Source organism: Triticum aestivum, chromosome 4A, assembly GCF_018294505.1.
Source record: "Triticum aestivum cultivar Chinese Spring chromosome 4A, IWGSC CS RefSeq v2.1, whole genome shotgun sequence".
Taxonomy (NCBI): Eukaryota; Viridiplantae; Streptophyta; class Magnoliopsida; order Poales; family Poaceae; genus Triticum; species Triticum aestivum.
The window spans coordinates 359799680-359871768 of NC_057803.1; positions in this window are offsets into that span (position 1 = coordinate 359799680).

The following is a 72089-nucleotide window of genomic DNA, read 5'->3' on the forward strand; positions in this document are numbered from 1 at the left end:
CTCACACCCCGCGGTCGAGTCCACTACCTGGTCGATGCGGGGGAGAGGGAAATGATCTTTCGGGCAGGCCCGATTGATGTGTTTAAAGTCAATGCACATGCGAAGTGACTTGTCCTTTTGGGGACCATGACAACATTGGCGAGCCACTCGGAGTGGTAAATCTCTCGGATGAACTCCGCTGCTAAGAGCCGAGCCACCTCCTCGCCAATAGCTTTCCTCTTCTGGACGGCGGACCGTCGAAGATGTTCTTTCACAGGCTTGAACTTCGGGTCGACTCGTAGACGGTGCTCAGCCAGCCCCCTGGGAACTCCAGGCATGTCAGAAGGCTTCCATGCGAAGACGTCCCAGTTCTCACGGAGGAACTGGATGAGCGCTTCTTCCTATTTGGAGTCGAGCGTCGTCGAGATGTGAGTCGGAGCAGCGTCGGGGTCGGTCGGGTGAATGTGAGCTGGCTTAGTTTCACCGGACGACTGAAAAGCAGATTCTGAAGCAGGCTTCTTGGCTCGTAGCAATTCACTCGGATCAGCAGTCTTCTGGTACTCTTGTAGCTCAACAACTGCCATCTGAGCGTCAGCAATCTTCGATCCTTTCTGAAAACACTCTTCTGCTTTCTTCCGATTGCCGGTAACGGTGATCACACCTCTGGGGCCGGGCATCTTCAACTTGAGATACACGTAGCATGGTCGAGCCATGAAGCGTGCATAAGCTGGCCGGCCCAGAATAGCATGATAAGCACTTTGGAAGTCCACAACCTCAAATGTCAACTTTTCCCTGCGGTAATTCTTTGAATCACCGAAAACCACGTCGAGAGCAATCTGGCCGAGTGACTCGGCTTTCTTTCCAGGAATGACTCCATGGAAGCTCATGTTGCTGGCACTGAGCCTGGACATCGGAATGCCCATCCCTTTCAATGTTTCAGCATACAATATGTTCAGGCCACTGCCACCATCCATCAGGACTTTGGTCAGTCGAGTGCCTTCGACAACTGGGTCGACCACCAAAGCTTGCCTCCCAGGGGTGGCAATGTGCGTAGGGTGATCGGACTGGTCGAATGTGATGGCAGTCTGAGACCACTTCAGATAACTGGGTGTCGCCGGAGCAACCATATTCACCTCACGGTTAATGACTTTCAGTCGACTTTTGCTTTCGACATCAGCAAAAATCATCAGGGTGGAATTGATTTGGGGGTATCCGTCGTCGCTATCTTCCTTGTCCTCGACTCTGTCCGACTCTTTTTCCTTATCTTTGGGCTGTTTGCCCTGAAACTGCTGGATCAGGAGCCGGCACTGTCGAGTGGTATGCTTTGGGTAAATGAAATTACCCTCTTCATCTTTCTTGGTGTGGATGTGACATGGCAGATCCAAAACATCATTTCCATCTTGATCCTTGACTTTCTTGGGCTTCCAGGGGCCTTTGGGTTTTCCCTTGAAATTTCCCTGGGTTGCGGCCAGGGCCTCCCCAGGGGCGGCTGGCTCGGCCTTCCGCTTCTGCTTCCGACTGGAATTGCCTCCGGTTTCCTGGGCGACTGCTTTCTGCTTGCCACTCCGGAGTCGATCTTCATCTTCTCCGTTAGCGTATTTGGTGGCAATTTCCATCATCCGATTCAGGGACATTTCTCCGGTCCGACCGAACTTCAGGTTCAACTCTCTGTTCTTGACGCCTTCTTTAAAGGCACAAACTGCTTGGTGATCCGGTACGTTCTCAACTGTGTGATGCAAAGTGATCCACCTCTGGATGTAATCCCTCAGAGTTTCACTCGGCTTCTGCACGCAAGACCGCAATTCTGTAAGGCCTGCGGGTCGCTTGCATGTTCCCTCAAAGGTTGTGACAAACACTCGAGAGAGATCCTCCCAAGTGTAGATGCTGCTGGGTGCTAACTGATTCAGCCACGCTCTGGCCGAGCCCTCTAACAGGAGAGGCAAATGCTTCATAGCCACCTCATCATTGCCACCGCCAATCTGTACAGCCACTCGGTAATCTTCGAGCCAAGTGTCAGGCTTAGACTCACCGGTGAACTTGCTGACTCCAGTCGCCAACCGAAAGTTGGGAGGAATCACCGCAGCCCTGATGGCTCGACTGAAACACTCTGGCCCTGAAACACGTATTCTGCTGCTGGCGGGCGCATCTCTGTTCTGGCCTTCCCGATGAGCCCTGTTCCTGTCAACCAAGCCTTGAACGAGGACAGATCTCGCGTCAAAGCCTGGGTCCCTGGGGTCGACGGGAATCCTCTGCCCAACGCTATGAGGGCGCCTGTCATCTCGATGTCGAGGCGCATATGACCCACTCCTCGGGGAAGGGGTTGGCACTCGACGTCGATCATCATGATCGGATCGGTGATCATACTGCTCATTCCTTCTGTACTGATCATGCCGGTCGCCACGTCCCTCACGCCTCGGGGGCGACCGCGGGCTGTGAGCCGACTGGACTGTATCTGTTGCAACGGATCGACTGTGGATCCTATTCCGCGACTGAGAAACAACGGAATTCTGGTTTCCCGCCGCCCCGAGCAACGCTCTGATCTATAACAAGCCCCTGCCAGCCTCCGACTGGGAGGGCTGAATCGATTCTGCTATACGGGCCGCGGCAGCCAAATTCTGAACTGGGGTTCGGTATACCTGCGTCGGCGGGAAGAGCTGGCGTCGACTAGACTCGGGAGCCCGCTGACGCGCTTGCTCGTCGAGTGCTCGCTGGAGATTCTCCAGTCGAGTGCGCTCGGCCAAATTAGCCAAGCACGCGTCCTCCAAGGCCCGGGCCTCGGGGGACTCTCCGACGATAGGAGTGCGGAGTGCGTCCGTGTTCCGGCGGCGAAGCTCCTCTTGCTGTAATGACGTGAGAGGTTCGGGGAGATACTCATCGTGGGGATGCGACGGGTCGCCCCCACCCGCGCCTCCATCAGCGCAAGGGAAATCGGGAGGACTGTGCGTTCCATCGACCGCCAGGATCTTAGCCGCTGGGTCGCTGCTGTCGCACTCGGATGCGGTCTCTGCGGAGCCAGTCGACAGGTCGAATAGGCCGCAGAGGGATTCGTCGGGCTCGATTGCCGCGACTTGCGGGGCGGCCGACTAGCGAGCCACGGCATGCCTCACCCACCTCTGAAGTCTCGACCGACCGGAGCGCTTGCGCCGGTAGGAGACAGAGCGGGGAGACGATACGGGGGCCGACTGATACTGGTTCGACGGCTGCCGCAAGAGGACGCCACGAACGCATGCGCGGAAATGCGTCGCACCGCGGACGAGGAGCGCGTCGATGTCGAGTGGCGCCTCCTGAAGCCAGGCGGAGTCATCGGCGATGAACGTGAGCGCACCGAGGCGGATCTTGCGGCCCTCCACCAAAACTCCACACGAAACCATGATCAAAGGGATCGGAAAAATCGCAACATCTCCAATCAGGTGCTAAGATTCCGGCCCCATGGTGGGCGCCAACTGTCGTGGTTCTAGCTCTGACAGTGATGTAGGGGGGTATGTATGGAGAGGCTAGATCTCAGCTATTGGGAAGTTGTAAACACACCAAGATGTATGAGTTCAGGCCCTTCGCGGAGGAAGTAACAGCCCTACGTCTCGGTGCCCGGAGGCGTTCGACTGGATTACTGGCGTGTGAATAACAGGGGTGCGAACCCTTCATACTGAGGAGGGGGGTGGCTTATATAGAGTTCGCCGGCCCCCTCCTGCCCTCATTAATGCAGGGTTTAAGGTACATTTAAGGTTGGGCGTTACTGGTAACGCCCTTAATAAAGTGTGATAATGACCATAAAGACTACTTAATAGCCGACCGTTTGCCCGCGGAGTGACTCTAGGTCTCCTGGCAGTCGAGTGGTTGGCTTCATGGTCGAGTGGTTGGCTTCATGGTCGAGTGTCTTGAACCCGTCGAGTGGGATACCTTCAAGTCGATTGAAAGGTGACTTCTCCTAGGGATGTCCCAGGGTAGGGCTCTTTGGACAGGCCCGTGCCCCTACCCTAGGTACATGGCTTCATCACCACCCACTTACGTTGTGACGTTTGGCACACCCAAAGCACTCCTACGGTATCCGGGAGTTACACAATGTCATGGTCTAAGGAAATGATACTTGACATTAGAAAAGCTTTAGCATACGAACTACACGATCTTGTGCTAGGCTTAGGATTGGGTCTTGTCCATCACATCATTCTCCTAATGATGTGATCCCGTTATCAACGACATCCAATGTCCATGGTCAGGAAACCGTAACCATCTATTGATCAACGAGCTAGTCAACTAGAGGCTTACTAGGGACATGGTGTTGTCTATGTATCCACACATGTATCTGAGTTTCCTATCAATACAATTCTAGCATGGATAATAAACGATTATCATGAACAAGGAAATATAATAATAACCAATTTATTATTGCCTCTAGGGCATATTTCCAACAGTCTCCCACTTGCACTAGAGTCAATAATCTAGTTCACATCGCCATGTGATTAACACTCACAGGTCACATCGCCATGTGACCAACATCCAAGCGTCTACTAGACTCAACGATCTAGTTCACATCACTATGTGATTAACACTCAAAGAGTTCTGGGTTTGATCATGGTATGCTTGTGAGAGAGGTTGTAGTCAACGGGTCTTGCCATATTTAGATCCCTATGTATTTCGCAAAACTTTATGTCATATCGTAGATGCTGCTACCATGTTCCACTTGGAGCTATTCCAAATTGTTGCTCCATCATACGTATCTGGTATCTCTACTCAGAGCTATCCGGATAGGTGTTAAGCTTGCATCGATGTAACTCTTTACGTCGAACTCTTTATCATCTCCATAACCGAGAAACATTTCCTTATTCCTCTAAGGATAATTTCGACCGCTATCTGGTGATCCACTCCTAGATCACCTTTGTACCCTCTTGCCAGACATGTGGCAAGGCACTCATCTGGTGCGGTACTCAGCATGGCATACCATATAGAGCCTATGACAAAAGCATAGGGGACGACCTTCGTCCTTCCTCTTTCTTCTGCCGTGGTCAATCTTCGAGTCTTACTCAACTTCACACCTTACAACTCAGGTAAGAACCCCTTCTTTGACTGATCTATTTTGAACTCCTTCAAAAACATGTCAAGGTGTGCGTTCTTTGAAAGTATCATCAGGCGTCTTGATCTATTTCTATAGATCTTGATGCCCAATATGTAAGCAGCTTTATCCAGGTCTTCCTTTGAAAATCACTCTTCAAACAACCGTTTATGCTTTCCAGAAATTCTACATTATTTCGGATCAACAATATGTCATCCACATATACTTATCAGAAATGTTGTAGTGCTCCCACTCACTTTCTTGTAAATACAAGTTTCCAGCAAACATTGTATAAACCTAAAAGCTTTGATCACTCTATCAAAGCATATATTCCGACTCCGAGATGCTTACTCTAGTCCATAGAAGGATTGCTGGAGCCAGCATACCTTTTAGCATCTTTAGGATCGACAAAACCTTTTATTGTATCACATACAACTTTTTCTTACGAAAACTGGTAAGAAAACTTGTTTTTGACATCCATCTATCAGATTTCATAATCAAAAAAATACAGCTAATGCTAACATGATACCGACGGACTTAAGCATCGCTATGGGTGAGAAATTCTCATCGTGGTCAACTCCTTGAACTTGTGAAAAGACTCTTTCCCACAAGTCGAGCTTCATAGACGGTAACATTACCGCCCACGTCCGTCTTCTTCTTAAAGATCCATTTATCTCAATGGCTTGCCGATCATCGGGCAAGTCCACCAAAGTCCATACTTTGTTCTGATACATGGATCCTATCTCAGATTTCATGGCTTCTAACCATTTGTCGGAATACGGGCCCACCATTGCTTCTCCATAGCTCGTAGGTTCATTATTGTCTAACAACATGATATCTAAGACAGGATTACCGTACCACTCAGGAGTAGTACATATCCTTGTCGACCTACGAGGTTTGATAGCAACTTGATTCGAAGCTTCATGATCACTATCATTAACTTCCTATTCAACATACATAGGCTCCACAGAAAACATCTTTCTGTGTTGCATCACTGTCTGGTTGAAGTAAAGGTCCGACAACCTCGTCAAGTTCTATCTTCCTCCCACTCAATTCTTTCGAGAGAAACTCCTTCTCAAGAAAGGACATGTTCTTAGTGACAAACAATTTGCCCTCCGATCTGAGATAGAAGGTGTACCCAACTGTCACCTTTGGGTATCCTATGAAGATGTGTTTGTCCGCTTTGGGTTCGAGCTTTTTTGGCTGAAGCCTTAAGCATCGCAGCACCAAATATTAAGAAACGACAACTTTGGTTTCTTGCCAAACCAATGTCCATACGACATCGTGTCAACGGACTTAGATGGTGTCCTATCTAAAGTGAATGCAGTTGTCTCTAACGCATAACCTCAAAGTAAAAACGGTAGATCGGTAAGAGACATCATAGATCGCACCATATCTCATAAGGTTCGATTACGACGTCAGGACACACCATTACCCTGTGGTGTTCCAGATGGCTTCAATTGTGAAACAATTCCACAATGTCTTAAGTTATTGCCAAACTCATAGCTCAGAAATTCCTCTTTTGATTAGATCGTAGGAACATGATCTTCTTGTTATGATGATTCTTAACTTCACTCTGAAATTGCTTGAACTTTTCTAACGTTTCAGACTTGTGCTTCATTAAGTAAATATACCTATATCTACTCAAATCGTCAGTGAAGATGAGAAAATAGCGATATCCACTGCACGCTTCAATTCTCATTGGATCACACGCATCAGCAGGTATGATTTCCAACAAGTCACTTGCTCGTTTTATTTTACCTGAAAGCGAGGTCTTAGTCATCCTGCCCATGAGGCATGGCTCGCATGTGTCAAGCGATTCAAAATCAAGTGACTCCAAACATCCATCGACACTGAGTTTCTTCATGCATCTTACGCCAATATGACCTAAGCGGCAGTGCCACAAGAAAGTGGTACTATCTACATCTTTTGGTGTGAACATGTGTATTACCACGACCGAGATTCACTGAACCATTCACATAGGGTGCATGACCATGAAGGGTATTATTCATGTAAACAGAATAACCATTATTCTCTAACTTAAATGAATAACCGTATTGCAATGAACATGATCTAATCATATTCATGCTCAACGTAGACACATGATAACATTTATCTAGGTTCAATACTAATCCCGAAGGCAGATGGAGCGTGCGATGGTGATCTCATCAACTTTGGAAACACTTCCAACACACATCGTCACCTTGCCCTTAGCCAGTCTCCGTTTAGTCCGTAGCTTTTGCTTCAAGTCACCAATAATAGCAACTGAACCGGTATCCAATACCCAGGTGCTACCAGGAGTACTAGTAAGGTACACATTAATAACACATATATACTTTGTTGAAGTTGCCAGCCTTCTTATCTACCATGCATTTGGGGTAATTCCGCTACCAGTGACCGTTCCCCTTATAATAGAAGCACTTAGTCTCGGGTTTGGGTTCAACCTTGGGTTCCTTCACTGGAGCGGCAACTGGTTTGCCATCCATGAAGTTTCCCTTCTATCCCTTGCCCTTCTTGAAACCAGTGGTCTTGTTAAACCATCAACACTTGATGCTCCTTCTTGATTTCTACCTTTTGCGGTCTTAAGCATCGCGAACAGCTCTGGGATTAACTCCATCCCTTGCATGTCGTAGTTCATCATGAAGATCTGGTAGCTTAGTGATAGTGACTAGAGAACTCTATCAATCACTATCTTATCTGGAAGTTTAACTCCCACCTGATTTAAGTGATTGTAGCACCCAGACATTCTGAGCACATGCTCACTAGCTGAGCTATTCTCCTCCATCTTGTTGGCAAAAGAACTTGTCAGAGGTCTCACACCTCTCAACACGGGCATGAGCCTGAAATCCCAATTTCAGCTCTTGGAACATCTCATATGTTCTATGGCGTTCAAAACGTCATTGGACTCCCGATTCTAAGCCGTAAAGTATGGTGCACTAAACTATCAAGTAGTCATCAGGATGTGTCTGTCAGGTGTTCACAACATCCACAGACGACGTTGTAGGGGTTTGCACATCGAGCGGTGCATCAAGGACGTAAGCCTTCTGTGTAGCAGTGAGGACACTCCTCGGATTACGGACCCAGTCCGCATCATTGCTTACAATATCTTTCAACTTAGTCTTTCTCTAGGAACGTATTGAAACAGGGAGCTACAATGTGAGCTATTTATCTACAACATATTTGCAAAGACAATTTAGACTATGTTCATGATAATTAGGTTCATCTAATCAAACTATTCAATGAACTCCCACTTAGATAGACATCCCTCTAGTCATCTAAGTGATACATGATCCGAATCGACTAGGCCGTGTCCGATCATCACGTGAGACGGACTAGTCATCAATGGTGAACATCTCATGTTGATCGTATCTTCTATACGACTCATGTTCGACCTTTCGGTCTTCTGTGTTTCGAGGCCATGTCTGTACATGCTAGGCTCGTCAAGTCAACCTAAGTGTTTCACATGTGTTCCGAGGCCATGTCTGTACATACTAGGCTCGTCAACACCCGTTGTATTCGAACGTTAGAATCTATCACACCCGATCATCACATGGTGCTTCGAAACAACGAACCTTCGCAACGGTGCACAGTTAGGGGGAACACTTTTCTTGAAATTTTAGTGAGGGATCATCTTATTTAAGCTACCGCCGTTCTAAGCAAATAAGATGTAAAACATGATAAACATCACTTGCAATCAAATAGTGACATGATATGGCCAATATCATTTTGCTCCTTTTGATCTCCATCTTCGGGGCTCCATGATCACCGTTGTCTCAGGGCTCCATCTCCATCATCATGATCTCCATCATCGTGTCTTCTTGAAGTTGTCTCGTCATCTATTACTTCTACTACTATGGCTAATGCTTTAGAAATAAAGTAAAGTAATTACATGACGTTTATGTTGACACGCATGTCATAAATAAATAAAGACAACTCCTATGGCTCCTGCCGGTTGTCATACTCATCGACATGCAAGTCGTGATTCCTATTACAAGAACATGATCAATCTCATACATCACATATATCATTCATCACATCCTTTTGGCCATATCACATCACACGGCATATGCTGCAAAAACAAGTTAGACGTCCTCTAATTGTTGTTGCAAGTTTTTTATGTGGCCGCTATAGGTTTCTAGCAAGAACGTTTCTTACCTACGCCAAAACCACAACGTGATATGCCAATTTCTATTTACCCTTCATAAGGACCCTTTTCATCGAATCCGATTCGACTAAAGTGGGAGAGACAGACACCCGCTAGCCACCTTATGCAACGAGTGCATGTCAGTCGGTGGAACCAGTCTCACGTAAGCGTACGTGTAAGGTCGGTCCGGGCCGCTTCATCCCACGATGCCGCCGAATCAAGATAAGACTAGTAACGGCAAGTAAATTGACAATATCGACGCCCACAACTGCTTTGTGTTCTACTCGTGCATAGAAACTACGCATAGACCTAGCTCATGATGCCACTGTTGGGGATCGTAGCAGAAATTTAAAATTTTCTACGCATCACCAAGATCAATCTATGGAGTAATCTAGCAACAAGGGGAAGGAGAGTGCATCTACATACCCTTGTAGATCTCTAAGCGGAAGCTTCGCAAGAACGCGGATGAAGGAGTCGTACTCGTAGCGATTCGGATCGCGGTTGATTCCGATCTAAGTGCCGAACCACGACGCCTCCATGTTCAACACACGTGCAGCCCGGTGACGTCTCCTACGCCTTGATCCAGCAAGGGGAGAAGGAGAGGTTGGGGAAGACTCCGTCCAGCAGCAGCACGACGGCGTGGTGGTGGTGGAGGAGTGCAGGACTCCAGCAGGGCTTCGCCAAGCACTACGAGAGACGAGGAGGGAGAGGGGTAGGGCTGCGCCAAGAGAGAGAGAGAGATCGAATCGTATGTTGGGCAGCCCCCATACCTCAAGTATATATAGGGGAAGGGGAGGGGGCTGCGCCCCCTCTAGGGTTCCCACCCCAAGGGGTGCGGTAGGCCCCTAGATCCCATCTAGGGTGGCGGCCACAAGGGGGAGAGGGGAAGGCGCACCAGGGGTGGGCCTTAGGGCCCATCTGCCCTAGGGTTTGCCCCCGTTCCCTCTCGGAGGCGCCTTGGGCCTTGGTGGGAGGCGCCCCAGCCCACCTAGGGGCTGGTCCCTTCCCACTATTAGCCCATGCAGCCTTCTAGGGCTGGTGGCCCCACCTGGTGGACCCCCGGGACCCTCCCGGTGGTCCCGGTACGTTACCGATAGCACCCGAAACCTTTCCGGTGACCAAAATGGGACTTCCCATATATAAATCTTTACCTCCGGATCATTCCGGAACTCCTCGTGACGTCCGGGATCTCATCCGGGACTCCGAACAACATTCGGTAACCACGTACATACTTTCCCTGTAACCCTAGCGTCATCGAACCTTAAGTGTGTAGACCCTACGGGCTCGGGAGTCATGCAGACATGGCCGAGACAACTCTCCGGTCAATAACCAATAGTGGGATCTGGATACCCATGTTGGCTCCCACATGCTCCACGATGATCTCATCGGATGAACCATGATGTCAAGGATTCAATCAATCTCGTATACAATTCCCTTTGTCTAGCGGTATAGTACTTGCCCGAGATTCGATCGTCGGTATCCTGATACCTTGTTCAATATCGTTACTGACAAGTCTCTTTACTCGTTCCGTAACACATCATCCCGTGATCAACTCCTTGGTCACATTGTGCACATTATGATGATGTCCTACCGAGTGGGCCCAGAGATACCTCTCCGTTTACACGGAGTGACAAATCCCAGTCTCGATTCGTGCCAACCCAACAGACACTTTTGGAGATACCCCTAGTGCACCTTTATAGCCACCCAGTTACGTTGTGACGTTTGGCACACCCAAAGCACTCCTACGGTATCCGGGAGTTGCACAATCTCATGGTCTAAGGAAATGATACTTGACATTAGAAAAGCTTCAGCATACAAACTACACGATCTTGTGCTAGGATTAGGATTGGGTCTTGTCCATCACATCATTCTCCTAATGATGTGATCCCGTTATCAACGACATCCAATGTCCATGGTCAGGAAACCATAACTATCTATTGATCAACGACCTAGTCAACTAGAGGCTTACTAGGGACATGGTGTTGTCTATGTATCCACACATGTATCTGAGTTTCCTATCAATACAATTCTAGCATGAATAATAAATGACTATCATGAACAAGGAAATATAATAATAACCAATTTATTATTGCCTCTAGGGCATATTTCCAACATGAATACATAAACAAACATAGTGTCCCTAGTATGCCTCTACTTAACTAGATCGTTAATCAAAGATGGTTAAGTTTCCCAGCCATAGACATGTGTTTTCATTTGATGAACGTGATCACATCATTAGAGAATGATGTGATGGAAAAGACCCATCAGTTAGCTTAGCATAATGATCGTTTAGTTTTTCTGCTATTGCTTTCTTCATGACTTATACATGTTCCTCAGACTATGAGATTATGCAACTCCCGAATACCGGAGGAACACCTTGTGTGCTATCAAACATCAGAACGTAACTGGGTTATTATAAAGATGCTCTATAGGTGTCTTCGATGGTGTTTGTTTAGTTGGCATAGATCGAGATTAGGATTTGTTACTCCATGTATCGGAGAGGTATCTCTAGGCCCTCTCGGTAATGCACATCACTATGAGCCTTGCAAGCAATGTGACTAATGAGTTAGTCATGGGATGATGCATTACGGAATGAGTAAAGAGACTTGCCCTTGACGAGATTGAACTAGGTATGATGATACCGATGATCGAATCTCGGGCAAGTAACATACCGATGACAAAGGGAACAACGTATGTTGTTATGCGCTTTGACCGATAAAGATCTTCGTAGAATACGTAGGAGCCAATATGAGCATCCAGGTTCCGCTATTGGTTATTGACCGGAGATGTGTCTTGGTCATGTCTACATAGTTCTCGAACCCGTAGGGTCCGCACGCTTAACGTTCGATGACGATTTGTATTATGAGTTTCGTGTTTTGATGAACCAAAGTTTGTTCGGAGTCCTGGATGAGATCACGTACATGACGAGGAGTCTCGAAATGGCCGATACATGAATATTCATATATTGGAAGGTTACATTCGGACACCAGAATGGTTCGGGTCGTTTCAGATGAGTTTCGGAGTATCGGGGGTTACCGGACCCTCCTGGGAAGTTATTGGGCCTCATGGGCCTAGTGGTGGAAGAGAGGAGGCGAGCCATGGAGTGGCGCGCGCCCCCTATCCCAAAACGAATTGGACTAGGGTTGGGGGGCCTTTCCTTCTCTCCTCCTCCTTCCATCCTTCTCCTACTAGGAATAAGAAAGAGGAGGGGAATCCTACTTGGACTAGGGAGTCCTTGTAGGATTCCCCACACCTGGCACGCCCCCTTGGGCCGGCCACCTCTTCCCTCCCCTCCTTTATATACGTGGCCACGGGCACCCCATAGACACACAAGTTGATCTTTTAGCCGTGTGCGGTGCCCCCCTCCACAGTTACACACCTCGGTCATATCGTTGTAGTGCTTAGGCGAAGCCCTGCATCAGTAACTTCATCATCACCGTCACCACGCCGTCGTGCTGAGGGAACTCTCCCTCAGCCTCAACAGGATCAAGAGTTCAAGGGACGTCATCGAGCTGAATGTGTGCTGATCGCGGAGGTGCCGTGCGTTCGGTACTTGATCGGTTGGATCGCAAAGACGTTCGACTACATTAACCACATTACTAAACGCTTCTGCTTTCGGTCTATGAGGGTACGTAGACACACTCTCCCCTCTCATTGCTATGCATCTCCTAGATAGATCTTGCATGATCATAGGTATTTTTTTTGAAATACCGCGTTCCCAAACAGTGGCATCCGAGCCAGGTCTATGCGTAGATGTTATATGCATGAGTAGAACAGAAAGAGTTGTGGGCGATAATAGTCATACTGCTTACCAGCAATGTCTTACTTTGATTCGGCGGTATTGCTGGATGAACGGCCCAGACCGACATTACATGATGGCGTTCATGAGACTGGTTCTACCAACGTGCTTCACACATAGGTGGCTAGTGGGTGTCTGTTTCTCCAGCTTTAGTTGAATCGAGTTTGACTACGCCCGGTCCTTGTTGAAGGTTAAAACAACACACTTGATGAAAAATCGTTGTGGTTTTGATGCGTAGGTAAGAAAGGTTCTTACTAGAAGCCCGTAGCAGCAACGTAAAAATTGCAACAACAAAGTAGAGGACATCTAACTTGTTTTTGCAGGGCATGTTGTGATGTGATATGGTCAAGATGTGATGATATAAATTGTTGTATGAGATGATCATGTTTTGTAACAGTTATCGGCAACTGACAGGAGCCATATGGTTGTCTCTTTATTGTATGAAATGCAGTCTCCATGTAATTGCTTTACTTTATCACTAAGCGGTAGCGATAGTCATAGAAGCAATAGTTGGTGAGACGACAACGATGCTACGATGGAGATCAAGGTGTCAAGCCGGTGACGATGGTGATCATGACGGTGCTTTGGAGATGGAGATCAATGGTACAAGATGATGATGGCCATGTCATATCACTTATTTTGATTGCATGTGATGTTTATCCTTTATGCATTTTATTTTGCTTAGTACAGTGGTAGCATTATAAGATGATCTCTCACTAAATTTCAAGGTATAAGCGTTCTCCCTGAGTATTCACCGTTGCTATAGTTCGTCGTGCCGAGACACCACGTGATGATCGGGTGTGATAAGCTCTACGTTCACATACAACGGGTGCAAGCCAGTTTTGCACAGGTAGAATACTCGGGTTAAACTTGACGAGCCTAGCATATGCAGATATGGCCTCAAAACACTAAGACCGAAAGGTCAAACGTGAATCATATAGTAGATATGATCAACATAGTGATGTTCACCATTGAAAACTACTCCATCTCACGTGATGATCGGACATGGTTTAGTTGATATGGATCACATGATCATTTAGATGACTAGAGGGATGTCTATCTAAGTGGGAGTTCTTAAGTAATATGATTAATTGAACTTTAATTTATCATGAACTTAGTAGCTGATAGTATTTTGCATGTCTATGTTGTTGTAGATAAATGGCCCGTGCTACTGCTCCTTTGAATTTTAATGCGTTCCTAGAGAAAGCTAAGTTGAAAGATGATGGTAGCAAGTACACGGACTAGGTCCGTAACTTGAGGATTATCCTCATTGCTGCATAGAAGAATTATGTCCCGGAAGCATCGCTAGGTGCAAAGCCCGCTACAGGAGCAACACCAGATGTTATGAACGTCTGGCAGAGCAAAGCTAATGACTACTCGATAGTTCAGTGTGCCATGCTTTACGGCTTAGAATCAGGACTTAAACGACGTTTTGAACGTCATGGAGCATATGAGATGTTCCAGGAGTTGAAGTTAATATTTTAAGCAAATTCCCAAATTGAGAGATATGAAGTCTCTAATAAGTTCTATAACTGCAAGATGGAGGAGAATAGTTCCGTCGGTGAACATATACTCAGAATGTCTAGGTATCACAACCACTTGACTCAACTGGGAGTTAATCTTCCTGATGATAGTGTCATTGACAGAGTTCTTCAATCACTGCCACCAAGCTACAAAAGCTACGTGATGAACTATAATATGCAAGGGATGAATAAGACAATTCCCGAGCTCATCGCAATGCTAAAGGCTGCGGAGGTAGAAATCAAAAAGGAGCATCAAGTGTTGATGGTCAACACGACCACTAGTTTCAAGAAGAAGGGCAAAGGGAAGAAGGGGAACTTCAAGAAGAACGGCAAGCAAGTTGCTACTCAAGTGAAGAAGCCCAAGTCTGGACCTAAGCCTGAGACTGAGTGCTTCTACTGCAAAGGGACTGGTCACTTGAAGTGGAACTACCCCAAGTATTTGGCAGATAAGAAGGATGGCAAAGTGAAAGATATATTTGATATACATCTTATTGATGTGTACCTTACTTGTAACTCCCTCGATGCGGCTATATCTCCCACGTGTCGAAGCACGACTTAGAGGCATAACCGCATTGAAAGCAATGTCGCAAGTGAGGTAATCTTCACACAACCCATGTAATACATAAGGGAAAATATACATAGTTGGCTTACAATTGCCACTTCACACAAATACATGAATAAAGCATTACATCAACCAGATACAATCAGGGCCCGACTACTGAGCCAAAATAAGAGAAGACTACCCCAAAAGCTACCAGATCCCCGATCGACCCCAACTAGGCTCCACTACTGATCAACTAGAACGAAACAACACAAAGGACAAGATCTTCATCGAGCTCCCCCTGAGCTTGGTTGCGTCACCTGCTCGGTTCAACGGCACCTGCAAGCTGGTTTTGGAATTATCTGTGAGTCACGGGGACTCAGCAATCTCACACCCTCGCGATCAAGACTATTTAAGCTTATAGGAAGGGTAAAAGGTATGAGGTGGAGCTGCAGCAAGCGACTAGCATATTTGGTGGCTAACATACGCAAATGAGAGAGAGAAGAGAAGGCAAAGCACGTGCGAGAAAACTATGATCAAGAAGTGATCCTAGAACAACCTACGTCAAGCATAACTCCAACACCGTGTTCACTTCCCGGACTCCGCCGAGAAGAGACCATCACGGTTACACACGCGGTTGATGTATTTTAATTAAGGTCAACTTCAGGTTTTCTACAACCGGACATTAACAAATTCCCATCTGCCCATAACCGCAGGCACGGCTTTCGAAAGTTCAAAACCCTGCAGGGGTGTCCCAACTTAGCCCATCACAAGCTCTCACGGTCAATGAGGGATATTCCTTCTAGCGGGAAGACCCGATCAGGCTCGGAATCCCGGTTACAAGACATTTCGACAGGTAAAACAAGACCAGCTAGACCGCCCGATGCGCCGACATCCTGATAGGAGCTGCACATATCTCGTTCTTAGGGCAACACCGGATGATCGCTCCATACAACTAAAACCAGCCCTCAAGTTTCCCCGAGGTGGCGCTGCAAAGGACTCTAGCTCGGACCAACACTTAGACAAGCACTGGCCTGGGGGGTTAAAATGAAGATGACCCTTGGGATGTGCGACTCCCAAGGGAAAAAGTCTAGGTGGCGAATGATAAAACCAAGGTTTGGCCTTGCTGGAGGAGTTTTATTCAAGGCGAACTGTCAAGGGGTTCCCATAATAATCCAACCGCGTAAGGAACGCAAAATCCGGGAACATAACACCGATATGACGGAAACTAGGGCGGCAAGAGTGGAACAAAACACCAGGCATAAGGCCGAGCCTTCCACCCTTTACCAAGTATATAGATGCATTAATTAAATAAGAGATATTGTGATATCCCAACAAAATATCCATGTTCCGAACATGGAACAAGCTCCAATCTTCACCTGCAACTAACCACGCTATAAGAGGGGCTGAGCAAAGCGGTAACATAGCCAAACAACGATTTGCTAGGACAAGGTGGGTTAGAGTCTTGGTTTAACAATATGGGAGGCATGATAAGCAAGTGGTAGGTATCGCGGCATAGGCATAGCAAAAGAGCGAGCAACTAGCAAGCAAAGATAGAAGTGATTTTGAGGGTATGGTCATCTTGCCTGAGATCCCGCAAGGAAGAAGAACGAGTCCATGAAGAAGACAAGTGGACATAGTCGAACGGGTCCTCACAATCACGACGTTATCGGAACCAACCTGAAGAAGCAACACCGGAAAGAAGCACACAACATAGTAAACAAACAACACATGAACAAGGCATGATATGCGGGATGCGGTATGCGATGCATATGCATGATTTGGAAAGGAATGATGAACCTGGCCTCAACTTGGAAATCCAAGAGTGCCACTGGAGAGGTGATGTGATTTCGGTTGAAATCGATATAAAGATCACCGGAATCGGATGCACGGTTTGGAAATGACAAGCAAAGCAAATATGGCACCGGTCTGCGATAATCAGCAAGTAGCCATCTAAATGCAACAAGTTAAATATGCTACAGCACTCACACATGGCAACAAAATACATGGCAGGGATCCACTCATGATGCTTGACAAAAGATGAACACTGAGGTACGGCTAATTCACTCAATAGGAAGCTCAAACAAGCATGGCAAAAGTGCAAATGATAACAGGTTTCAGACTTAGTGAAATTAACACAAGTCTGGAATTTATCATCAGGAAGCAAATTTTAGAGCATGAAAAATACATGCTACAGGAACTTAACATGGCAAAGCAAGGCATGGCATGAAGCTACTCAAAGCACTTAACAGAAGTCCCTTAATGACCTTGAGCCAAAAGGGATCAGAAAATACAATTGCAAGCATGTGAACATGGCAAAAACATAAACAGATTCAGACTTGGTGAAAAGTGGAGCATGCAAAACAGATTAACAAGTAGGCATGTTTACGAGCTAGATATACTCACTACAGAGCATGGAATGACAAACTAAGCATACACCCATCAAGAATACATGACATAGAAGCTAGACATGGCAAGAACAACATCATAGCATGCACGGCTCAACAACAACAAGCTCGGAAAAATCGCTAAACAAGTTAACAATCTGCCAGGAACATTTTATAGCAAAAGTAGAGCTCTATTGACTCAAGCTAGGGTGCTCCATAATTGCAAACAAAGACATGCATGGATAGAGCACCAGAAAGTTAACAAAACATCCTTACTGATCATCCTCAAAAGAGGCACGGATCACTAGGAAACAACATGAACATAAGACATAACACCAAAATCAGGACAAGGACTTAGTGAAATTCTAAGTCCCTGAAATCGGCATTACCGATTACGCTACTTTGCAAGCTTGTACTAGTAACCAAAAATATCAAAAAATACATGGCAAGCACCTCTGTAAAGATGGCATGGCATATAACAAAACACATGTAGAGCTCAGGGTCATATCATGCACACATTAATCATGGCAAAAATGACAAAATGCCATTTGCTGAAACAGATCGGATAAATTCCTCACATAGCCCTCTTCCAACAGCATTTCGGGCATCAAGATGAGCTCAAATGAAAATCATGCAATGAGATGAAATGATGTACTCGTCGAGACGAACATTTTGATATGCTACACCCACGAATCGGAGTTACAGTGAGGGAGTTATGACATGATGAAAATGCCAAAAATACTAGGGACTTAGCGGAAATTTTACCCTCTGGGTCTAGGGTTGACTTTGGCACGGAAGTCGAGGCAGGGCCGGATCTCGTCGGAGAGTCACCGGAGAGCGGGGAGACGACCGGAGAAGAGGGATCCGGCGAGGGAGCGCCTGGATCCGGCAAGGAGGAAGCCGGGGGGACCGGATCCGGCGAGGTCTTGGCGAAGGAGAGGCCCGGCCGGCGGCCGCGAGCTTGATCGGCTGCGGGCGCGTGGGACTTCCGGCGAGCAGGCGCGACGGGGTGGCGCCCGGCGGCAGGGGCGGCGCGCTGGATCGGGACGAGCTCCTCTCCTCTTGGATCGGGGCGAAGGCAGCGCCGGCAGGGAGGAGTGGAGGCGCGGATCGGCGGTTGGCGGCGGAGATCTCGCCGGTGGGAGGCGGCGCGCTGCGGTGGTCGGCGCAGCTCCGGCGGCCGGAATTCGAGAAGACGGCGGGCGCGCGCGCGGGGTCCTCACTGGTGGCGGCGACGGCGGTTGGGCCCCGCGCGGGTGCGGGCGGGCCGGCCATGGGCCTCGCGGGCCGCGGCGGCGGAGGGACTGGCGGCGCTACGTGTCACGCGCGGGTTGGCTGGGCGCGGTGGCTGGACGAAATGGACATGTCCGGGCGGTGAGGTTTTGTCCGGTGGAGATGAGGGAGTTGGATCTAGGGTTTCATCTGCAAGAGAATTTCGGAGGAGAGCACATATTTATAGGTAGAGGGAGCTAGGAGAGTCTAAATGAGGTGCGGTTTTCGGCCACGCGATCGTGATCGAACGACCGAGATGATGGAGGGGGTTTAGGTGGGTTTTGGGCCACTTTGGAAGGGTGTTGGGCTGCAACACACACGAGGCCTTTTTGGTTCCTCGGTTAACCGTTGGAGTATCAAACGAAGTCCAAATGGCACGAAACTTGACAGGCAGTCTACCGGTAGTAAACCAAGGCCACATGACAAGTCTCGGTACAATCCGAAAACGTTTAGCACCCGCACACGAAAAGAGGTAGAAAGGGACACCGGGTGACATAGGAGCGTCAGATTGCAAAACGGACAACGGGGAAAATGCTTGGATGCATGAGACGAACATGTATGCAAATGAAATGCACATGATGACATGATATGCAATGCATGACACGCAAGCAATGACAATGCAACAACAACGAATAACTAGAGGACACCTGGCACATCGGTCTCGGGGCGTTACATCACTAATGCTCACAGTAGTGCCTGGGTATTTGATACTAGTTCTGTTGCTCATATTTGCAACCCGAAATAGGCGCTACGGATTAAGCGAAGATTGGCTAAGGATGAGATGACGATGCGTGTGGGATGGTTCCATAGTCGATGTGATCGCCGTCGGCACACTACCTCTACATCTACCTTCGGGATTAGTTTTAGACCTGAATAATTGTTATTTGGTGCTAGCGTTAAGCATGAAGATTATATCTGGATCTTGTTTGATGCGATACGATTACTCATTTAAATCAGAGAATAATGGTTGTTCTATTTATATGAGTAATATCTTTTATGGTCGTGCACCCTTGACGAGTGGTCTATTTTTGTTGAATCTCGATAGTAGTGATACACATATTCATAGTTTTGAAGCCAAAAGATATAAGTTTAATAATGACAATGCAACTTATTTGTGGCACTGCCGTTTAGGTCATATTGGTGTAAAGCGCATGAAGAAACTCAATGCTGATGCACTTTTGGAATCACTTGATGCTTGCGAACCATGCCTCATGGGCAAAATGACTAAGGCTCCATTCTCCGGAACAATGGAGCAAGCAACAGACTTGTCGGAAATAATACATACTGATGTATGTGGTCCGATGACTATTGAGGCTCGCGGAGGGTATCATTATTTTCTGACCTTCACAGATGATTTGAGCAGATATGGGTATATGTACTTGATGAAACATAAGTCTAAAACATTTGAAAAGTTCAAAGAATTTCAGAGTGAAGTGGAAAATCATCGTAACAAGAAAATATAGTTCCTATGATCTGATCGTGGAGGTGAATATTTGAGTTATAAGTTTGGTCTTCATTTGAAACAATGTGGAATAGTTTCACAGCTTACGCCACCTGGAACACCACAACGTAATGGTGTGTCCGAACGTCATAATCATATTTTATTAGATATGGTGCGATCTATGATGTCTCTTACTGATTTACCACTATCATTTTGGGTTTATGCTTTAGAGACGACTGCATTCACGTTAAATAGGGCACCATCAAAATCCGTTGAGACGACACCATATGAACTGTGGTTTGGCAAGAAACCCAAGTTGTCATTTTTTAAAGTTTGGGGCTGCAATGCTTATGTGAAAAAGCTTCAACCTGATAAGCCTGAACCCAAATTGGAGAAATGTGTTTTCATAGGATACCCAAAGGAGACTGTTGCGTACACCTTCTATCACATATCCGAAGGCAAGATATTCGTTGCTAAGAATGGATCCTTTCTAGAGAAGGAGTTTCTCTCGAAAGAAGTGAGTGGGAGGAAAGTAGAACTTGATGAGGTAACTGAACCTTCTCCCTTATTGGAAAGTACTTCATCATAGAAATCAGTTCCAGTGATCCCTACACCAATTAGTGAGGAAGCTAATGATGATGATCATGAAACTTCTGATCAAGTTACAACCGAACCTCATAGGTCAACCAGAGTAAGATCCACACCAGAGTGGTACGATAATCCTGTTCTGGAGGTCATGTTACTTGATCATGACGAACCTACGAACTATGAGGAAGCGATGATGAGCCCAGATTCCGCAAAATGGCTAGAGGCCATGAAATCTGAGATGGGTCAACCTGAGTAAGATCCGCACCAGAGTTGTATGGTAATCCTGTTCTGGAGGTCATGTTACTTGACCATGACGAACTGTAACACCCCGTATGTAACATGCCATATTTGTATTCCAACTCTTGCCATTTCCGGCACTAAGTTATTTTATGTCCTCGTTGTCGGGTTTTTGTATTCATGTGCTTTTGTCTTTGTCATGCATCTCATATCATGTCATCATGTGCATTGCATTTGCATACGTGTTCGTCTCATGCATCCGAGCATTTTCCCCGTTGTCCGTTTTGCATTCCGGTGCTCCTATGTCCTCCGGTGTCCCTTTCTACCTCTTTTCATGCGTGGGTGTTAAACGTTTTCAGATTGGACCGAGACTTGTCATGCGGCCTTAGTTTACTACCGGTAGACCGCCTGTCAAGTTTCGTGCCATTTGGACTTAGTTTGATACTCCAACGGTTAACCGAGGGACCGAAAAGGCCTCGTGTGTGTTGCAGCCCAACACCTCTCCAAAGTGGCCCAAAACCCTCTCCATCATCTAGATCGTTCGATCACTATCGCGTGGCCGAAAACTATGCTCAATTTGGAGCCTCCTAGCTCCCTCTACCTCTATATAAAGGCCTCCCCCCGAAATTTCGGGTCATTTCCAACCCTAACCTAGCTCCCTGCCACCACTGCATGGCCGGACAACGCCCGCGCCGCTTCTCCTCCCGCGCCGGCGCCGCGCTCCACCGCCTCCGCCGCGACCCTGCCGCTCTGGACGCCGCCACCATCGCCGGACTCCGCCGCCTCGCCCCGACCTCGTCGTCCCTCGACCCCGCGGCCGCCGCGCCGTGCCCGGAGTCCCCTACCTCGCCGCCGCACCGTCCCGGCCCGGATCCGGTCGGATCTGGCCCTCTCCGGCGCCCCCTCGCCCTCCCCTCGCCGGAATGAGCTTGCCACCTCGCCGGAGACCTCGGATTCCGCCGCCGCTACACAACCGATCTGGATCTGGAGTTTTGGATCTCGGTTGACTTTTTCGCCCCTAACCCTAATATTTTTGCTATCTTCATCATGTCATAACTTCATCACCGTTGCTCCGATTCATGCGTGTAGCATATCAAAATGTTCGTCTCGACGAGTACTCTATGTCATCTCATTGCATCATGTTCATTTCAGCTTATCTTGATGCCCTAAATGTTGTTGGAAGAGGGCTATGTGATGTTAGTTTCAGTTTCATATCAGCAAATGCACTTTTGTCATTTTTGCCATGTTTGATGTGTGCCTCCTATGAACTTGAGCCCTACATGTGATTTGAAGTATGCCATGCCATCTTTACAGGGGTGTATGCCATATATTTTTGTGATCTCTGTGGTGACTAGCAAAAGCATGCAAAGTAGCTTACTTAATGTTGCTGATTTCAGGGACTTAGAAATATTCTAAGTCTCTGCCCTGTCATTATTTTTATGCCATGTGTTCATGTTGCTACCAAGTGATCCATGCCTCTTTTGAGCATGATCAGTAAGGATGTTTTGTAGATATTGTGGTGCTCTATCCATACATGTCTTTGTTTGCAATTATAGAGCACCCTAGCTTGAGTCAATCGAGCTCTACTTTTGCTATAAAATGTTCCTGGCAGGTTGTTAACATGTTTAGCAATTTTGCTGAGCTTGTTGTAGTTGATCCATTCATGCTATGTTGTTGTTCTTGCCATGTTTAGCTTCCATGCCATGTCTACTTGCTGGGTATTTTCTTAGTTTGTCATGCAATGCCTTGTGGTGGGTGCATCGATCTCGTAAACATGCCTACTTAATATCTGTTTTGCCATGTTCTAGTTTTTCACTAAGTTTGAATCTGTTAACGATAATTGCTATGTTCACATGGTTGCCATTGTATTTTCTGATCCCTTTTGGCTTATGGTCAGTAAGGGACTTTTGTTGTGTGCTTTGAGTAGCTTCATTCCATGCCTTGATTTGCCATGATATGTTCCTGTAGCATGTTGTTACCTTGCTCTAAACATTGCTTCCTGTTGTTAAATTCCTGACTTGATGTAAATTTCACTAAGTCTGTAACCTGATATCTTTTGCACTTTTGCCATGCTTGTTTGAGCCTGTTAATGAGTGAATTAGCCATATCTCAGTGTTCATCTTTTGTTAAGCATCTTGAGTGGATCCCTGCCATGTATTTTGTTGTCATGTCAGAGTGCTGTAGCATGCTGTTCTTGATGCATTTAGAGGTCCTCGTGCTGTTAATCGCAGACCGGTTCCATATTTGTTTTGCTTGTCATTTCCAAACCGTGCATCCGATTCCGGTGATCTTTATATCGATTTCGACCGAAATCAACTCCTCTTTCCAGTGGCACTATTGGATTTCCATGTTGAGGCCAGGTTCAATTATTCCTTTCCGAATCATGCATATGCATCACATATCGCATCCCGCATATCCTGACATGTTTTGCATCATGTTGTTTGTGCATTGCACGTGGTTGATTGTTCTCCCTTTTCCTTGTGTTTCTTGCTTTGGGTAGAGCCGGGAGACGAGTACGTGATCGAGGAGCCCGTTGAGTACGCTTACGAGGATCAAGTCAACTCGGAGAACTTTGCAAGCAAGATGACCATACCCTCGAAATCACTTCTATCTTTGCTTGCTAGATGCTCGCTCCATTGCTATGCCTATGCTACGATACCTACCACTTGCTTATCATGCCTCCTATATTGCCATGTCAAACCTCTAACCCACCTTGTCCTAGCAAACCGTTGTTTGGCTATGTTACCGCTTTGCTCAGCCCCTCTTATAATGTTGTTAGTTGCAGGTGAAGACTGGAGTTTGTTTCTTGTTGGAACATGTTTATTGTTGGGATATCATTATTATATCTTGTTTATCTTAATGCATCTATACACTTGGTAAAGGGTGGAAGGCTCGGCCTTATGCCTGGTGTTTTGTTCCACTCTTGCCGCCCTAGTTTTCGTCATACCGGTGTTATGTTCCTTGATTTTACGTTCCTTACATGGTTGGGTTATAATGGGAACCCCTTGACAGTTCGCCTTGAATAAAACTCCTCCAGCAATGCCCAACCTTGGTTTTACCATTCACCACCTAGCCTCTTTTTCCCTTGGGTTTCTGGAGCCCGAGGGTCATCTTTATTTAAACCCCCCGGGCCAGTGCTCCTCTGAGTGTTGGTCCAAACTGAGCTGCCTACGGGGCCACCTCGGGGAAACCTGAGGGTTGGTTTTACTCGTAGCTAGTCTCATCTGAGTGTTCCCTGAGAACGAGATATGTGCAGCTCCTATCGGGATTTGTCGGCACATTCGGGTGGTGTTGCTGGACTTGTTTTACCATTGTCGAGATGTCTTGTAACCGGGATGCCGAGTCTGATCGGATTGTCTTGGGAGAAGGAATATCCTTCGTTGACTGTGAGAGCTTGTGATGGGCTAAGTTGGGACACCCCGGTAGGGATTTGAACTTTCGAAAGCCGTGCCTGCGGTTATGGGCAGATGGGAATTTGTTAATGTCCAGTTGTAGAAAACCTTAAACTAAACTTAATTAAAATGAATCAACTGAATGTGTGGCCGTGATGGTCTCTTTTCGACGGAGTCCGGGAAGAGAACATGGTCTCGAGTTATGCTTGAACGTAGGTTGTTCTAGGATCACTTCTTGATCATAGTTCATCGACCGTGCCTTTGTCTTCTCTTCTCGCTCTCATTTGCGTATGTTAGCCACCAAATATGCTAGTCGCTTGCTGCAGCTCCACCTCATACTTTTACCCTTCCTATAAGCTTAAATAGTCTTGATCGCGAGGGTGTGAGATTGCTGAGTCCCTGTGACTCACAGATTACTTCAAAACCAGATGCAGGGACCGATGATACCGCTCCAGGTGGTTCGACTGAGCTCAAGTGGGAGATCGATGAGGACTCAGGCCAATACTATGTTTCCTTTCCAGACGATCAGTAGTGGTGCCCAGTTGGGGCGATCAGGGACTTAGTCACATTTGGGGTTGTTCTTTATTTTGGTTCCGTAGTCGGACCTTGAGTGTAACTGGATGAATGTAATGATATTTATGCTATTTGTGTGATGTGGCGAGTGTAAGCCAACTATGTATCTTTTCCCTTATTTATTACATGGGTTGTTGTGAAGATTACCTCACTTGCGACATTGCTTTCAATGCGGTTATGCCTCTAAGTTGTGCTTCAACACGTGGGAGATATAGCCGCATCGAGGGTGTTACAAGTTGGTAATCGGAGCCTTCCCTGACCTTAGGAGCCCCTTGATTGATCGAATCACTGGCGTTGTTGAGTCTAGAAATTTTTTTGAGTCATTTAGGATCATATATATCGGAGAGTAGGATTCTTTTTACTCCTCTGTCCCTTCGTCGCTCTGGTAAGGCATCCTGACGTAGAGTTTTGACTCTTCTCTTCTCAAATTTCACTAATTTTTTTAGGATCACACAGGTATCTTGGAATCGTTCCGATGGTTTTGTGACGAGAACATTGTTCTTGGTGCCTCCTGACATTTAGGGGTTGTGGCAGTGTCCCAGGGAGTTGAGCTCCGAGGTGTTGTCGTCACAATTTTATCGTTGCAATTCTGGAATACCTGAGTTTCGCTGACATCAAAAATCTCTTTTATGCAGTTGTTGGTGAGATAACCTCGACGCCACCTAGTACTGGGGCGGGAGTTCGGGAGTATTGCCATAACTCGTATAACGGATGCTTTTAGAAGGTTGAGGTAAATGATTTCCGAAGGTTTCTTGGTTATGTGTTGAAGGATGGATACAGCTGGATGTAGGATTTGCTAGCTTTGGGTGAGATATTATGCTTCCCCTGTATCCCCAACACCTGATTGCATAACCGGAAAGGTTTGGGAGTTTCATAGGTGGGAATTCATGTAGCTCTAGTATTTCTCCCGCAAATATTTGGTTTGTGATTGGGTAATCCTCACCAAGTATTTGTTCTTGTCCGTACCTTGTTGTTTTATTCTTCTACCTCTATCTAAGTGGCTTCTCAATTTATGGAAGTGTGACCATTTCTATTGGAATGCATTCGTTCATTTTGTTCGGATGTTAAGACTATATGTTGCATTTCGATCCATTTGATTCAGCTTGAATATATGTCTGTCAAGATGCTAAAAGATGTCACCCTCTTCATGATGGCTCCTCCAACGCGTCAGAATCCTGATCCGCCGCCACCACCTCCACCTCCGGAGGCATGGCAAGCTGTGATGGCCGCTACCAATGCAAACACGAAGCTGATCATGCAAATTTTACAAGAGCGCAACCAAGGGAATCATGGCCATGGCAACAATCAGAATCAGTCTGCTACACTCAACCAGTTCCTCGCTAACCAGCCAAAGACCTTCAGAAACTGTGTCGAGGCAACAGACGCTGATGATTGGCTCGTGGATATCTGCAAGCATTTCGAGTGCAGCAATGTCAGGCCTGAGGACTTTTTCAAGTTTGCCTCCTTCCAACTCAAAGACCAAGCTGCAGAGTGGTTTCAGCAGTACAAAGATTCCAGAGGAGGCCGTGTGATTACCTGGGATGAATTCCGTCAAGACTTCAAAGCTCACCACATTCCTCAGAGTGTTGTTGAGAGCAAGCGTGAGGAATTCCGCAACCTGAAGCAAGACAGCTTGTCTATTTACCAGTATAACATCATGTTCCAGAAACTCGCTCGTTTTGCCAAGCAGGATGTCCCCGACGAGAAGAGCATGATTTATCAGTTCAGAGGTGGCCTCAGAGAAGATCTTCAACTTGCTCTCGTGCTTTTCGAGTCGCAGAAGTACGATGAGTTTTACAACATGGCACTGAAACAAGAGACTGCTCAACTCAAGTGCGATGCTTCCAAGAAGAGAGTCAGAGATGCAACTCCTTCTTCCTCAACTCTAGTGGAAACTAAGCAGCAAAAGTATTGGTTGCCTCCTCCTCCGTCCCGTCAGCCTTATCAGCAGAAGAGCAAAAGTGGCAATGGATCTTCCCACCCACCCAACCCAGGCTTTCAGAACAAGACTTCGTCTCATGCTCCAAGATCAAGTGCTCCATATCACCATCCGCTCTCGGAGGTCACGTGCAACAAGTGTCAGCAGAAGGGTCACTATGCCAACAAATGCTTCAATCAGAGGCGTCTTCCTCCTCCTCCTCCTCCTCCTGTGAGATCTGCTATGTAACCCCTGAGACCGTTGTGCCAGGTGTCTTCCATTTATTTGATGTTGTTGCGTTGTCATTGCTTGCGTGTCATGCATTGCATATCATGTCATCATGTGCATTTCATTTGCATACATCTTCGTCTCATGCATCCGAGCATTTTCCCCGTTGTCCGTTTTGCAATCCGGCGCTCCCATGTCACCCGGTGTCCCTTTCTACATCTTTCTGTGTGCGGGTGTTAAACATTTTCGGATTGGACCGAGACTTGTCATGCGGCCTTGGTTTACTACCAGTAGACCGCCTGTCAAGTTTTGTGCCATTTGGACTTTGTTTGATACTCCAACGGTTAACCGAGGGACCGAAAAGGCCTCATGTGTGTTGCAGCCCAACACCCTTCCAAAGTGGCCCAAAACCCACCTAAGACCTATCCACCATCTAGAGCGTTCGATCACGATCACGTGGCCGAAAACCGCACCTCATTTGGACTCTCCTAGCTCCCTCTACCTATATATTTCTGATCCCCTCCAAAATTTCCGCGGATGAAACCCTAAAATCCCCCCTCCCACACGCCGCCGGACATGTCCGCGCCCGCCGAACGAAATTCCGGCGCCGCTCCTGTCCAGTGGCAACGTGCCACGTGTCCCACGTCCGCCGTCCCCGCCACCGGCCCGCGCGGCCCAACCGCCGCCGCCGCCACCCGCGGAGGACCCCGCGCGCGCCGCCCACCGTCTTCTCGACTTCCGGCCGCCGGAGCTGCGCCGGCCACCGCTCGCTGCTGTTCATCACAGAGCGCGCGCCTCTGCCATTTCGCTCGAACGCAGCACGCCGCCTCCCGCCGGCGAGATCTCCGCCGCCAACCGCCGCTGCCGCGCCTCCACGTCCACAGCCGCTGCCGCGCCTCCCGCCTAGCTTGCCGGCGCGCGCCACTGCGGGGAGCTCCGCCGCGCATAGCAGCTCCGGCCAAAGCTCCGGCCGGCGTCCCGGCCAGATCAGGCCGCGCCGCGCCCAGATCCAGCCGGCTCCGCCTTCCTCCCGTCCTCCTCCGGCCTTCTCCCACATCTCCGGCGATCTTCGGCATCATCCCCGACGAACTCCGTCCGCCGCTGCGATTTTCCGACGAGTTCCCGGCTGCCTCGACTTCCGTGCATGGAAACCCTAGATCTGTTTTTCGGAGGGTGAGATTTCATTAAGTCTTTTTCCCTCATATTTTTTGCAAAATTTGGCATGCTATAACTCTGCATCCGTAGCTCCGATTCATGCGTGTAGCATATCAAAATGTTCGCCTCGACGAGTACATCATTTCATCTCATTGCATCATTTTCATTTGAGCTCATCTTGATGCCCGAAATGCTGTTGGAAGAGGGCTATGTGATGAATTTGTCAGATCTGTTTCAGCAAATGGCATTTTGTCATTTTTGCCATGTTTAATGTGTGCATGCTATGATCTTGAGCTCTACATGTGTTTTGTTATATGCCATGCCATCTTTACATGGGTGCTTGCCATATATTTTTTGATATTTGTGGTGACTAGCACAAGCATGCAAAGTAGCGTAATCGGTAATGCTGATTTCAGGGACTTAGAATTTCACTAAGTCCTTGTCCTGATTTTGTTGTTATGCCATATGTTCATGTTGTTTCCTATTGATCCGCGCCTCTTTTGAGGATGATCAGTAAGAATGTTTTGTTAACATTGTGGTGCTCTATCCATCAAGGTCTTTGTTTGAAATTATGGAGCATCCTAGCTTGAGTCAATTGAGCTCTACTTTTGCTATAAAATGTTCTTGGCAGATTGTTGACATGTTTAGCAATTTTGCCGAGGATGTTGCTATTGATCCGTGCATGCTATGTTGTTGTTCTTGCCATTTCTAACTTCTATGCCATGTCTTATTCATGGGTGTATGCTTAGTTTGTCATGCCATACTCTGTAGTGAGTGCATCGAGCTCGCAAACATGCCTACTCGTAACTGTTTTGCATGCTCCAGTTTTTCACTAAGTCTGAATCTGTTTATGTTTTTGCTATGTTCACATGCTTGCAATTGTATTTTATGATCCTTTTGGCTCAAGGTCACTAAGGGACTTTTGTTAATTGCTTTGAGTAGCTTCATGCCATGCCTTGCTTTTCCATGTTAAGTTCCTGTAGCTTGTAGTTATCATGCTCTAAACTTTGCTTCCTGATGATAAATTCCAGACTTGTTGATAATTTCACTAAGTCTGTAACCTGTTATCATTTGCTCTTTTGCCATGCTTGTTTGGACCTGTTAATGGATGAATTAGCCATAGCCCAGTGTTCATCTTTTGTCAAGCTTCTTGAGTGGATCCCTTCAATGTATTTTTTATGTTTGAGTGTTGTAGCATATTTATCTTGATGCATTTTGTTGGTCACTTGCTGATTATCGCAGACCGGTGCCATATTTGTTTTGCTTGCCATTTCTAAACCGTGCATCTGATTCCGGTGATCTTTATATCGATTTTGACCGAAATCAACTCCTCTTTCCAGTGGCACTCTTGAATTTCCAATTTGAGGCCAGGTTCATGAAGAAAATATGCCCTAGAGGCAATAATAAAGTTATTATTTATTTCCTTATATCATGATAAATGTTTATTATTCATGCTAGAATTGTATTAACCGGAAACATAATACATGTGTGAATACATAGAAAAACAGTATGTCACTAGTATGCCTCTACTTGACTAGCTCGTTGAATCAGAGATGGTTCAATTTCCTAGCCATAGACATGAGTTGTCATTTGATTAACGGGATCACATCATTAGAGAATGATGTGATTGACTTGACCCATTCCGTTAGCATAGCACTTGATCGTTTAGTTTGTTGCTATTGCTTTCTTCATGACTTATACATGTTCCTATGACTATGAGATTATGCAACTCTCGTTTACCGGAGGAACACTTTGTGTGCTACCAAACGTCACAACGTAACTGGGTGATTATAAAGGTGCTCTACAGGTGTCTCCGAAGGTACTTGTTGGGTTGGCATATTTTGAGATTAGGATTTGTCACTCCGATTGTCGGAGAGGTATCTCTAGGCCCACTCGGTAATGCACATCACTATAAGCCTTGCAAGCATTGCAACTAATGAGTTAGTTGCGGGATGATGTATTATGGAACGAGTAAAGAGACTTGCCGGTAACGAGATTGAACTAGGTATTGAGATACCGATGATCGAATCTCGGGCAAGTAACATACCGATGACAAAGGGAACAACGTATGTTGTTATGCGGTTTGACCGATAAAGATCTTCGTAGAATATGTGGGAGCCAATATGAGCATTCAGGTTCCGCTATTGGTTATTGACCGGAGACGTGTCTCGGTCATGTCTACATTGTTCTTGAACCCGTAGGGTCCGCACGCTTAAGGTTTCGATGACAGTTATATTATGAGTTTATGAGTATTGATGTACCGAAGGAGTTCAGAGTCCCGGATGAGATCGGGGACATGACGAGGAGTCTCAAAATGGTCGAGACGTAAAGATCGATATATTGGACGACTATATTTGGACATCGGAAAGGTTCCGAGTGATTCGGGTATTTTTCGGAGTACCGGAGAATTACGGGAATTCGCCGGGGAGTATATGGGCCTTATTGGGCCATACGGGAATAGAGGAGAGAGGCCAAAAGGAAAGAGGCGCGCGCCCCCCCTCTGGTTCGAATTGGACAAGGGGTGCAACCCACTTTTCCTTGTTCCTCTCCCCATCTTTCCTTCTCTCCTACTCCTACAAGGGAAGGATGAGTCCTACTCCCGGTGGGAGTAGGACTCCCCCCTTGGCGCGCCCTCCTCCTAGGCCGGCCGCCTCCCTCCCTTGCTCCTTTATATACGGGGGCAGGGGGCACCCCATAGACACACAAGTTGATCAAGTTGATCGTCTCTTAGCCGTGTGCGGTGCCCCCCTCCACCATAGTCCAACTCGATAATACTGTAGCGGTGCTTAGGTGAAGCCCTGCGTCGGTAGAACATCAACATCGCCACCATGCCGTCGTGCTGACGAAACTCTCCCTCAACACTCGGCTGGATCGGAGTTCGAGGGACGTCATCGGGCTGAACGTGTGCTGAACTCGGAGGTGCCGTACGTTCAGTACTTGATCGGTTGGATCATGAAGAAGTACGACTACATCAACCGCGTTGTTATAACTCTTTCGCTTTCGGTCTACGAGGGTATGTGGACAACACTCTCCCCTCTCGTTGCTATGCATCACCATGATCTTGCGTGTGCGTAGGAATTTTTTTGAAATTACTACGTTCCCCAACAGTGGCATCCGAGCCTAGGTTTTATGCGTTGATGTTGTGCACGAGTAGAACACACGTGAGTTGTGGGCGATATAAGTCATACTGCTTACCAGCATGTCATACTTTGGTTCGGCGGTATTGTTGGATGAAGCGGCCCCGACCGACATTACGCGTACGCTTACGTGAGACTGGCTCTACCGACATGCTTTGCACATAGGTGGCTGGCGGGTGTCTGTTTCTCCAACTTTAGTTGAACCAAGTGTGGCTATGCCCGGTCCTTGCAAAGGTTAAAACAACACCAACTTGACAAACTATCGTTGTGGTTTTGATGCGTAGGTAAGAACGGTTCTTGCTAAGCCCGTAGCAGCCACGTAAAACTTGCAACAACAAAGTAGAGGACGTCTAACTTGTTTTTGCAGGGCATGTTGTGATGTGATATGGTCAAGACATGATGCTAAATTTTATTGTATGAGATGATCGTGTTTTGTAACCGAGTTATCGGCAACTGGCAGGAGCCATATGGTTGTCGCTTTATTGTGTGCAATGCAATCGCGCTGTAATGCTTTACTTTATCACTAAGCGGTAGCGATAGTCGTGGAAGCATAAGATTGGCGAGACGACAACGATGCTACGATGGAGATCAAGGTGTCGCGCCGGTGACGATGGTGATCATGACGGTACTTCGGAGATGGAGATCACAAGTACAAGATGATGATGGCCATATCATATCACTTATATTGATTGCATGTGATGTTTATCTTTTATGCATCTTATCTTGCTTTGATTGATGGTAGCATTATAAGATGATCCCTCACTAAATTATCAAAGTATAAGTGTTCTCCCTGAGTATGCATCATTGCGAAAGTTTTTCGTGCTGAGACACCACGTGATGATCGGGTGTGATAGGCTCTACGTTCAAATACAACGGGTGCAAAACAGTTGCACACGCGGAATACTCAGGTTAAACTTGACGAGCCTAGCATATAACAGATATGCCCTCGGAACACGGAGACCGAAAGGTTGAGCATGAATCATATAGTAGATATGATCAACATATTGATGTTCACCATTGATACTACTCCATATCACGTGATGATCGGACATGGTTTAGTTGATTTGGATCACGTGATCACTTAGAGGATTAGCGGGATATCTTTCTAAGTGGGAGTTCTTAAGTAATATGATTAATTGAACTTTAATTTATCATGAACTTAGTCCTGGTAGTATTAGCATATCTATGTTGTAGATCAATAGCTCGCGTTTAGCTCCCCTGTTTTATTTTTGATATGTTCCTAGAGAAAACTAAGTTGAAAGATGATAGTAGCGATGATGTGGACTGGGTCCGCGATCTGAGGTTTATCCTCATTGCTGCACAAAATAATTATGTCCTTGATGCACCGCTAGGTGACTGGCCTATTGCAGGAGCAGATGCAGACGTTATGAACGTTTGGTAGCTCAATATGATGACTACTTGATAGTTTAGTGCACCATGCTTAACAGCTTAGAATCGGGATTTCAAAGACGTTTTGAACGTCATGGACCATATGATATGTTCTAGGAGTTGAAGTTAATATTTCAAGTAAATACCCGAGTTGAGAGATATGAAGTCTCCAACAAGTTCTATAGCTAAAACATGGAGGAGAATAGCTCAAGCAGTGAGCATGTGCTCAGATTGTCTGGGTACTACAATCGCTTGAATCAAGTGGGAGTTAATCTTCCAGATAAAATAGTGATTGACAGAATTCTCCAGTCACCATCACCAAGTTAGTAGAACTTCATGATGAACTATAATATGCAAGGGATAACGGAAACGATTCTCAAGCTCTTCGTGATGCTGAAATCGACGAAGGTAGAAATCAAGAAAAGCATCAAGTGTTGATGGTAAAACCAAGGTTGGAAAAAGCGGTAGGCGTAAGCGAGGCAGTTGGTCTTCGCCTAGTGCCTAGGCGGTGCCTAAGCGCGCTAGGCGCAGCCTAGGCAGTAATATAGTTTTTACTTGTAGTGAATTTTTGATTATTATATGGCTGCCTATATTAGTTTAGGGCATATAAATAAGTTAATTACCGTCTACTGCCATTGCGTATAACCCATTTGGCACATCAGTGCAATATGTGGCATGATTTCTTACTTGGGTAGGCAATTCCTTACTTGCCCTGCCTAGACCTCCATTTATGCCCTAGGCGAGGCGTTTGGCCATTGCCTAGCGCCTAGGCATGCCTAAGCGCCTCCTAGGCACTGCCTTTTCCAACAGAGGGTAAAACTACTAGTTTCAAGTAAAGGGACAAAGGGAAGAAAGGGGAACTTCAAGAAGAACGGCAAGCAAGTTGCTGCTCAAGTGAAAAACCCAAGTCTGGACCTAAGCCTGAAACTGAGTGCTTCTACTGCAAAGGGACTAGTCACTGGAAGTGGAACTACCCCAAGTAATTGGCGGATAAGAAGGATGGCAAAGTGAACATAGATATATTTGATATACATGTTATTGATGTGTACTTTACTAGTGTTTATAGCAACCCCTCAGCATTTGATACTAGTTCAGTTGCTAAGAATAGTAACTCGAAATGGGAGTTGCAAAATAAACAGAGACTAGTTAAGGGTGAAGTGACGATGTGTATTGGAAGTGGTTCCAAGGTTGATATGATCATCATCGCACACTACCTATACTTTCGGGATTAGTGTTGAACCTAAAATGTTATTTAGTGTTTGCGTTGAGCATAAATATGATTGGATCATGTTTATTGCAATATGGTTATTCATGTAAGTTAGAGAATAATTGTTGTTCTGTTTACATGAATAAAACCTTCTATGGTCATACACCCAATGAAAATGGTTTGATGGATCTCGATCGTGGTGATACACATTCTCATAATATTGAAGCCAAAAGATGCAAAGTTAATAATGATAGTGCAACTTATTTGTGGCACTGCCGTTTAGGTCATATTGGTGTAAAGCGCATGAAGAAAATCCATGTTGATGGGCTTTTGGAATCACTTGATTATGAATCAGTTGATGCTTGCGAACCGTGCCTCATGGGCAAGATGACTAAGACTCCGTTCTCCGGAACAATGGAGCAAGCAACTGACTTATTGGAAATAATACATACTGATGTATGCAGTCCGATGAATGTTGAGGCTCGCTGCGGGTATCATTATTTTCTGATCTTCATAGATGATTTGAGCAGATATGAGTATATCTACTTAATGAAACACAAGTCTGAAACATTTGAAAAGTTCAAAGAATTTCAGAGTGAAGTGGAGAATCATCGTAACAAAAATACAAGTTTCTACGATATGATCGTAGAAGTAAAATATTTGAGTTATGAGTTTGGCCTTCAGTTAAAACAATGTGAAATAGTTTCACTACTCACGCCACCTGGAACACCACAGTGTAATGGTGTGTCCGAACGTCGTAACCGTACTTTATTAGATATGGTGCGATCTATGATGTCTCTTACAAATTTTCCACTATCATTTTGGGGCTATGCATTAAGACAGCTACATTCACGTTAAATAGGGCACCATCTAAATCCGTTGAGACGACACCGTATGAACTATGGTTTGGCAAGAAACCTAAGCAGTCATTTCTTAAAGTTTGAGGTTGCAATGCTTATGTGAAAAAGTTTCAACTTGATAAGCTCAAACCCAAATCGGAGTAGTGCGTCTTCATAGGATACCCAAAAGAAAATGTTTGGTACACCTTCTATCACAGATCCGAAGGCAAGTTATTCATTGCTGAGAATGGATCCTTTCTAGAGAAGGAGTTTCTTTTGAAAGAAGTGATTGGGAGGAAAGTAGAACTTGATGAGGTAACTGTACCTGCTCCCTTATTGGAAAGTAGTTCATCACAGAAATCTGTTCCTGTGACTACTACACCAATTAGTGAGGAAGCTAATGATGATGATCATGTAACTTCAGATCAAGTTACTACCGAACCTCGTAGGTAAACCAGAGTGAGATCCACACCAGAGTGGTACGGTAATCCTGTTCTGGAGGTCATGTTACTTGACCATGACGAGCCTACGAACTATGAGGAAGTGATGATGAGCCCAGATTCCGCGAAATGGCTTGAGGCCATGAAATCTGAGATGAAATCCATGTATGAGAACAAAGTATGGACTTTGATTGACTTGCCCATTGATCGGCAAGTCATTGATATTAAATGGATCTTCAAGAGGAAGACGGACGCTGATAGTAGTGTCACTATCTACAAAGCTAGAATTGTCGCAAAAAGGTTTTCGACAAGTTCAAGGTGTTGACGACGATGAGAGTTTCTCACTCGTATCTATGCTTAAGTCTGTCCGAATCATGTTAGCAATTGCCGCATTTTATGAAATCTGGCAAGTGGATAAACAAAACTGTATTCCTTAATGGATTTATTAAAGAAGAGTTGTATATGATGCAACCAGAAGGTTTTGTCAATCCTAAAGGTACTAATAAAATATGCAAGCTCCAGCGATCCATCTATGGACTGGTGCAAGCATCTCAGAGTTGGAATATACGCTTTGATAAGTTGATCAAAGCATATAGTTATATACAGACTTGTGGTGAAGCCTGTATTTACAAGAAAGTGAGTGGTAGCATTACAACATTTCTGATAAGTATATGTGAATGCCATATTGTTGATCGGAGATAATGTAGAATTATTCTGCAAAGCATAAAGGAATGTTTGAAAGGAGTTTTTCAAAGAAAGACCTCGGTGAAGTTGCTTACATATTGAGCATCAAGATCTATAGAGATAGATCAAGACGCTTGATAAGTTTTTCAATGAGTACATACCTTGACAAGATTTTGAAGTAGTTCAAAATGGAACAGTCAAAAAGGAGTTCTTGCCTGTGTTACAAGGTGCGAAGTTGAGTAAGACTCAAAACCCGACCACGACAGAAGATAGAGAGAGAATGAAAGTCATTCCCTATGCCTCAGCCATAGGTTCTATAAAGTATGCCATGCTGTGTACCAGACCTATTGTATACCCTGCCCCGAGTTTGGCAAGGGAGTACAATAGTGATCTAGGAGTAGATCACTGGACATTGGTCAAAATTATCCTTAGTGGAATAAGGATATGTTTCTCGGTTATGGAGGTGACAAAAGGTTCGTCGTAAAGGGTTACGTCGATGCAAGTTTTTGACACTGATCCAGATGACTGTAAGTCTCAATCTGGATACATATTGAAAGTGGGAGCAATTAGCTAGAGTAGCTCCGTGCAGAGCATTGTTGACATATAATTTTACAAAATACATACGGATCTGAATGTGGCAGACCCGTTGACTAAACTTCTCTCACAAGCAAAACATGATCACACCTTAGTACTCTTTGGGTGTTAATCACATAGCGATGTGAACTAGATTATTGACTCTAGTAAACCCTTTGGGTGTTGGTCACATGTCGATGTGAACTATGGGTGTTAATCACATGGTGATGTGAACTATTGGCATTAAATCACATGGCGATGTGAACTAGATTATTGACTCTAGTGCAAGTGGGAGACTGAAGGAAATATGCCCTAGAGGCAATAATAAAGTTATTATTTATTTCCTTATATCATGATAAATGTTTATTATTCATGCTAGAATTGTATTAACCGGAAACAAAATACATGTGTGAATACATAGACAAACAGTATGTCACTAGTATGCCTCTACTTGACTAGCTCGTTGAATCAAAGATGGTTAAGTTTCCTAGCCATAGACATGAGTTGTTATTTGATTAACAGGATCACATCATTAGAGAATGATGTGATTGACTTGACCCATTCCGTTAGCATAGCACATGATCGTTTAGTTTGTTGCTATTGCTTTCTTCATGACTTATACATGTTCCTATGACTATGAGATTATGCGACTCCCGTTTATCGGAGGAACACTTGTGTGCTACCAAATGTCACAACATAACTGGGTGATTATAAAGGTGCTCCACGGGTGTCTCCGAAGGTACTTGTTGGGTTGGCGTATTTCGAGATTAGGATTTGTCACTCCGATTGTCGGAGAGGTATCTCTAGGCCCACTCGGTAATGCACATCACTATAAGCCTTGCAAGCATTGCAACTAATGAGTTAGTTGCGGGATGATGTATTACGGAACGAGTAAAGAGACTTGTCAGTAACGAGATTGAACTAGGTATTGAGATACCGGCAATCGAATCTCGGGCAAGTAACATACCGATGACAAAGGGAACAACGTATGTTGTTATGCGGTTTGACCGATAAAGATCTTCGTAGAATATGTGGGAGCCAATATGAGCATCCAGGTTCCGCTATTGGTTATTGACCGGAGACGTCTCTCAGTCATGTCTACATTGTTCTCGAACCCGTAGGGTCCGCACGCTTAAGATTTCGATGACAATTATATTATGAGTTTATGAGTATTGATGTACAAAAGGAGTTCGGAGTCTCGGATGAGATCGGGGACATGACGAGGAGTCTCGAAATGGTTGATATGTAAAGATCGATATATTGGACGACTATATTCGGACATCGGAAAGGTTCCGAGTGATTCGGGTATTTTTCGGAGTACCTGAGAGTTACGGGAACTCACCGGGGAGTATATGGGCCTTATTGGGCCATACGGGAATAGAGGAGAGAGGCCAAAAGGAAAGAGGCGCCCCCCCTCTGGTCCGAATTGGATAAGGGGTGCAGCCCACTTTTCGTTGTTCCTCTCCCATTCTTTCCTTCTCTCCTACTCCAACAAGGGAAGGAGGAGTCCTACTCCCGGTGGGAGTAGGACTCCCCCCTTGACGCGCCCTCCTCCTAGGCCGGCCGCCTCCCTCCCTTGCTCCTTTATATACGGGGGCAGGGGGCACCCCATAGACACACAAGTTGATCAAGTTGATCGTCTCTTAGCCGTGTGCGGTGCCCCCCTCCACCATAGTCCAACTCGATAATACTGTAGCGGTGCTTAGGCGAAGCCCTGTGTCGGTAGAACATCAACATCGTCACCACGCCGTCATGCTGACGAAACTCTCCCTCAACACTCGGCTGGATCGGAGTTCGAGGGACGTCATCGGGCTGAACGTGTGCTGAACTCGGAGGTGCCGTACGTTCGGTACTTGATCGGTCGGATCGTGAAGACGTACGACTACATCAACCGCGTTGTTATAACGCTTCTGCTTTCGGTCTACGAGGGTACGTGGACAACACTCTCCCCTCTCGTTGCTATGCATCACCATGATCTTGCGTGTGCGTAGGATTTTTTTTTTGAAATTACTACGTTCCCCAACAGTTCAATCATTCCTTTCCAAATCATGCATATGCATCACATGTCGCATCCCGCATATCATACCATGTTCATGTGTTGGTTGTTTACTATGTTGTGTGCTTCTTTCCGGTGTTGCTTCTTTGGGTTGGTTCCGATAATGTCGCATTTGTGAGGACCCGTTCCACTATGTCCGTTTGTCTTCTTCATGGACTCGTTCTTCTTCCTTGCGGGATTTCGGACAAGATGACCATACCCTCGAAATCACTTCTATCTTTGCTTGCTAGTTCCTCACTCTTTTGCTATGCCTATGCTGCGATAGCTACCACTTGCTTATCATGCCTCCCATATTGTTGTACCAAGCCTCTAACCCACCTTGTCCTAGCAAACCGTTGTTTGGCTATGTTACCGCTTTGCTCAGCCCCTCTTATAGCGTTGTTAGTTGCAGGTGAAGATTGGAGTTTGTTCTTTGTTGGAACATGAATATGTTGTTGGGATATCACAATATCTCTTATTTAATTAATGCATCTATATACTTGCTAAAGGGTGGAAGGCTCGGCCTTATGCCTGGTGTTTTGTTCCACTCTTGCCGCCCTAGTTTTCGTCATATCGGTGTTATGTTCTTAGATTTTGCGTTCCTTACGCGGTTGGGTTATAATGGGAACCCCTTGACAGTTCGCCTTGAATAAAACTCCTCCAGCAAGGCCCAACATTGGTTTTACCATTTGCCACCTAGCCTTTTCTTTCCCTTGGGTAGGCCTGCCCAAGGGTCATCATTATTAAACCCCCGGGCCAGTGCTCCTCTGAATGTTGGTCCAACCTGTCAGCTGCCGGTGGCCACCAGGGGCAACTCTGGGCTGGCCTACCGAAACCTTGGACAATCCGGTGTGCCCTGAGAAAGAGATATGTGCAGCTCCTATCAGGATTTGTCGGCACATTCGGGTGGCTTTGCTGGTCTTGTTTTACCATTGTCGAAATGTCTTGTAACCGGGATTCCGAGTCTGATCAGGTCTTCCCGCTGGAAGGAATATCCTTCGTTGACCGTGAGAGCTTGTGATGGGCTAAGTTGGGACTCCCCTGCAGGGATTTGAACTTACTAAAGCCGTGCCCGCGGTTATGGGCAGATGGGAATTTTTTAATGTCCGGTTGTAGAAAACCTGAAGTTGACCTTAATTAAAAAGCATCGACCGCGTGTGTAACCATGATGGTCTCTTCTCGGCGGAGTCCTGGAAGTGAACACGATGTTGGAGTAATGCTTGATGTAGGTTGTTCTAGGATCACTTCTTGATCATAGCTGTTCGACTGTGCTTTTGCCTTCTCTTCTCGCTCTCATTTGCGTTGTTAGCCACCAAATATGCTAGTCGCTTGCTGCAGCTCCACCTCATACCTTTTACCTTACCTTTAAGCTTAATTAGTCTTGATCGCGAGGGTGTGAGATTGCTGAGTCCCCGTGACTCACAGATACTTCCAAAAACCAGCTTGCAGGTGCCGATGATACTGTGCAGATGACGCAACCAAGCTCAAGGAGGAGCTCGATGAAGATCTTGTCCTTTATGTTGTTCCGTTTCCAGTTGATCAGTAGTGGAGCCCAGTTGGGGTCGATCGGGGATCTGTGTAGCATTTGGGGTAGTCTTCTTTTATTTTGCTTCCGTAGTCGGACCTTGATTGTATCTGATTGATGTAATGCTTTATTCATGTAATTGTGTGAAGTGGCGATTGTAAACCAACTATGTATCTCTTTCCCTTATGTATTGCATGGGTTGTGTGAAGATTACCTCACTTGCGACATTGCTTTCAATGCGGTTATGCCTCTAAGTCGTGCTTCGACACGTGGGAGATATAGCCACATCGAGGGTGTTACATGCTAGTACCGCAGTGGTCAAGCATAATCCCAAGCACGCCAAGGTCAACATGATGAACACAGCTCAGGCAGAGGACTCGTCAGATGTGATTATGGGTAACCTTCCTGTTAACGATATTCCAGCAAAAGTACTTTTTGATACTGGTGCATCGCATTCTTTCTTGTCATTCCTATTTGCATCGAAGCACAATGTTGACACTGAGATTTTGCCTAAAGTCATGCAAGTTGTTTCTCCCGGAAAGCTTATGACTTCTAGTTTGGTTGCTCCGGATGTTTCTATCACGTTGGGCGACTACAAGTTTCTGGCTTCTCCAATGGTCCTTGGTAACTCGGATATTGATCTTATTCTTGGAATGGACTGGCTTTCTAAGCACAAGGCTCAGCTTGATTGTGCTGCCAGGAAGATTCAATTGACGCATTCGTCTGAGGATGTAATCGTCTTTGCCGCACATGATAATACCATTCGACTGTTTTCTCTCAATGAGAAGGGTGAGCTGGATGCCATCTCTCAGATTCCAGTCGTTTGTGAATATCAAGACGTCTTTCCAGAAGAGCTTCCAGGAATGCCTCCGCACCGGCTAGTTGAATTCATCATCGATCTTGAGCCTGGCACGGAACCTGTTTGCAAACGTCCTTACAAGCTTGGACCTGAAGAGTTGAAGGAGCTGAAGAAGCAACTCGATATTTAAGAGCGAATGGGTCTCATCCGACCAAGTTCTTCTCCGTGGGGTTGTGGTGTTCTTTTCGTCAAGAAGAAGGATGGAACGGACCGACTTTGTGCCGACTACCGTCCATTGAACAAGAAGACCATAAAGAACAAGTACCCACTTCCCAACATCAATGAGCTTTTCGAACAACTCAAAGGTGCTCAAGTATTCTCCAAGCTTGATCTCCGTATGGGCTATCATCAGATTCACATTTGTGAAGAAGATATCCCCAAGACAACATTCAGAACAAGCTATGGTTCATATGAATACACTGTCATCTCTTTCGGCCTTGTCAATGCTCCTCCAACATTCTCCCGCATGATGAACTTCATCTTCAACGCCTACACAAATGACTTCGTCTTGGTCTACCTCGATGACATTTTGGTCTTTTCCAAGAACAAGGATGATCATGCTAAGCATTTGAGATTGGTGCTGGATAAACTCAGAAAACATCAGTTCTATGCGAAGTTTTCAAAGTGCGAGTTTTGGCTCGATGAGGTTCTCTATCTTGGGCATATCATCTCTGCCAAGGGCATAGCTGTTAATCCTGAGAAGGTGTCTGCAATTGTGAATTGGGAACCACCTCAGAATGTGAAGCAACTCTGCAGCTTCCATGGGCTCGCAAGCTATTGTCGAAGGTTCATTGAGAACTTCTCAAAGATCACGAAGCCTCTTTCCAATCTTCTCCAGAAGCATGTGAAGTACATCTGGTCGCCTGAATGTGACATCGCTTTCAACACCCTAAAAGAGAAGTTAGTCACTGCTCCAGTTCTGACTCCTCCTGATGAATCCAAACCGTTCGAGGTCTTCTGTGATGCTTCCCTTCAAGGTCTTGGTGCAGTGTTGATGCAAGAGAAGAAAGTTGTGGCCTATACCTCTCACCAGTTGAAGCCCAACGAAAAGAACTACCCCACTCATGACCTCGAGTTGGCGGCAGTTGTCCATGCTCTTTGAACATGGAGACATCTGTTATTGGGAAGAAAAGTGCACATCTTCACTGATCATAAGAGTCTCAAGTACATCTTCACTCAGCCCAACCTCAACCTCAGGCAGACACGTTGGGTCAAAATGATTCAAGAGTATAATCCGAGTATCGAATATACTCTAGGCAAGGCCAATGTAATTGCTGACGCATTGAGCAGGAAGGCTTACTGCAACAGTTTGATTATCAAGCCTTACCAACCAGAGCTTTGTGAAGCTTTCCGCAAACTTAATCTTAAAGTTGTTCCTCAAGGATTTCTTGCCAACCTCCAAGTCTCTCCTACTTTGGAAGATCAGATTCGTGAGGCTCAACTTCTTGATGCTATGGTGGAGAAGGTGAAGACTGGGATTGCCAAGAGTCAACCCAAGTACAAGTGCTATCGTCTTGATGACAAGGATACTCTATTCTTCGAGGATCGCATTGTTGTGCCTAAAGGTGACCTTCGTAAAGTCATTATGTGTAACACCCCAGATGTAACTTTCCCAATTTGTACTCCAACTCTTGCCGTTTCCGGCGTTAAGTTATATTTATTTCCTCGGGTTCGGGTTTTTGTCTCCGTGTGTTGTTGTCGTTGTCATGCATCTCATATCATGTCATCATGTGCATTGCATTTGCATACGTGTTCGTCTCATGCATTCGAGCATTTTCCCCGTTATCCATTTTGCATTCCGGTGCTTCGTTCTCCTCCGGTGGTCATTTCTAGCTTTCTTTCGTGTGTGGGGATTAAACATTTCCGGATTGGACCGAGACTTGCCAAGCGGCCTTGGTTTACTAACGGTAGACCGCCTCTTATGTTTTGTATCATTTGGACTTCGTTTGATACTCCAACGGTTAACCGAGGGACCGGAAAGGCCTCGTGTGTGTTGCAGCCCAACACCCCTCCAATTTGGCCCAAAACCCACCTAACTCTGCTCCATCATCTAGAGCGTTCGATCACGATCGCGCGGCCGAAAACCGCACCTCATTTGGACTCTCCTAGCTCCCTCTATGCCTATTTAAAGCCCCCCCCCCGATTTTCGGATCTCCTCCTACCTCCGAAACCCTAAAAATCATCTCCGCGTGCTGGACATTGTCCGACCCGGCCGGACATAGCCGCCGCCCCACTCCGAAGCCGCCACGTGGCGCCCGCCGCCTGCCGCCGCCCGAGGCCCGCGAGGCCCGCTCGGGGCCCCCGCGAGCCCATCCGCCGCCGCCGTGCCTCCCAGCTGACCCCGCGCCGCCTTCGCCCTTCTTCCCCGATGCCGGCGGGCTGTGCCGCCACTCCTCGACGCCGGCCGGCACCCCGCAACGCCGCCCCGCCGCGCCTTCGCCGCCCGGCCACCGCGGTCGTCGCCGCCCCGCCATATCTTGCATTTTGCGTCCCGCATCGCATCCCGCATAGCATATCATCTTTGCATTGTGTTGTTTGAGTTTGCACGTGGTTGATTGTGTCCTTGTTGCTTGTTTGTCTTGTTTGGGTAGAGACGGGAGACGAGTTCTCTAACGAGGAGCCCTTTGAGTTTGCTTTCGAGGATCCAGTCAACTCTGACTACTGTGCAGGCAAGATGATCATACCCTCGAAATCACTACTATCTTTGCTATGCTAGTTTGCTCGCTCTTTTGCTATGCCAATGCTACGATGCCTACCACTTGCTTCCAAGCCTCCCAAATTGCCATGTCAAACCTTCTAACCCACCATTGTCCTAGCAAACCGTTGATTGGCTATGTTACCGCTTTGCTCAGCCCCTCTTATAGCATTGTTAGTTGCAGGTGAAGATTGAAGTTTGTTCCTTGTTGGAGCATGGACATTGTTCCTTGTTGGAACATCTTTTATTTACTTGTTGGGATATCATTATTTTATCTTGTTATCTTAATGCATCTATATACTTGGTAAAGGGTGGAAGGCTCGGCCTCTCGCCTAGTGTTTTGTTCCACTCTTGCCACCCTAGTTTCCGTCATATCGGTGTTATGTTCCCGGATTTTTGCGTTCCTTACGCGGTTGGGTTATAATGGGAACCCCTTGATAGTTTGCCTTGATTAAAGCTTTTCCAGCAATGCCCAACCTTGGTTTTACCATTTGCCACCTAGCCCTTTTCTTTCCCTTGGGTTCTGCAGACTCAAGGGTCATCATTATTTTAACCCCCCCGGGCCAGTGCTCCTCTGAGTGTTGGTCCAAACCGCCAGCCGCCGGTGGCTACCAGGGGCAACTCTGGGCTGGCCTACCGGAAGTTTAGACAATCTGAGTGTGCCCTGAGAAAGAGATATGTGCAGCTCCTATCGGGATTTGTCGGCCCATTCGGGCGGTGTTGCTGGACTTGTTTTAACCTGGTCAAAGTGTCTTGAATTACCGAGATACCGAGTCTGATCGGAACGTCTTGGGAGGAGGTCTATTCCTTCGTTGACCGTGAGAGCTTGTCATGGGCTAAGTTGGGACTCCCCTGCAGGGATTTGAACTTTCGAAAGCCATGCCCGCGGTTATGGGCAGATGGGAATTTGTTAATGTCCGATTGTAGATAACTTGAACCTTAATTAATTAAAATGGATCAACTGAGTGTGTTACCATGATGGCCTCTTCTCGACGGAGTCCAGGAAGTGGACACGGTGTTGGAGTAATGTTTGCGCAGGTTGCTCTCTAGTTTCTCGCTCGCGCTTTGCCTCCTCTTCTCGCTCTCTTTTGCGAATAAGTTAGCCACATTATTTTGCTAGTCACTTGCTGCAGCTCCACTCATATTTACCTTGCCTTACCTATAAGCTTAAATAGTCTTGATCGCGAGGGTGCGAGATTGCTGAGTCCCTGTGGCTCATAGATTACTATTACACCAGATGCAGGGCCTGATGATTCCGCTCCAGGAGACGCGTATGAGCTCAAGTGGGAGTTCGACGAGGACTCCCAACATTACTATGTTTCCTTTCCCGATGATCAGTAGTGGTGCCCAGTTGGGGGTGATTGGGACCGTGTCGCATGTTGGGTTCTCTTTTATTTTGGCGCCGTAGTCGGGCCATGAGTGTTTGGATGATGTAATGTTGTTTATGTACTTGATTGACGTGGCGAGTGTAAGCCAACTATGTTACCTCCCCTTTATGATTTATATTACATGGGATGTTGTGAAGATTGCCTAACTTGCGACATATGCCTTCAGTGCGATTATGCCTCTAAGTCATGCCTCGACACGTGGGAGATATAGTCGCATCGAGGGTGTTACAAGTTGGTATCAGAGCCTTCCCCGACCTTAGGAGCCCCATTGCTTGATCGTTTTTAGCGGCCGAGTTGTGTCTAGAAAAATGTTTTGAGTCATTAGGAATTATATATTGGAGAGTTTAGGAATTCTTTTTACTTCCCAGTCTCCTCATCGCTCTGGTAAGGCATCCTGACATAGAGTTTTGACTCTTCTCTTCTCAAATTTCACTAAATTTTTTTAGGATCACGCGGGTATCTTGGAATCGTTCCGATGGTTTTATGATGAGAACATTGTCTTGGTGCCTCCTGCCAGGGGTTTAGTGGAAGTGTCCCGGGGAGTTGAGCTCTGAGGTGTTGTCATCATAATGTTATCGTTGCAGTTCTGGAATACCTGAGTCTAGTACGCCGACATCGAAAATCTCTTTTATGCAGTTCGTTGGTGAGATAACCTCGACGCCACCCAGTACTGGGGTGGGAGTTCGGGAGTATTGCCATAACTTGTATAATGGATGCTTTTCGAAGGTTGAGGTAGATGGTTTCTGAAGGTTTCTTGATTATGTGTTGAAGGATGGATATAGCTGGATGTAGGATTTGCTAGTTTGGGTGAGATATTATGCTTCCCCTGTATCCCCAACACCTGATTGCATAACCTGAAAGGTTCAGGAGTTTCATAGGTGGGAATTCTAGTAGCTCTAGTTCTTCTTCCACGGATATTGGTTTGAGATTGGGATTTCTTACCGATTATTCGTTCTTGATCCATACCTTGTTGATTTATGTCTCTACCTTAATTCTACGTGGCTTCCCAATTTATGGATATGTGACCATTTCAAGAGAAATGCATTCGTTCATTTTGTTCGGATGTGAAGACTATATGTTGCAATTTTCATTCCGTTGGATTCAGCTTCAATATTTGTCTATCAATGTGCTAATGGACGTCAACCTCTTCAGGATGGCTCCTCCAACGCGCATGACTCCGAATCCTGATCCGCCACCACCTCCCCCTCCTCTGGAGGCATGGCAAGCTGTGATGGCCGCAACCAATGCAAACACACAGTTGATCATGCAAATTCTTCAAGAGCGCAATCAAGGCAACCAAGGGAATCAAGGCAGCAATCAGAATCACTTTGCTTCACTCAACCAGTTCCTTGCTAACGGGCCAAAGACTTTCAGCAATTGTGTTGAGGCAACCGATGCTGATGATTGGCTAGTGGATCTGTGCAAGCATTTCGAGTGCAGTAATGTCAGGCCTGAGGACTTTGTCAAATTCGCTTCCTTCCAACTCAAAGATCAAGCTGCAGAATGGTTCTAGCAGTACAAGGATTCCAGAGGTGGACGTGTTATCACCTGGGATGAATTCCATCGAGATTTCCGAGCTCATCATATTCCTCAAAGCGTGGTTGAAAGCAAGCGTGAGGAATTCCGCAACCTGAAGCAAGGCTCCTTGTCTGTCTATGACTACAACAAGTTGTTCCAGAAGCTCGCCCGCTTTGCCAAGCAGGACGTCCCTGATGAGAAGAGCATGATATACCAGTTCAGGGGTGGTCTCAGAGAAGAAATTCAGCTAGCTCTTGTTCTCTTCGAGCCCTTGAGATACGATGAGTTCTACAACATGGCACTGAAGCAAGAGGCTGCTCAATTGAGGTGTGATGCTTCCAAGAAGCGAGTCAGAGATGTTACTCCTTCTTCCTCTACTCAAGTGGCCAAGTAGCAGAAGTATTGGCTTCCTCCTCCTCCGTTCCGTCAGCCGTATCAGCAGAAGAGCAAAGGTGGCAGTGGATCTTCCCACCCACCCAACCCTGGCTTTCAGAACAAGACTTCGTCTCAAGCTCCAAGATCGAGTGCTCCGTATCACCGTCCGCTTTCAGAGGTCACGTGCAACAAGTGCCAACAGAAGGGTCACTATGCCAACAAGTGTTTCAACCAGAGGCGTCTTCCTCCTCCTCCTCCTGTCAGATCGGCAAGTACAACTGTGGTCAAGCATAACCCCAAGCACGCCAAGGTCAATTTGCTGAATGCAGCTCAGGCAGAGGACTCACCAGATGTGATCATGGGTAACCTTCCTGTTAACGATGTTCCTGCAAAATTTCTTTTTGACACTGGTGCATCGCTTTCTTTTATTTCAACTCCATTTGTGGCCAAGCATGACTTTGTGACCGAAAGGATTCCTGTTCCATTGAAGATTGTGTCTCCGGGCAAGAAAATGACTTCTAACAATTGCGTCCCGGATGTCTCTATTACGTTGGGTGACTACAAGTTTCTCTCTTCTCCGGTGGTTCTTGGTAACTCGGATATTGATCTTATTATCGGAATGGATTGGCTTTCTAAGCACAAGGCAAAGCTTGATTGTGCTGCAAGGCAGATTCAATTGACTCATTCGTCTGAGGATGTAATTGTCTTTGCCGCTCGTGATGATACTATCCGTCTGTTTTCTCTCAATGAGAAGGGTGAATTGGATGCTATCTCGCAAATTCCAGTCATCTGCGAATATCAAGACGTCTTTCCAGAAGAGCTTCCAGGAATGCCTCCACACCGGCCAGTTGAATTCGTTATTGATCTTGAGCCTGGCACGGAACCTGTGTGCAAACGTCCTTACAAGCTCGGACCTGAAGAGTTGAAGGAGCTGAAGAAGCAACTCGATATTCAAGAGAAAATGGGTCTTATCCGGCCTAGTTCTTCTCCGTGGGGTTGTGGTGTTCTTTTTGTGAAGAAGAAGGATGGAACAGACCGACTTTGTGTTGATTACCGTCCAGTGAACAAGAAGACCATCAAGAACAAATACCCACTTCCCAACATCAATGAGCTGTTTGAACAACTCAGAGGTGCCCAAGTATTCTCCAAGCTTGATCTCTGTATGGGCTATCATTAGATTCGAATCCGTGAGCAAGATATTCCCAAGACGGCTTTCAGGACAAGCTTTGGTTCATATGAATACACTGTCATGTCTTTTGGCCTCGTCAACTCTCCTCCGACGTTCTCTCGCATGATGAATTTCATCTTCAATGCCTACACCAATGACTTCGTTTTGGTCTATCTCGACGACATTCTTGTTTTCTCCAAGAACAAGGAAGGTCATGCCAAGCACTTGCGTTTGGTTCTTGATAAGCTCAAAGAACATCAGTTCTACGCCAAGTTCGCCAAGTGTGAATTTTGGCTCGATGAGGTTCTTTATCTTGGTCATATCATCTCTGCCAAGGGCATTGCCGTGAATCCTGAGAAGGTGGCTGCAATTGTGAATTGGGAACCTCCTCAGAACGTGAAGCAACTCCGTAGCTTCCTCGGTCTCGCAAGCTACTGCGAAGATTCGTTGAAAACTTTTCTAAGATCGCGAAGCCTCTCTCAAATCTTCTCCAGAAGCACGTCAAGTACGTTTGGTCTCCGGAGTGTGATATTGCTTTCAACACTTTAAAAGAAAAATTGATCACTGCTCCAGTTCTGACTCCGCCTGATGAATCCAAGCCGTACGAGGTATTTTGTGATGCCTCTCTCCAAGGTCTCGGCGCAGTATTGATGCAAGAGAAGAAAGTCGTTGCTTATACCTCCCGCCAGTTGAAGCCTAATGAGAAGAACTACCCCACTCATGATCTCGAGTTGGCGGCAGTTGTGCATGCTCTTTTGACTTGGAGACATCTTCTATTGGGAAGAAAAGTGGACATTTTCACTGATCACAAGAGTCTCAAGTACATCTTCACTCAGCCTAATCTCAACCTCAGGCAAACTCGATGGGTCGAAATGATTCAAGAGTATAATCCGAGTATTGAGTATACTCCAGGAAAGGCCAATGTGATTGCTGACGCTTTGAGCAGGAAAGCTTACTGCAATAGTCTGATTCTCAAGCCTTATCAACCTGAGCTTTGTGAAGCCTTTCGCAAACTTAACCTGCAAGTTGTTCCTCAAGGTTTCCTCGCCAACCTTCAAGTCTCTCCTACCTTAGAAGACCAGATTCGCCAAGCCCAGCTTCTTGATGCTATGGTGAAAAAGGTGAAATTGGGATTGCCAAGAGCCAGTCCAAGTACAAGTGCTACCGCCTTGATGACAAGGACACTCTCTTCTTCGAGGATCGTATTGTTGTACCCAAAGGTGACCTCCATAAAGTGATCATGAACGAGGCTCACAATTCTCTCCTCTCCATCCACCCTGGGAGCACGAAGATGTATCAGGACCTCAAGCAGGCTTATTGGTGGACTCGAATGAAGCGCGAGATCGCTCAATTCGTGAATGAATGTGATGTCTGCAGAAGAGTGAAGGCAGAATACCAAAGGCCAGCAGGTCTCCTCCAACCTCTTGCGATTCCAGAATGGAAGTTTGACCACATTGAAATGGACTTCGTGACTGGGTTTCCAAAGTCCAAGCGTGGCAATGATGCTATATTCGTTGTCATCGACAAACTCACCAAAGTGGCTCACTTTCTGCCTATCAAAGAGTCGATCACTGCAGCTCAATTGGCGGAACTCTATACCTCTCGAATTGTCTCTCTACACGGTATTCCTTAAGTGATCTCTTCAGACCGTGGCAGCATCTTTACCTCGAAGTTTTGGGATTCTTTTCAGAAGGCCATGTGCATGAACATCCGCTTCAGCACAACTTTCCATCCTCAAACTAGCGGTCAAGTCGAGCGTGTCAACCAGATTCTTGAAGATATGCTCAGGGCTTGTGTGATCTCCTTCGGCATGAAGTGGGAGGATTGTCTTCCTTATGCTGAATTCTCCTACAACAACAGTTTTCAAGCAAGTTCGGGCAAGGCCCCATTTGAAATTCTGTATGGCAGGAAGTGCCGTACCCCTCTCAACTGGTCCGAAACCGGTGAACGTCAGCTTTTGGGTAATGACTTAATCACAGAGGCAGAGGAAATGTGCAAAGTCATTCGTGATAACCTCAAAGCAGCCCAATCCCGCCAGAAGAGCTACTATGATAGTAAGCACCGTCATTTGGCTTTCGAGATCGGAGATCATGTTTACCTCCGCGTCTCTCCTATGAAATGTACTCGTCGCTTCGGTATCAAAGGGAAGCTTGCCCCTAGATACGTGGGACCTTTCAAGATTGTCAGCAAGAGAGGCGACCTCGCCTATCAACTCGAGCTTCCTTCAAACTTTGCAAATGTTCATGACGTGTTCCATGTCTCTCAGTTTCGAAAGTGCTTCAAGACTCCTGACCGCACCTTCAACTTCGAGGACATTGAGCTCCAAGAAGATCTCTCTTATCGTGAGCACCCAGTTGCTATTCTTGAAGAGACTGAACGCAAGACTTGCAACAAGTCAATAAAATTTCTCAAAGTCAAGTGGTTACACCATTCCGACCGTGAAGCTACCTAGGAACGCGAGGATCACCTCCGTTCTGAGTACCCGGCGTTCTTTCAGTCCTAGATCTCGAGACGAGATCCTTTCGTAGTGGTGGAGTGTTGTAACACCCCGGATGTAACTTTCCCAATTTGTACTCCAACTCTTGCCGTTTCCGGCGTTAAGTTATATTTATTTCCTCGGGTTCGGGTTTTTGTCTCCGTGTGTTGTTGTCGTTGTCATGCGTCTCATATCATGTCATCATGTGCATTGCATCTGCATACGTGTTCGTCTCATGCATTCGAGCATTTTCCCCGTTGTCTGTTTTGCATTCCGGCGCTTCGTTCTGCTCCGGTGGTCATTTCTAGCTTTCTTTCGTGTGTGGGGATTAAACATTTCCGGATTGGACCGAGACTTGCCAAGCGGCCTTGGTTTACTACCGGTAGACCGCCTGTCAAGTTTCGTATCATTTGGACTTCGTTTGATACTCCAACGGTTAACCGAGGGACCGGAAAGGCCTCGTGTGTGTTGCAGCCCAACACCCCTCCAATTTGGCCCAAAACCCACCTAACTCTGCTCCATCATCTAGAGCGTTCGATCACGATCGCGTGGCCGAAAACTGCACCTCATTTGGACTCTCCTAGCTCCCTCTATGCCTATTTAAAGCCCCCCTGATTTTCGGATCTCCTCCTACCTCCGAAACCCTAAAAATCATCTCCGCGCGCCGGACATTGTCCGACCCGGCCGGACATAGCCGCCGCCCCACTCCGAAGCCGCCACGTGGCGCCCGCCGCCTGCCACCGCCCGAGGCCCGCGAGGTCCGCTCGGGGCCCCCGCGAGCCCATCTGTCGCCGCCGCGCCTCCCAGCCGACCCCGCGCCGCCTTCGCCCTTCTTCCCCGACGCCGGCGGGCTGTGCCGCCACTCCTTGATGCCGGCCGATGCCTTGCAACGCCGCCCCGCCGCGCCTTCACCGCCCGGCCACTACGGTCGTCGCTGCCCCGCCGCGAGGTCGTCGCTGCCACCACCGCGGCCGTCCCGAGCCGGCGCCGCCACCGCCATCGCCATCGCCGGCCCCGACCATCTCCCCCTCCGGCCGCCGCCCTGCCCGTTTCCGGTGAACAGTGCCCGCGCCGCCGCTACAGTGTTTCGCCCGATCCAGATCTGGAGACCCTAGGTCATTTTTTTCTCTAAGTCCCGGAGATTTTCAGTCTAAGTGCTCATGTTCGTGGCTCCGTAACTTTGCATCCGTAGCTCCGATTCATGCATATAGCATATCAAAATGTTCATCTCAGAGAGTACATTATTTCGTTCCATTGCATCATTTTCATTTGAGTTCATATTGATGCCCGAAATGCTGTTAGAAGAGGGCTACTTGAGTTAATTGTCAGATCTGCTACTCCATTTAGCTTTTTGTCATTTTTGCCATGATTAATGTGTGCATGCTATGCCCTGATGCTCTACATATGTTTTGTTAAGGGTTTTGTCATCTTTCCAGAGGTGCAACCCATGTATTTTTGTGATGTGTGTGGTGACTAGTGCAAGCTTGCAAAGTGGTGCACTTGCTAATTCTGTTTTCAGGGACTTTGTAATTTCACAAAGTCCTGGATCTGTTTATCTCATATGGCCATATGTTCATGTTGTTTCCTATTGATCCGTGCCTCTTTTGAGGATGTTCAGTAAGGATGTTTTGTTAATATTGTAGTGCTCTATCCATCCATGTCTTTGTTTGCAATTATGGAGCACCCTAGCTTGAGTCAACCGAGCTCTACTTTTGCTACTTTGCGAATCTGGGCAGATTGTCAACTTGTTTGCAATTTTGCCGGTGATATTGTAGTTGATCTGTGCACGCTATGCTATTGTTCTTGACATGTCTAGCTTGTATTTTGTGCCTTCTTGATGGATGTATGCTTGTCTTGACATGACTTGCACCGTAGTGAGTGCATCGAGCTCGTAAACATGCCTACTTGAGTTATGTTTTAGCATGTGTCAGTTTTCACCGAGTCTGAAAACTGATTATGTTTTTGCTATGTTCACATGCTTGCAATTGTATTTTCTGATCCATTTTGGCTCAAGGGCACTAAGGGACTTTTGTTAAGCTCTTTGAGTAGCTCCATGCCATGCTTTACTTTGCCATGTTCAGGTCCTGTAGCATGTAGTTTTGTTGCTCCGAAGAGGGCCACCTGATCTGAAATTCCAGACAAGTGTTAATTTCACCAAGTCTGAGATCTGTTTGTCATATGCATTTTTGCCATGCTTGTTTGCACCTGTTAATGGATGAATTGGCCGTAGCTCAGTGCTAGACTTTTGTTAAGCATCTTGTGTGCATCTCTTCTATGTATTTTGTTGTCATGTTTGGGTGCTGTAGCATGTTTATCTTATTGCATTTAGATGGCTACTTGCTGTAAATCGTAGACCGGTGTCATTTTTGAATCGCTTGCCATTTCCAAACCGTAACTCCGATTCCGGCGTTCTTTATATCGTTTTCAAGCGATTTCATCTCATATTTCTAGTGGCACACTTGGATTTCCAAGTTGAGGCCAGGTTCATGCATTTCCTGTCATATCTTGCATTTTGCGTCCCGCATCGCATCCCGCATAGCATATCATCTTTGCATTGTGTTGTTTGAGTTTGCACGTGGTTGATTGTGTCCTTGTTGCTTGTTTGTCTTGTTTGGGTAGAGACGGGAGATGAGTTCTCTAACGAGGAGCCCTTTGAGTTTGCTTTCGAGGATCCAGTCAACTCTGACTACTGTGCAGGCAAGATGATCATACCCTTGAAATCACTACTATCTTTGCTATGCTAGTTTGCTCGCTCTTTTGCTATGCCAATGATACGATGCCTACCACTTGCTTTCAAGCCTCCCAAATTGCCATGTCAAACCTTCTAACCCACCATTGTCCTAGCAAACCGTTGATTGGCTATGTTACCGCTTTGCTCAGCCCCTCTTATAGCGTTGTTAGTTGCAGGTGAAGATTGAAGTTTGTTCCTTGTTGGAGCATGGAGATTGTTCCTTGTTGGAACATCTTTTATTTACTTGTTGGGATATCATTATTTTATCTTGTTATCTTAATGCATCTATATACTTGGTAAAGGGTGGAAGGCTCGGCCTCTCGCCTAGTGTTTTGTTCCACTCTTGCCACCCTAGTTTCCGTCATATCGGTGTTATGTTCCCGGATTTTTGCGTTCCTTATGCGGTTGGGTTATAATGGGAACCCCTTGAAGTTCGCCTTGATTAAAGCTTTTCCAGCAATGCCCAACCTTGGTTTTACCATTTGCCACCTAGCCCTTTTCTTTCCCTTGGGTTCTGCAGACTCAAGGGTCATTATTTTAACCCCCCGGGGCTAGTGCTCCTCTGAGTGTTGGTCCAAACCGTCAGCCACCGGTGGCTACCAGGGGCAACTCTGGGCTGGCCTACCAGAAGTTTAGACAATCTGAGTGTGCCCTGAGAAAGAGATATGTGCAGCTCCTATCGGGATTTGTCGGCCCATTCGGGCGGTGTTGCTGGACTTGTTTTAACCTGGTCGAAGTGTCTTGAATTACCGAGATACCGAGTCTGATCGGAACGTCTTGGGAGGAGGTCTATTCCTTCGTTGACCGTGAGAGCTTGTCATGGGCTAAGTTGGGACTCCCCTGCAGGGATTTGAACTTTTGAAAGCCGTGCCCGCGGTTATGGGCAGATGGGAATTTGTTAATGTCTGGTTGTAGATAACTTGAACCTTAATTAATTAAAATGGATCAACTGAGTGTGTTACCGTGATGGCCTCTTGTCGGCGGAGTCCGGGAAGTGGACATGGTGTTGGAGTAATGTTTGCGCAGGTTGCTCTCTAGTTTCTCGCTCGCGCGTTGCCTCCTCTTCTCGCTCTCTTTTGCGAATAAGTTAGCCACCTTATTTTGCTAGTCGCTTGCTGCAGCTCCACTCATATTTACCTTGCCTTACCTATAAGTTTAAATAGTCTTGATCGCGAGGGTGCGAGATTGCTGAGTCCCTGTGGCTCACAGATTACTATTACACCAGATGCAGGGCCTGATGATTCCGCTCCGGGAGACGCGTATGAGCTCAAGTGGGAGTTCGACGAGGACTCTCAACGTTACTATGTTTCCTTTCCCGATGATCAGTAGTGGTGCCCAGTTGGGGGTGATTGGGACCGTGTCGCATGTTGGGTTCTCTTTTATTTTGGCGCCGTAGTCAGGCCATGAGTGTTTGGATGATGTAATGTTGTTTATGTACTTGATTGACGTGGCGAGTGTAAGCCAACTATGTTACCTCCCCTTTATGATTTATATTACATGGGATGTTGTGAAGATTGCCTAACTTGCGGCATATGCCTTCAATGCGATTATGCCTCTAAGTCGTGCCTCGACACGTGGGAGATATAATCACATCGAGGGTGTTACATTATGAACGAGGCTCACAATTCACTCCTCTCTATCCACCCTGGAAGTACAAAGATGTACCAGGACCTCAAGCGGTCGTATTGGTGGACTCGAATGAAGCGCGAGATTGCTCAGTTCATGAATGAATGTGATGTCTGCAGAAGAGTGAAAGCAGAACACCAACGACCAGCTGGTCTCCTCCAACCTCTTGCCATTCCAGAATGGAAGTTTAACCATATTGAGATGGACTTCGTTACTGGATTTCCAAAGTCCAAGCGTGGCAATGATGCTATCTTCGTTGTCATTGACAAACTCATTAAAGTGGCTCATTTTCTTCTTATCAAAGAATCTATCACGGTAGCTCAGTTGGCAGAGCTATATACCTCCATGATTGTCTCTCTGCACGACATTCCACAGTTGATATCTTCAGATCGTGGCAGCATCTTCACCTCCAAGTATTGGGATTCTTTTCAGAAGGCCATGGGCACCAACATTCGGTTCACCACAACCTTTCATCCTCAAACTAGTGGCCAAGTCGAGCGAGTGAATCAAATTCTTGAAGATATGCTCAGGGCTTGTGTCATCTCTTTCGGTATGAAGTGGGAAGATTGTCTTCCATATGCCGAGTTCTCCTACAATAACAGCTTCCAAGCGAGTTCGGGCAAGGCCCCATTCGAGATTCTATATAGCAGGAAGTGCCGTACTCCTCTTAACTGGTCAGAGACTAATGAACTCAACTTCTTGGAAATGACTTGATCACAGAGGCAGAAGAAATGTGCAAAGTCATTCGTGAAAATCTCAAAGCCGCGCAATCGCGCTAGAAGAGTTACTATGATAGCAAGCATCGTGACTTGGCTTTTGAGATCGGAGACCATGTCTACCTCCGCGTCTCTCCAATGAAAGGTACTCGTCGCTTCGGTATCAAAGGGAAGCTTGCCCCTAGATACATGGGTCCTTTCAAGATCATCAGCAAAAGAAGCGACCTCGCCTATCAACTTCAGCTTCCATCCAACTTTGCAAACGTGCACGACGTGTTTCACGTGTCTCAACTCCGCAAGTGTTTCAAGGCTCCTAACCGCACCATCAACTTTGAAGAAATTGATCTCCAGGAAGACCTGTCTTATCCTGAGCACCTCGTTGCTATTCTTGGAGAAACAGAGTGCAAGACTCGCAACAAGTCAATCAAGTTCCTGAATGTCAAGTGGTCACATCATTCCGACCGTGAAGCCACCTGGGAATGTGAGGATCATCTCCGTTCTGAGTACCCGGAGTTTTTCTAGTCCTAGATCTCGGGACGAGGTCCTTCCGTAGTGGTGGAGTGTTGTAACACCCCGTATGTAACATGCCATATTTGTATTCCAACTATTGCCATTTCCGGAACTAAGTTATTTTATTTCCTCGTTGTCGGGTTTTTGTCTTCGTGTGCTTTTGTCTTTGTCATGCATCTCATATCATGTCGTCTCATGCATCCGAGCATTTTCCCCGTTGTCCGTTTTGCATTCTGGTGCTCCTATGTCCTTCGGTGTCCCTTTCTACCTCTTTTCGTGTGTGAGTGTTAAACGTTTTCGGATTGGACCGAGACTTGTCATGCGGCCTTGGTTTACTACCGGTAGACCGCCTGTCATGTTTCATGCCATTTGGACTTCGTTTGATACTCCAACGGTTAACCGAGGGACCGAAAAGGCCTCGTGCCATTACGTACCACTCTGAAGTAGTACGCATCCTTGTCATCCTACGAGGTTTGGTAGTGACTTGATCTAAAGTTTCATGATCACTATCATAAGCTTCCACTTCAATTGGTGTAGGTGCCACAGGAACAACTCCCTGTGCCCTGCCACACACTAGTTGAAGAGATGGTTCAATAACCTCATCAAGTCTCCACCATCCTCCCACTCAATTCTTTTGAGAGAAACTTTTCCTCGAGAAAGGACCCGATTCTAGAAACAATCCCTTATTGCTTTCGGATCTGAGGCAGGAGGTATACCCAACTGTTTTGGGTGTCCTATGAAGATGCATTTATCCGTTTTGGGTTCGAGCTTATCAACCTGAATTTTTTTTCACATAAGCGTTGCAGCCCCAAACCTTTAAGAAATGACAGCTTAGGTTTCTCTAAACCATAGTTCATACGGTGTCATCTCATCGGAATTACGTGGTGACCTATTTAAAGTGAATGTGGTTGTCTCTAATGCCTAACCCATAAACTATCGTGGTAATTCGATAAGAGATATCATGGTATGCATCATATCCAATAGGGTGCAGTTATGATGTTCGAACACACCATCATACTATGGTGTTTCAGGCTGTATTAGTTGTGAAACAATTTCCACAATGTCTTAATTCTGTGCCAAACTCATAATTCAGATATTCATCTCTACGATCATATCATAGACATTTTATCCTTTTGTCACGACGATGTTCAACTTCACTCTGAAATTACTTGAACCTTTCAATAATTCAGACTTATGTTTCATCAAGTAAATATACTCAGTATCTACTCAAATCATTCGTGAAGTAAGAACATAACGATATCCACTACATGCCTCAGCACTCATTGGACTGCGCACATCAAGATGTATTACTTCCAACAAGTTGCTTTCTTGTTCCATTTTACTAAAAACGAGGCTTTCAGTCATCTTGCCCATGTGGTATGATTTGCATGTCTCAAGTGATTCAAAATCAAGTGAGTCCAAACGATCCATCTGTATAGAGTTTCTTCATGCATATCTACCAACAAACATGGTTCGCATGTCTCAATCCTTTCAAAAATGAGTGAGTCCAAAGATCCATCAACATGGAGCTTCTTCATGCGTTTTATACCAATATGACTCAAATTGCAGTGCCACATTTGTGTGGTACTATCATTACTATCTTATACCTTTGGCATGAAAATGTGTATCACTATGATCGGGATGGTATTATTCAAATAAATAGAGTAACCATTATTCTCCTTAGATGAATAACCGTATCGCGACAGACATAATCCAATCATGTCTATGCTCAACGCAAACACCAAATAACAATTATTTAGGTTTTAATACCAATCTTGATGGTAGAGGGAGTGTACGATATTTGATCAACCTTGGAAATACTTCCAACACATATCGTCATCTCTCCTTTTAGCTAGTCTCCGTTTATTCCACAGCCTTTTATTTCGAGTTACTAACACTTAGCAACTGAACCGGTATCTAATACCCTGGTGCTACTAGGAGTACTAGTAAAGTACACATTATAATGCATATCCAATATAGTTCTGTCGACCTTGCCAGCCTTCTCATCTACCAAGTATCTAGGGTAATTCTGCTCCAGTGGCTGTTCCCCTTATTACAGAAGCACTTAGTCTCGGGTTTGGGTTCAACCTTGGGTTTCTTCACTAGAGCAGCAGCTGATTTGCCGTTTCATGAAGTATCCCTTCTTGCCCTTGCCCTTCTTGAAACTAGTGGTTTCACCAACCATCAACAATTGATGCTCCTTCTTGATTTCCACTTTTGTGGTGTCAAACATCGCGAATATCTCAAGGATCATCATATATGTCGCCGATGTATTATAGTTCATCACAAAGCTCTAGCAGCTTGGTGGTAATGACTTCGGAGAAATATCACTATCTCATCTGGAAGATCAACTCCCACTCGATTAAAATGATTGTTGTACTCAGACAATCTTGAGCACAAGCTCAACCATTGAGCTTTTCTCCCTTAGTTTGTGGGCTAAGAAAATCATCGGAGGTCTTATACCTCTTGACGTGGGCACGAGCCTGAAATCCCAATTTCAGCCCTCGAAACATCTCATATGTTTCGCGATGTTTCAAAACGTCTTCGGTGCCTCAACTCTAAACCGTTTAACTGAACTATCACGTAGTTATCAAAATGTGTATGTCAAATGTTCGCAACATCCACAGACGACGTTCGAGGTTCAGCACACTGAGCGGTGCATTAAGGACATAAGCCTTCTATGAAGCAATGAGGACAATCCTCAGTTTACGGACCTAGTCCGCGTAATTGCTACTATCAACTTTCAACTAAATTTTCTCTAGGAACATATCTAAACAGTAGAACTAAAGCGCGAGCCATGACATAATTTGCGAAGACCTTTTGACTATGTTTAGGATAATTAAGTTCATCTTATGAACTCCCACTCAGATAGACATCCCTCTAGTCATCTAAGTGATTACATGATCCGAGTCAACTAGGCCGTGTCCGATCATCACGTGAGACGGACTAGTCATCATCGGTGAACATCTTCATGTTGATCGTATCTACCATATGAATCATGCTCGACCTTTCGGTCTCTTGTGTTCCGAGGCCATGTCTGTACATGCTAGGCTCGTCAAGTCAACCTAAGTGTTTCACGTGTGTAAATCTGTCTTACACCCGTTGTATGTGAACGTTAGAATCTACCACACCCGATCATCACGTGGTGCTTCGAAACAACGAACTATCGCAATGGTGCACAATTAGGGGGAACACTTTCTTGAAATTATTATGAGGGATCATCTTATTTACTACCGTCGTTCTAAGTAAACAAGATGTAAAAACATGATAAACATCACATGCAATCAAATGGTGACATGATATGGCCATCATCACTTTGCTCCTCTTGATCTCCATCTTTGGGGCTCCATGATCATCATCGTCACCGACATGACACCATGATCTCCATCATCATGATCTCTATCATCGTGTCTTCATGAAGTTGTCTCGCCAACTATTACTTCTACTACTACAGCTAACGGTTATCAATAAAGTAAAGTAATTACATGACGTTTATGTTGACATGCAGGTCATAAATAAATTAAGACAACTCCTATGGCTCCTGCGGGTTGTCATACTCTTCGACATGCAAGTCGTGATTCCTATTACAAGAACATGATCAATCTCATACATCACATATATCATTCATCACATCCTTTTGGCCATATCACATCACATGGCATACCCTGCAAAAACAAGTTAGACGTCCTCTAATTGTTGTTTGCTTGCTTTACGTGGCTGCTATGGGTTTCTAGCAAGAACGTTTCTTACCTACGCAAAACCACAACGTGATATGCCAATTGCTATTTACCCTTCATAAGGACCCTTTTCATCGAATCCGTTCCGACTAAAGTGGGAGAGACAGACACCCGCTAGCCACCTTATGCAACTAGTGCATGTCAGTCGGTGGAACCAGTCTCACGTAAGAGTACGTGTAAGGTCGGTCCGGGCCGCTTCATCCCACAATGCCGCCGAAACAAGATTAGACTAGTAACGGTAAGCATATTGAACAAAATCAACGCCCACAACTACTTTGTGTTCTACTCGTGCATAGAATCTACGCAATAGACCTAGCTCTAATACCACTGTTGGGGAACGTAGCAGAAATTCAAAATTTTCCTACGTGTCACCAAGATCTATCTATGGAGAAACCAGCAACGAGGGGAAGGAGAGTGCATCTACATACCCTTGTAGATTGCTAAGCGGAAGCATTCAAGAGAACGGGGTTGAAGGAGTCATACTCGTCGTGATCCAAATCATCGGAGATCCTAGTGCCGAACGGACGGCACCTCCGCGTTCAACACACGTACAGCCCAATGACGTCTCCCATGCCTTGATCCAGCAAGGAGAGAGGGAGAGGTTGAGGAAGACTCCATCCAGCAGCAGCACAATAGCGTGGTGGTGGTGGAGGAGCATGGTACTCCAGCAGGGCTTCGCCAAGCACCGCAAGAGACGAGGAGGGAGAGGGGTAGGGCTGCGCCAAGAAGGAGAGGAACTCGTGTGTCTTGGGCAGCCCAAACCTCAAGTATATATAGGGGGAGGGGAGGGGCTGCACCCCCACCTAGGGTTCCCTCCCTAGGGGTGGCGGCAGCCCCTAGATCCCATCTGGGTGGCGGCCAGGTGGAGGGGAGAGGGAGGCGCACCAGGCATGGGCCCTAAGGCCCATCTGCCCTTAGGGTTTGCCCCCCTCCTCCCCTTAGGTGCCTTGGGCCCTTGTGGGGGGGTGCACCAGCCCACCTGGGGCTGTCCCCTCCCACACTTGGCCCATGCAGCCCTCCGGGGCTTGTGGCCCCACTTGGTGGACCCCCGGGACCCTCCCGGTGGTCCCGGTACGTTACCGATAAACCTCGAAACTTCTCCGGTGACCAAAACATGACTTCCCATATATAAATCTTTACCTCCGGACCATTCTGGAACTCCTCGTGACGTCCGGGATCTCATCCGGGACTCTGAACAACATTCGGTAACGACATACAAACTTCCTTTATAACCCTAGCGTCATCGAACCTTAAGTGTGTAGACCCTACGGGTTCGGGAACCATGCAGACATGACCGAGACGTTCTCTGGTTAATAACCAACAGCGGGATCTGGATACCCATGTTGGTTCCCACATGTTCCACGATGATCTCATCGGATGAACCACGATGTCAAGGACTTAATCAATCCCGTATACAATTCCCTTTGTCTAGTGGTACGATACTTGCCCGAGATTCGATCGTCGGTATCCCGATACCTTGTTCAATCTCGTTACCGGCAAGTCTCTTTACTCGTTCCGTAACACATCATCCCGTGATCAACTCCTTGGTCACATTGTGCACATTATGATGATGTCCTACTGAGTGGGCCCAGAGATACCTCTCCGTCACACGGAGTGACAAATCCCAGTCTCGATTCGTGCCAACCCAACAAACACTTTCAGAGATACCTGTAGTGTACCTTTATGGCCACACAATTATGTTGTGACGTTTGGCACACCCATAGCACTCCTACGGTACCCGGGAGTTGCACAATCTCATGGTCTAAGGAAATGATACTTGACATTAGAAAAGCTTTAGCAAACGAACTACACGATCTTGTGCTAGGCTTAGGATTGGGTCTTGTCCATCACATCATTCTCCTAATGATGTGATCCCGTTATCAACGACATCCAATGTCCATGGTCAGGAAACCTTAACCATCTATTGATCAACGAGCCAGTCAACTAGAGGCTTACTAGGGACATGGTGTTGTCTATGTATCCACACATGTATCTAAGTTTCCTATCAATACAATTCTAGCATGGATAATAAACGATTATCATGAACAAGGAAATATAATAATAACCAATTTATTATTGCCTCTAGGGCATATTTCCAACGGGGGGGGGGGCAGCCCGCCTTTCCTTCTCTCCTCCTCCTCCTCCTTCCATCCTTCTCCTACTAGGAATAGGAAAGAGGAGGGGAATCCTACTTGGACTGGGGAGTCCTAGTAGGACTCCCCACACCTGGCACGGCCCCCTTGGGCCGGCCACCTCTTCCCTCCCCTCCTTTATTTACGTGGCCAGGGGGCACCCCATAGGCACACAAGTTGATCTTTTAGCCGTGTGCAGTGCCCCCTCCACAGTTACACACCTCAGTCATATCGTTGTAGTGCTTAGGCGAAGCCCTGCGTCGGTAACTTCATCATCACCGTCATCACACCATCATGCTGATGGAACTCTCGCTCGGCCTCAACTGGATCAAGAGTTCGAGGGACGTTATTGAGCTAAACATGTGCTGATCGCGGATGTGTCATGCGTTCGATACTTGATTGGTTGTATCACGAAGACATTCGACTACATCAACCGCGTTACTAAACGCTTCCGCTTTCGGTCTACAAGGGTACGTAGACACACTCTCCCCTCTCGTTGCTATGCATCTCCTAGATAGATCTTGCATGATCATAGGTAAATTTTTTGAAATATTGCGTTCCCCAACATATACCACATTGCATATAAAATTGTCATATCCGATCATCTTGGATCTTCTTGAGAGGAACATCGGGAACCGTACATACATAGCATACTTGGGATAGAAAGTTTACCCATTTTGCATCTTATAGGTTGTGCACAAGTGTCATATCCTCTTATTGAGCAATCGTGCTAGCGTCTCTCTTGAGTTGTGCAACACAAGCATTTTCCGTGGATTTCACATTTTGTGCTCATTCCTTGTATGCACGACCCCATTTATCTATCTGTGTGTGTGTTTCCGTGTGCCATTCATTGCTATTGGTCTACTTGTTTCACTAGCGAATTTGTGAATCTCTTTCAACATTATTGACTCTTTCTAACATTTTGCATCAATTTTTGTGCCACAATCCTCACCAAGCTACTCCATAAGCCATATTTGTGTAGGTGTGAGAATTGACAAGATCTGGTACCAATTGTGCTATGTCCTTGATGCATTATTGAGTGATCATTGTTGGATTCAGGGTTGTGTAGACCCTTGAGAGGTTCGAACACTGGGGTGCATGCAAAGAACTTCCCCTTCCCAGCCTGCCTGCTCAACGATTCCATGGCCTAGCTCGACGAACCCAAGGGACAAGAGACACAGTAGTTTATCCTGGTTCGGGCCACCTTGCAGTGTAATACCCTACTCCAGCTTTGTGGTGGATTGCCTCGAGGGGCCGAGGATGGACTAGTATAGTGGTTGAACAACCTTAGGAGGTGAGGTGTTCTTGAGCTCGATGAGCTGGTGGGTGAGAGGATGATCTCCATGATCCTCCTCCCCTATGGTGGTAGATAAGTCCTATTTATAGTGTCCTTGGTCCTCTTCCCAAATTTAGGCGGGAAGGGATCCCACAACGGCCAAATTTAAAGGGGGATAACTAGTATAAGCTATCCTGACAAAAGTAGTCTTCTCCTGCAAAAGGCTCTGGTGGTGATGTTGCGGCGGGCTCCGCAATGACTCCATCTTGCCGTCCTGGCGGTCTTGGTCTTGTTGCTCCGATAAGGAAACCTTTGCTTGATTCCTCGGGACTCCGCACCCGTGCTTGCCTCCTGATAGAGGCGAAGGTGTCTCAATGTTTCGATGAGATAGTGGCTATCGTTTTCTGAGGGAGTCGACCTTGACAATCCGACTACGAACATGCGAGACGTCATGCCTTAGCAATCGTAAACCAACTTCTGAGGGGTTATTGACCACGCCGGAGCATGATCAACCTGACCACGAGGGTCCGTTTCCTGCGAGAAAATGAAGAACATGCAAGAAACTAAAATTGTAATCTGGATATTGCGAATATAAGAGGAAAGCTTTATTAATGAAGGTGGGGTTCTGTGACGCCTTTGTCTGGTCGTTGAACACAAACGAAGTACGTGAAGTTGCAGCTATGGCGAACTTTTAATCTCAACAAAACCCAAAGTCTAAACGACGCCCTGAGGGCTGTATATATGGAGGAAGAGGGGGGGGGGGCAGTATTTCGTGGCCCTTGGGGGAGGGGTCCGAAACCAACCCTAACTCTTGTTTCCCCACACATACGGACTCTAAAAATAGCCTATAATCAAGTATTTCAAAATTACATGGGCCTGGTCCAATAATAAGGTGACGCAGCACCTAGAATAGCCTCTGGACGTAATTTATGAAGCGACATCTTGTATATTTCGTCCAAGGCTTCATGCACTCCTTATGGTGGCTTCAAAGTCCTGAAATCATCACTTGTAACTCCTTTCTTGTTCCCTTATCTCCAGAAAGTTTATATTCAGCATTCATACGCGCAATGTTTTCCTTAGTTAACTCATGCATTTTAAGATCAATTCAGCACATTGTTTAGCAACAGAATTAACCTTCTCCGAAGATGGAAGAGGCAACAAATCAATGGGTGCACGAGGTAGGAAACCATACACAATTTCAAAAGGGAACATCTTAGTAGTAGAATACAATGAGCGATTATAAGGAAAGTCAATATGTGGCAAGCATTCTTCCCACATTTTCTTATTATTCTTCAAAACAGCCCTAAGCATAGTAGACAATGTTCTATTGACTACTTCAGTTTGACCATTAGTTTGGGGGTGACAAGTAGTACTAAAAAGCAGTTTAGTCCCCAACTTAGCCCATAAACATCTCCAAAAGTGGCTAAGAAATTTAGTATCACGATGTGAAACAATAGTATGTGGCACACAATGCAAGCAAATAATTTCACGAAAGAACAAATCAGCAACATTAACAACGTCATCGCTTTTATGACATGGTATAAAGTCTGCCATTTTCGAGAATCTAACCACGACAACAAATATGCTATCCCTGCCCTTCTTTGTTAGAGGTAAACCTAAAACAAAGTCCATAGATATATCCTCCCAGGGAACACTAGGTACAGGCAAAGGCATATATAAACCATGAGGATTGAGTCGTGACTTAGCTTTTTGACATGTAGTGCAGCGAGCAACAAAACGCTCAACATCACATCTCATCTTTGGCCAAAAGAAATGTGTAGCAAGTACGTCCTCCATCTTCTTCATGCCAAAGTGTCCCATTAATCCTCCTCCATGCGCCTCCTGCAACAACAAAAGACAAACGGAGCTAGATGGAATGCATAGCTTGTTAGCACGGAACACAAATCCATCATTAACGATGAACTTGTTCCATGTTCTTCCTTCTTTACAATTTTGCATTACATCTTTAAAATCAACATCATGCACATATTGATCTTTGATGGTCTCCAAACCAAATATTTTGAAGTCAAGTTGTGAAATCATAGTATATCGACGAGATAATGCATCAGCAATAACATTTTCTTTACCCTTCTTGTGTTTAATGACATAAGGGAAAGTCTCAATGAATTCAACCCATTTAGCATGTCTACGATTCGGTTTCGCTTGACTTTTAATATGTTTCAAGGATTCATGATCAGAATGTATAACAAATTCTTTGGGCCATAAATAATGTTGACATGTCTCTAAAGTCCGAACAAGAGCATATAATTATTTATCATAAGTAGAATAATTCAGACTAGGCCCACTCAATTTTTCATAAAAATATGCAACAGGTTTGCCATCTTGTAATAACACACCTCCTAATCCAATTCCACCAGCATCATCAAGCTCAAAAGTGTTATTAAAATCAAGAAGTTGGAGTAAAGGAGCATGTGTCAACTTATCTTTCAATACCATGAAGGCTTCTTCCTGTGCGGTACCCCAAACAAAAGGCACATCCTTCTTTCTAAGCTCATTGAGAGGTGCAGCAATGGTGCTGAAAACTCTTCACTTGTGTGACCAATTTTGGCTGCGGCCGACTCTCAATAGCTTCAATCTTGGCTTTATCAACTTCAATTCCCTGTGGAGTAACAACATAGCCAAGAAAAGATACTCGATCGGTGCAAAAGGTGCACTTCCCAAGGTTACCAAACAAACGTGCATCACGTAGTGCAATAAAAACAACATGTAAATGTTCCAAATGTTCCTCCAAAGATCTGCTATAAATCAGTATATCATCAAAATAGACTACCACAAATCGTCCAATGAAAGCACGTAAAACTTTGTTCATTAATCTCATGGAAGTACTAGGTGCATTAGTTAACCCAAAAGGCATGACTAACCACTCATATAATCCAAACTTAGTTTTAAATGTTGTTTTCCATTCATCTCCCAATTTCATACGAATTTGATGGTATCCACTACGCAAATCAACTTTGGGAATATCATCTAGCCTAGGAATAGGATGACGATAACGAATAGTAACATTATTAATGCCTCTACAGTCAACACACATACGCGACATGCCATCCTTTTTTGGCACTAATATAATAGGAATAGCACAAGGACTAAGAGATTCACGTATATAACCTTTGTCGAGCAGCTCCTGTACTTGACGCATAATCTCCTTCGTCTCCTCTGGATTGGTATGGTATTGCGCACGGGTTGGCAGCGAAGCGCCGGGAATTAAGTCAATCTGATGCTCAATCCCTCGAATAGGTGGTAATCCCAGTGGCACGTCTTGTGGAAAGACGTCAGCGAACTCCTGCAAAATGTTAGTGATAGCAGGAGGCAAAAAGGAAGGTATATCCTTGAAAGAAAATAATGCCTCTTTGCGCACAAAAGCATAGCAAACAGATTTGCTGAAATCTAGATCATTAATATCGGATTTGGTGGCAAGGAAACATGCACTTTTCTATTTAATTTCATAAACAACACTAGATGGTTTATTATTAGGCTTCATTTGTTGCTCAAATTCTTTTCCCACAATCTGATTTTCACTCTTATTTTTCTCCTATTTTGCTTTATTAGCTCTATTAATCATCTTTCAAAATGGAATCAGGAGTCATAGGAAGCAAAGTAATATGTTTATCCTTATGAACAAGAGTATACTGATTGTTTCTACCATGGTGTATAGAATTTTTATCAAATTGCCATGGTCTACCAAGTAATAAGGAACATGCTTGCATAGGTACCACATCACAATCAAAATAATCAGCATATGTAGAGATACTAAAATGCACACGAATAGTACGTGCTACCTTAACCTTGCTGCTGTTGTTGAACCATTGGATGTAGTAAGGATGTGGATGTGGTCTTGTGGTGAGAGAGAGCTTCTCCACCATCTCCATGCTAGCCAAGTTATTGCAACTCCATCCATCTATGATGGCGCGAACAGAACGTTCCTTCACAACTCCCTTTGTATGGGACAAATTGTGCCTCTGATTTTGCTCAGCTTGTGTAACCTGCACACTCAAAACACGTTGAGCAACTAAACATTCATACCTGTCAGCATCTTCAGCAGCCATGTATTGCGTCTCATGATCAAAATCATCTCCACCGTGTTCCTCACTTGTAATAAGAGCCAAAGTATCCTCATCATAGTCACTAGCGGACTCATACCCACCATCCTTAGTAACAATCATCACACACTTAGATGGGCATTCTCTCGCATAATGACCTCCACCCTTGCAACAACAACAAATAATATCATGTGTTTGCCCTGTTGATTCCATTGATGAAGAAGAGCTCTGTGTAGGCCCAGAAGGTGTGCTCTTGGAAGTTAGTGGTGGTTGTGCCTGCTTTCTTGTATCACGGTTGGAGGTGGTAGCTGACGGAGGTGCCGGTGCAGCAGAACGTGTGGAATTAGAGGATGCATGTGGTGTCCATGATGAAGGTCGACCTGCAGAAAAGTTAGTTCGCACCAATGCCTGTCGATCCCGCACTTCACGTTTAGCTTTGCAAGCAAGATGGAATAAACGAGTGATATTATTATATTCCTTATACTTTAGAATGGTTTGAATCTCTTTATTTAATCCACCCATAAAACGTGCAAGCATAGCTTCATTATCCTCAACAATACCACATCTAATCATACCAGTTTGTAATTCCAAATAATATTCTTCTACAGAATTTTTTCCTTGTCTCAAACGCTGCAATTTTGAAGCAATTCACGTTGATAATATGGTGGAACCCAGTGAGTACGCATAGCCTTTTTCAAAGCAGCCCAAGTAGCTGGAATAGGATATAATCTAGAATGTTCGGACCACCAAACACAAGCAAAACTAGTGAAAGCACAAACAGCAGCAGGAACACGTCTCTCCTCAGGATATTGTAAACATGTAAAACATTGTTCAGTTTCTAACTCCCAAGTAAGATATATATCAGGAACATATCTACCCTCAAATGGTGGAATATTCAATTTTAGTTTAGGAAGATGGTCATGATCTCGTACCTCAGGTGGTGGTGCAGCCCTACTGTTGCGATGATATGCATGATGACGACCTGGTGGTGGTGGTGCTGGTGGTTGCATGTAGTTCTGATTTTGATCAACCTCATCCTCGTAATGGTCCTCCACCTCTGCAGTAGCAACAAGAGCTACAAAAGCATCAACAGTAGGTACAGCAGCACCAGAATTTTGATCAGGCTCAAGGGGAACGCGCAATACTCGTCCCACTTGATTTGGAAGGCAATGTTGTTGTTGTTGATGTAGTGGTGCGACAGGTCCAGTGGGCGGTGGTTGTGGAAGACGCAAGAGTACTTCATCGAACTTGGCGTCCAACTTGGTGTTAATTATCTTCTCTATGTCATCAATCCTCTCCAGTGCCTTTCCGTAGGTGGACATGACATCTTATACCTGTTGACTCAACATTTGTTGAAATTTATCATGAAGCTCCTTCTTTGTTATGTTCTCCCAGTCAATCTCGTCGACTTGTGGTCCTACCATGGTTAGCAGCAATGGAAACACACAAGAATATGATCCTGCAGACTACTAAAAAGTGGCAGGGTGTTACAAATCTGCCAAGCAAATCTCAAATTCTTACCGGCTCTTACCCAGCAGCAGGCGGTGATGGGCAACCGCTGTAGTCAAAACTCTCAAAGCTTGGATAGAACAATTACTGGGGAGAGTCAAACGCATGATGTAGATGTGTTTGGAGCTAGGAAGGCTTATAATATGGTAGCAAAAAGGGTTGGCATTAATCAATTCAGAGATGTAAAGTTGAATAAATGCTCAATCACGATACTGTGCTGGTCCTAGGCTAGACCGTGCTAGATACGCGAGCCTAGAACACTAACAAAATCACGGCACTGCACGTAAACAAGGGAGGAGCACACTCTGATTTTTTTTCACTTTTTTTCCTCCGCAACATTTTTTTGGAAAAAGTCTACAAATGGTCTAAAAACTGCCTAGCCAGAATTTTCCAGACTTAGATTTTTTTGAAACTGGAACTATTTTTCTACTATGGATGGCACATAAATTGGGGAGTCCTACTCTGTCACGACTCAGAGTATGGCGTGATTTGGAAATCGAAAACAAAGACACAAATACTGGACTCGGACTAGGACTAGTGGTGGAGATGAAACTAGTGGAAACTCGGACTGGTGGCGGATATATGCAGGGCAGTGGAACACGGACTGGTGGCGAATCTGTGATGGAGGTGGACTCAGATTATCATGATGGCGGTGGATATGTGGTATATGGCAGTGGTGATGATGATGGTGGGTATATGGCAGCGGTGATGGCAAATGTGGTATATGGCAGTGGTGACGATGATGGTGGTATATGGCAGCGGTGATGATGATGATGCGGCGGCGGCGTGACAACTTGTGAACATAACTCGAAACTCTAAAGGACTAGACACTAAGACCAGCAACTAGACACGACGATGCAACCACAAATTCAATAATGCAAAACCCTAAAAGGATTATGCAAAGGCTCAGATTGGTTCGGATATGATGAACTAACCGTAATTTTTTTTGGCTTTTTCGTGGATTGTAGGTATGAAGAACAGACTCGATCTAAACTACGAAAAACTGTAAAATCTCACCAACCAACCTGGAAATCTGGTACCACTTGATAGAGGCGAAGGTCTCCCGATGTTTCGAAATTACATGGGCCTGACCCAATAATAAGGTGACACAGCACCTAGAATAGCCTCTAGACGAAATTTATGAAGCGGCATCTTGTACTCCTTACGGTGGCTTTAAAGTCCTGAAATCATCACCGGTAACTCCATTCTTGTTCCCCTTGTGCATGCCATCATCTCCATGCTTGGTCTTGCTCCAGTGTTCATCCCTATTATCCATGCCAGGCCCTTCATTTATAAGCAAAACAAATGTATCCAATTTAGGCAGCATCATATTCTCATGAACATTAGAATCATTACCAAGAAACGAAAGTACATGATAATTTAATTGGCGTGCGCGAGCTCTAGTAATTGGTCCAGTATGTATAGCAACAGGGGCGGCAGGTGTAACAATGGTATTGATGTCCTCATCACCTCCTTATCACCAAAGAGGAAACATGTACACTGCGCCCACTGGCGCCCGCCTGGCCTTGGTCATCACGGCTCACGTCATGTGAACCTCGTGAGATGCACCTTGCCTTGATATCTCCGCTCCTCGGGAGCCAGCCTGGTGAGGCCGCCCCCTAGGGAGGTCTTGCTGTCGTCTGGCTCGCGAGGCTCGGCCCCTCGCGAGGGTCTTGGATTGTTGTTGCTGAAGCTAGGCCATACCAGGCCGATGTCGGAGCCACGCCATGGGCCGCAGGCAGGCAAGTCTGGGTACCCCCGTTCTGAGGACGCTGACATTAGCCCCCATGCCCAAGGCGCGCTCGAACTTGGCTTCGGGGCGAAGCCAAAGGGCAAGGGCGGAGCGCCGCGAGCCCCAACCACCTGCGGCCTCGGTCGACGTGTGGCGATTGATGGGACATGGGCACCTCCGCTTCCCCATGCTACCTCGGCAAACGTTCGACTTGACGAGACCCTGCTGCATGCAGAAAAAACCATCATTATGCGCGATCGTGGAGGCCGGCGGTTGGCCTCCTCTTGGCTATAAATGAGGAGAGGGGCGGAGCCCCCTTTGCTCATCTCCTTCTTCCCGTCGCCCGCTTATTCTTCTTATTCCTTGTCTCTCCATCTTACTGTAGCTCCCATGGAGCCGATCAGGAGGTTCTCTACGGCGGAGAAGGGAAAGGCCCCTCGGGAGGAGCATGAACCACTTCCGCCGAAGAAAAGGTTCAGCCGCCCTCGCGATGCCGAGGAGAGACAGGAGGTGACGCGGCCCTGGTACGAGCGGCCACCGCCTGGCTTCCCGCTCCCCCTGTACGCCTAAGTGCAGGGCCCCGGAGAGGGCGACAACGCCCAATGCCGCGTGGGCCACGGCCACGGTGGCCAGTCTGAGGCTGCGCGGCCAGCCGGCCCGCGAACCCACGCCGAGGGCACCTTGCATGAGTTCATGACATGGGCGGCAATGCTGCCACGCACTTGCATCCGGTTCCCGCAGTTCTTTGCTGAGGAGATGCCGCCGAGGGGGCCGCTTGAGTTGTGGCTGCAGTGTGCTGCAGCCTAGCCACGGGGTGACATCTTCATGCCCCGAGGATGGGGCGAGGTTGATACGTCTCCAACGTATCTATAATTTTTGATTGTTCCATGCTATTATATTATACATCTTGGGTGTTTTATACGCATTTATATGCTATTTTATATGATTTTTTGGACTAACCTATTAACCTAGAGCCTAGTGCCAGTTTCTGTTTTTTCCTTGTTTTTGAGTTTTACAAAAAAGGAATACCAAATAGAGTCCAATTGACGTGCCAATTTTTGATGATTTTTTATGGACGAAAAGAAGCCCCCGGAGTAAAATAGTTGGGCCAGAAGAGTCCCGAGCCATCCACGAGGATGGAGGGTGTGCCCTACCCCCCTGGGCGCGCCCCCTGCCTTATGGATGACTCGGAGACCCCCCTGACGTGAGATCAATGCCAAAAATTCCTATAAATACAGAAACCCCTGAAAATAAACCTAAATTGGGAGTTCCTCTACCGCAAGCCTCTATAGCCACCAAAAACTAATCAGGACCCTATTCCGGCACCCTGCCGGAGGGGGGAATCATCATCGGTGGTCATCTTCATCATCCCAGTGCTCTCCATGATGAGGAGGGAGTAGTTCACCCTTGGGGCTGAGGGTATGTACCAGTAGCTATGTGTTTGTTCTCTCTCTCTCTCTCTCTCTCTCGTGTTCTTGATATGGCACGATCTTGATGTATCGCAAGCTTTGCTATTATAGTTGGATC